The sequence below is a fragment of the Xiphias gladius genome, chromosome 14, assembly GCF_016859285.1.
Source record: "Xiphias gladius isolate SHS-SW01 ecotype Sanya breed wild chromosome 14, ASM1685928v1, whole genome shotgun sequence".
Taxonomy (NCBI): Eukaryota; Metazoa; Chordata; class Actinopteri; order Istiophoriformes; family Xiphiidae; genus Xiphias; species Xiphias gladius.
The window spans coordinates 24,313,112-24,379,348 of NC_053413.1; the positions used below are offsets into that span (position 1 = coordinate 24,313,112).

The 66,237-nt window shown below is 41.0% G+C and overlaps 2 protein-coding genes across 2 annotated transcripts; one reads left to right on the forward strand and one right to left on the reverse strand.

The window, feature by feature from the left end:
* Positions 1 to 16,882: 16,882 nt before the first annotated feature.
* LOC120798741 (uncharacterized protein DDB_G0286299-like) lies at positions 16,883 to 42,167 on the reverse strand. Its single transcript, XM_040143318.1, has 16 exons — positions 42,115 to 42,167; positions 36,867 to 36,998; positions 35,102 to 35,157; positions 32,588 to 32,754; positions 31,976 to 32,172; positions 28,269 to 28,484; positions 26,371 to 26,511; positions 25,893 to 25,983; positions 23,999 to 24,078; positions 23,774 to 23,858; positions 22,293 to 23,015; positions 21,970 to 22,144; positions 19,918 to 20,294; positions 19,201 to 19,277; positions 18,881 to 18,925; positions 16,883 to 18,134 (listed from the first exon to the last, which is right to left on the reverse strand). The coding sequence occupies exons 2-15, from the start codon at positions 36,969 to 36,971 to the stop codon at positions 18,887 to 18,889; spliced, it is 2,529 nt and encodes an 842-aa protein (XP_039999252.1). The 5' UTR covers positions 36,972 to 36,998; positions 42,115 to 42,167; the 3' UTR covers positions 16,883 to 18,134; positions 18,881 to 18,886.
* On the forward strand, positions 42,115 to 57,030 carry LOC120798742 (arylsulfatase I-like). The gene is made up of 12 exons (XM_040143319.1): positions 42,115 to 42,319; positions 42,573 to 42,811; positions 45,370 to 45,562; positions 47,050 to 47,189; positions 48,234 to 48,383; positions 50,127 to 50,201; positions 50,339 to 50,513; positions 51,437 to 51,673; positions 52,443 to 52,589; positions 53,537 to 53,684; positions 54,953 to 55,620; positions 55,727 to 57,030. The coding sequence occupies exons 3-12, from the start codon at positions 45,386 to 45,388 to the stop codon at positions 56,147 to 56,149; spliced, it is 2,340 nt and encodes a 779-aa protein (XP_039999253.1). The 5' UTR covers positions 42,115 to 42,319; positions 42,573 to 42,811; positions 45,370 to 45,385; the 3' UTR covers positions 56,150 to 57,030.
* Positions 57,031 to 66,237: the final 9,207 nt, after the last annotated feature.

The window sequence follows — 66,237 nt, forward strand, 5'->3', positions numbered from 1 at the left end:
CTTTACAGGAAATGCAGTCGCTGACAAGTTGTCAAAAGGCAGGGCAAGTTTATTAATAAGGAACCATTCAGACACAAGGCAATTCAAAGGGAATTGAGACAAACATTAAAAAAATAAAAGAGACAATAGGAAGACATTACAAATGCATTTAAAAGACAATAAAAAACCAGAAACAAAAGCAAATAAATAGGAGAAGATTAAAAAGAGGTATTTAATTTATCGGAAAGCCACGGCAAACAATAATGTTTTAAGCCCTGATTTAAATCAGCTGACAGTTTTAGCAGACCTCGGGTATTCAGGGAAGCTTGTTCCACAGGTTGGGGCATAGAAACTAAAAGCTGCTTCTCCTTGTTCGGTTTCGATTCTGGGAACACTGAGTGACCCTGTCCCAGATGGCCTGAGGGGTCATGGGAGTGTTTTTTTTAATATCCAGAATATAAATGGGTTGAATCATAATGTTTCTCACTCCGGTACAGCAGATGGCAGCGTGCACCTTTACGTTGGCCTGTAGCCTACAGTAAAGACTGAAAAAGGAAAAGTCGAAGAAAAGAAGCAGAAGAACACCTGCCTTACTCTTGTGATGAAACCAGTGAAGTGTTAATGTGTGTGACTGAGTATTGAATCGGGGATGGCTGCATTTTATTACTCACAAATTTCCACTGATGATTTGCAACTGAGGAGCCATGTGCACGGGCTTGTGAAGAGAAACAAAGCGAATCAAATCCAAAAGAAAGTTCTCTTTTCCTGCGAATTATGTCATTCCGCCAGTCAAACTTTTGAGCAGAAGACTTTTCGGGTCTTAACCCCGGTGGCATCCAATAAGTCTCTCTGACACACTGAAGCCAGGTCAGTGTCCCTCCTCTGAGGTGAATTCACGCTTTAGGAAATTTCTTGGTGGCAGCTCTCTGTCTTTATCCTCCATTTTGGGAGGGTTTAAAAAGGGGCTTTTTCTGTGCCATATTTTGGTGACTGTAGATGTTTTGTTGCCGGTCTTATGTCCCTTTCCTCAATGGCTGGCCTACAGAGAAAGTTCTCTCTCCACACCGCAGAGGCGCGTGAACTGGTTACACGTTGTCAGGTTTGCCTTTCTCTCCTCCCCAAGTTTGACTTTCTGTCCCCCAGTTGGAGATGACAGAGGATCCAAAACACAGAGAGGCCGTGAAGGGTGACGACCAGAGGTTAGCCATAATGAGAGGAACATTCGTGGGGCTTTACTTTGAAACGGACCTTTTACTAATCCTGCTGATAAATCACCTCCATGTCAGGCTGTGTCTGTGTTGTTTGCTCCACGTCTGAGATGAATGTTTGCTGCTGTAACCCCACAAATGCAGCAATCTGTCTTTCTTCCCCTGCTGTCTCCTCTGACCTCAGGCAGAACTAAAATCCAAACTTTGCCCGTGGTCACAAGACAGCAGAAGACAGCGGTTACTTCGGTGATTCAATACTCCAGTAGTGCCGCAAGTTGAAACACTGAATGCTGGAATATTTAATTCATAATCAGTGCTTCCATCAAGGTCCAAGACAGATGGGGAGCCCTGGGAAACATTAAAATTATAAATCCAACCTCAAAGTTCCCCTCAAGTTACAAAACTAATGGAGACAATGAAGACTGGAATATTTGGTTCCTCTTTCCAAAATAAAACCATGATAGTGGACAGCAAGGATTTACTCTGTAACACACCCAACTGGCTGACGACTGCAGGACATTTAACACAACAAAATGGAGCGCAGCCAACGCATCATGATTCTGGCGTAAACGGGAAGCTCCAATCACGGTGGCGAGGAGGGCAGCGGGGGAGTGGTCGTAGACGTGAGGGAATGAAGGAAGCAGCAAGGGATGAACGGAGGAAATGAGGGATAAAGAGGAAACGATTACAGAGCTCAACAAGCATTTGATGGGCTGCAACAAAAGATATTTAGATCTCAGTGTCACCAAATGATGCAGATATTAGATATAACATACTTAAACTATTTTAGAAGCGTGAGTGTGAGCAATAATGCACATTTATCAAGTGACTCCCTCCTACCTACGGCAAAGTGTAAAAGTAACTCTGAAGAGCAACCTCCAGGTGATCACATGATCGATCACGCGTTTACTCAGGGAAGGATCAATCAATCAGATTGTAGATTGACCCTACAATTTTTAAAAGAGAAAAAAAAAAAAACTGCTTTTTCCTCTTAGGTTTGTGAGTAGGAGTAAAAGTGAAGAATTTTTAATCTTTAACCTTCACTTAAGTCCAAAATTTTACTTTTAGCAGTTTGACAAATCCAGGTACACGGATGTACAGGTGGTTTGACGGCACGCAGCCGGTGAGAAGCCCCATCGGACGCCAAGTGGGAGTTGTTCTATCGGCGTTGTTTCCCTCTTTTGTGCTGATGGCTCAACCATGACAGTCTCCTGCCAGTCAAAGTTGTAGAGGTGCTGTCACCGCCAGTCACGCGGCCATTGGGAAAAAATGAACCGGAATTTTACTTCCGGGAAAGCAAAGCCGAATTCGTGGCTCAGACTGGGGGTAGCACTTTCATTGCTGTCTGTCTTTTGATACTATTACTGGAAATTGCCGTTATCAGAAAGGTTAAAATCCTACACAATTAATGATATTTTGGTCCAGCAGCAGCCAGGTGTGTGCGTCGGGTAGACTTCCTTTGTATTTGTAATCCAACCAAAACAGGAAAAAGAGTTAGCACAGTCAGGTTCTCATTACTTTCCCTCCCGGGTGAAAACAAAGCCGACGATTCAAAGCCTCCCTGCGGTGGCAGCAGTTCTCACCTGAGATATTAAAACACTCCCATCGTCGGTTTCACTGCGCCACTGGACCAGAGCTCAATCTGCAAAAATAAACCCTCTCTTTCATTAGCTTTTTTTTCCAATTTACCTTCCGGGGATTGGGGCAGTGTGAGACTCCCAACAGAGCTGTGAAGTGAGATGACCCACTGGTCGCAGCTGTTCTTTTATCACTGTAAATTCCCATTTGAAAGTTTTCCTTTAATGATAATCTTACAGCCACTGCTGTGGAGTAGAAGCCGGAGGTGTCAGAGGTGAGAATGTAAAATTTACCGTTGTATTTGACTTCTCAGCTCACGATTTCCTGTAGACGGACTTGTGCTTTTTGACACACAATCAGCAGATACTTTTGTAATGCGGCTTCTTTTACTGAAGATTCGACCCATCTGCCTTTCTAAGCTTTCAAAGTGCTTCAACTGTCAGTAAGAAAATTAACAGGGCTTTCAATCTGGGAACACTAGATGACTGAAATATCTACTCCTGCTTTACATATCTGTTTTGTTTTTTTTCTTCTACATCATATATAATTAATTCAATGCTTGTCGTTATTGCCTAATCCCCAGATGTACAGTGCATTTGGACCTATGATTCTCTCTTTTTCTATTGTTGTTCTTTACTCCTCGCAGTCTTGTCTTCACTGTCTCCTGTGAAGACAAGACCGTGAGGCCTTCGACTCTCCAGGATTCTTTAATTCAAGTATTACGCTGTACCGCCCTCTGATAAGACGTGCACGTAAACAAGCGGTTTGCCGCAATGAATACTCAGAGGATTCACGTGTGAGGAAGCTTCGGGTCATCTTAAAGCAGGAAATCCTTCACCACCCTCTCCTTTTCGGCTTCTATATTCACAGTCCTGGTTCAGGGGTATTTTTAGACAGCTAGTCAAGGACGAGCCTGCAACTGTGGCCACCTAGCTAAAGCTCGGCTACCGTTTTCTCTATTGTGTAAAGTGAAAGTCTTCGTCTTCTATGTGTAAATGCACAGCGCTGCATTTTTTTTATTCTACATTTACCACTGTTTCTCCCCACTTTCTCTTCCATCCAGTGTTCCTACACAGAAGACAGGTATCATCCTGACGGCTGTGATACTGGTGAAATACTTTTTCTTTTTTCTTTTTTTTTGTGGTGTCGGGTACAAGGCAATCTGCTGCTGTTTTCATTTTCCTGCAATTGTTGAAAAATTGATTTTAGTCTTGGCTGAACAACAATGTAAAGGCAGGCAGGCAGACAGGTTGATTAGCTTCCCACAAAGGCAGACAGGCTCCCAGATCTCATCTAACATGAAAGAAAAGGACCACTTCGTTGGAAATATATGACAGAGGCCTGAGAGTCTCATGTCGGCAGGCGGAGTGGAGCGCCGCGGCAGCGCAGGTATTATTCTGAGAGATGGTTGAGAATAAACAGGTTTATTATAAACTAGGCTGTCAGAAAATGATCCATATATACAGAATAGGAAATGTCTAGAGGGCTGGGCGGTTCTGATAAAGGGCAAAAACACACATATATGCTCATATTCATTCGCGGGGAGAGATAAATGCATAAAACACACAAACGCATTCCCAAAGCGGCATGACTAATCTATCAGAGGCTCAGGGGAACGCTGTGTGTCGATAGAGCTACTCTACAATCCGTGCATTTGAATAGAGACTGTGCTGAGAATCCCTGCAGGGTGTATTTCATACAGCAGAATATACAGCCCGGTCTCACCAAGAGGTGTGTGAATAAAGGCCAGTTTATACTTCAGCGTAGAGCCGATGCCGCAGGGACGGTCCGGCCGCGTAACCCTACGCCTGACATGCAGCTCCCCAGCAATGGAACCGCATGTCGTGGCGACACAGACCGCAACGACTGTGACCGGTCCACTCATCCGTGTCTCTCAGTGGTGGAGGGTATTCACCCCCCTCCTGCCTCGATCGGCTCAACGGCCGCACACGCCATCTCCTCGGACGTCTTGCAGTTACTTCGGTGACAGTAACCGTTGCTCAACAGTTATTGGCCTCCGACTCCAACACGATCCGCTCAGTGTCAGTCGCCATTGTGCGAAATACACGAAGAAAACCCAACACGGTGGCATAGAAACCCCACCGGCAACTTGTCATTTGGCGGTGGAAGCGCGTAGACGCCCGCAACAGCATAGGTCACTTGGGAAGGCTACGGCGTAGGCTCTGTGTCGAGGCCACAAAGACCGGCCTTAACACGTCGGTTTCCTCAAGTCATTTCGCGTCATTTTGTGTTTTTCTTGATTAATCAATCGATCGTCTGGTATTGTCTGACGGTGTCAGAAAATCATGAAAAATGCCCCAGAGTGAATAAATGGACAGTCAGTTCTGCTGCGTGCAGGCTAGCCTGAGGGCTTTTGTTAGCTAAGCTTTATTGATTCAGGAAATGTCATCGAGATCAGCATCGCTTTTGCAAGAGGGACCTGAGAACAAATCACACATGAACAGGATAACAACAAGAAAATTAATTCACTCAAAACAACCACCACACACACACACACACACACACACACACACACACACACACACACACACACACACACACACACACACAGCCATACTATATATAAAACGATCACAGATATTTTTAGAAACAATAGTTGGTTAAGCTGTAAAGTCTCTCAGGGGGAAGGAGCGTCTCTAGCTCCAAACTGTGCTGCAGCTTCTACCGGTAGTTCGGCGCATGGTGCTGGGAACCAGTCTTACCCCAGTTCAGAGGTGGTATGAGGAAGCCGGTCTCTGCCGTGATCTGGTGTCACGGTTCTTAGCCCTGGACAAGCGATTGTTTAATTGATCCATCTAAATTGCTGTAGGTTTTCTGCAAGTCAATGAGCAACATCAGTTGGCCTGTCAAACCTCAACAATATCAATATTTACGTTTTAAAAATTTGAAATTTGACAAAGTAAATTCTCAATTTGTCTCATTTAAAAAAAAAAGTCATTTAACACCAAGGTTAAAAAAAACCCAACACATTGTTTTACCGACTTCTGTTGGTTGAAAGTGTGTTACACAAAGTATTGCTCTGTGTATCACTAGTAAGGTGAGGACTTCATCCACTGGAGGCTGACAAAAAAAAAAAAAACAGATTCTCACCTGGTGTTAAGACATTTCTTTTTTTAAACAGATGCATAGGGAACGTAAAACTAGTTATAAAAACGAGAAAAGGATAAATGTACGTCAGCGATACAGATCAACAACAACGTCGAAGACACCAGTTTATTAGGTACACCCCGATGAAACGAATGCAGTCTAATACAACAGTCCTGCAATGAATCCTCCCCCTCGCGACGGTCGTGATGTTCAGCTTCTGTTGAAACCGTTCTAGGGATTTGAATGTGATCCAACTTTTCAGTAATTTCGGGAGGGACATAGTTTGTGGTGCCCCGGAACTGTACTGCATCGTACCCAGGAGTGCGGTGTACGCATGGTAGTAGTAAAGAGTTTGCGTGAGCTGGATGTGCTCTGAAACTGAGGGGTTGCAGAACGTGAGGCCGCACACTGTGCGACGGCACGTCAATTTCACGCGAATGCAAAACCATAGCTCGGCCTCCACCCTGACCTTCTGCTGTATTGGAAAGATTTCCGCATCCCCTGGCGGGGGGGGGGGCGTTGTAAACGAACTGCTGGGCAGAGAAAGCTACGGGATTTACACGCTGAGCACAACTGAGCCGTGCGGACCAAACGGGGGAAATCCTGTTTTCTGTTTTGGTTCCGAGACGTCAGTCCACCGTGTGTTTCCTGACCCTGTGTTTCCTAATTGAGTTTGGTAGCTTCCATCACATTTCTGTGTCAAATATTCGTGTGTGCTGCGACGACACGGCATTGGCCAAGCAGTAGGCATCCTATGGGAGAAGGCTCTGTGTGTGTGTGGAGGGGGGCACAGGCATTTTAAAACATCTACACAGCCGATGCGTGGTTGTGCTCTGAAAACGATTGGTCACCTCATCAAAAGCTCCTACGATTACCTTGTGCCCCAGATTTCTTCATCTTGCGTACGACTATTGTGTTAAATTGCATTACTTTTAGCCGGATGTACCTCATAAACTGGCAACTAAGTCTTAAGTGTAAATTATTAATCTTTATTTTCTGCAGGATGGTTAAAATCGTAGTTGTTCCTGTGCTAAAGCTTCCTTAAAGTCCAGTCTTTGTGTTCTCTCTTGCTTATAATGTCGGCTAAGTAGCACCTTTTGCACTTTTATTTTACTGAAATGTGTTTTAGCCGCTCTGGGTGAGAGATCCTGTCTGCGCCATGATGGATGAGGCAAGTAGAGAGAGACAGAAGAGGACAAACACAGGCATAGACAGAGGCAGACAGGCCGGGGGAAAGCTGGACTGAACGCGGCCACACGGGGGGGGCGGGGGGGCTTCATGACAGACGGACTGTTTCTCCCTGCTCGGCTGCTTTAATGTCAGGCAGCAAAACTCATTCAGCAGGACAAACAAATCACTGGGACAAACCTCAGCAGGCATCCGCCATCACATGCCCGCACGCGCACACACACACACACACACACACACACACACACACACTGTGACACCGCTCCGTGCTGGAAAATATATAGAAAACTCTGCTGGGGTCTTGGTCAAATCAAAATGCTGTGGTTTCACATCTGAGCGTTGGAGTGACTTTAAAAGATTGTTGGCTGCTGATAACTGAATGTCCTGGGAATCCTTTCAAAATGGCACATCTGACAGGGAGCCTCACTCACTTATTTTACAGCAGTATGATGTATGTAACTATGAGCTTTTACTGTGAGCTTTTAACTACTCGAAGTACAAAATCACATCAGTAAGTAACATCGAAAAGTGCGGACTTGTAGGTAAAAAAACCTTTTTTATAAATGCTTAACAATTTTGGCCAAATTAACTCACAGCTGCCGAGGTTATTAATTTAATCTTTGTTTCTCTTTGTTTGTTTGTTTTGTATTTTTTAACCAGTTAGTTTTAAAAGAGTGCTGAAGGTCAAAAATCAAAAGAAACTGATTATTTACAGTACAATATTTTCAGATTAGACCTCAACCTTTTTTTGTGGTGTTGGTTTCTGGTTACTCAGGAACATTTTTTTTTTTAATAACCATGGTAACTACTTTCCTTTTTCTCAACATAACAGTGAACACTGTCTCTAAGTAGCTGGTATCCCTTAAAATGTGTTTGTATAGCGTTGGTGTGGCTCAGAAAGTTGGTTTATAGCTTAAATCCACTAATGCTGTTGCCACAGAAGGAGGGTTTCTCCGTTTCTCCACTCGTCGCTGTTTAAATAAAACTGAGATTAGCATCTAGCTAAATTGTTGGTACTAGCTGTCGGCAGATTAGACCGAAATATTTACATAAAATTATGGAAACGTTCGCATATGGTGGATGTTTACCACCCGACGAATGTAAGTTATTTTTATTGTGAATGCGGAATATTTCGGGCTACTTCTTGTGCCATTAGGTACAACGGTTTCCACCTACGAATTGACTAGCTAAATAGACAAAGGTCAAGCTAAGGTATGCTACTAAAGCCTTTAGCGGAGTCGTAGCTCAGATGTGAACACGCAGACATGATACGCATCGTTTTGGTTTCAGTACGACTTAAACTTTAATCGTTATTTCCGGTGTCCATCGCCAAAAAAGAAAACCAAAAAACTAAAAAGTCCGTACCGCTTAGAAATTACAGGAAAAAAAAAATTCTCGTTGTAAATGCAGAACTCGCTACAGAATCATCACGTCTTTAAGTTTTCTTCAGTGTCAAATTAATTCATGCACAGTTGACAAATTATCCAATGGTACATAGCTATTAGGAACTGCTAATAGCTAATTCGGTGAATTTAACTTTACAAAATGTGAACAAAAATACAAACAGGCTAAAACTTGCACATTTGCTAATGTGTTTAAACGCTAACGTTATTTTATGGCCAGTTAATTACAACTGATGCTAGCACGCCAGGCTAACTGGAGAACTTCTGGCAAGCAGGAGTGAAGCAATGGTTAAGCGTGTGAGAGTTACAGAGTCATTTGATTTAACTTTAACCGCATGTGTTTACTTAATGGTGATAAAACTAGTGTTAACGGGAGTGACGGTGTTGATTTAAGTGCCAGTTGTCATCACATCTGCTCTTATCCCTGTTTATACTTTGCAGGTAAAATAAGGCAAGAGATAAGGAAAGTAAAGCCACGACAACTATAGATTTGAAGCCCGATGAGCCAGTTGTTGACAGGATGAGGAGGACGACACACGCTTCTTTTAATATGGTGAGAAATACGGTTTAAAATCTTGATGTTTGTCATCGAAGTATTTATTTTGTTGTTTCACTTTACATACTTGTGAGAACATTAACCAAAGGGTTCAATGATAATTATATGATTATTTCTTCATGAGATGGGGACACAGCGAGTGAAAACCTGAGTGAAACTGCCCTGCTCCCAAAACATTTATCAACTCAACAACAAGCACGATGTGTACGTAGTTAATCACAATACAGAAATATAACCCAAAAAGGCTTGGACGGGGGAACCTGTTTCAACCCCACAGCCTTCGTCATTACCAGTGTTGCCGAGCAGCAGCCAGAAAGGTTGTGCATCGATTGACAGATGTGATGTGTGTGTCCGAGAATCCCAACTAATTTTGACAAATAGCTGTCACTGTTTCAGTCTGTCTGTGTGTGTGTGTGTGTGTGTGTGTGTGTGTGTGTGTGTGTGTGTGTGTGTGTGTGTGTGTGTGTGTGTGTGTGTGTGTGTGCGCGCGGCATCGCTAATTGCAGCTGCGTGTGAAATGAGCTTTAATTACTGCCAGTTATTACAGACGTTGTTTGTGCCTGGCTTCGCTCCGGCACACACCGACTCGTTTGGTTTGTAGATGAGTTGAATATGGTTGTCGCTGAAGGTGAGCACCGCCAAACATCTGTGCAGGCATCGGTTGGATATTACCGGTAATTGTTTCAGCACATGCTTGACCTTCTGCGCTTACCGGGTCTCATCTATAAAAAAGTGCAGCTGTAATCAGTCGCTCCGATGCGGACATGAAGAACCCCTTTGCTGTCACCAGATTTAAAGAATGACACCAGAAAACCCGGGATTAACAGAGCCTGTTAACAACCAGCTTCATGAAACCGGTTATCCAGGATCCCCAATGTTAAGCTTAGTGAGGCGGCTATGTTATTATCAATTAATGTTTAATAATTTTCTGTTTTGTTTTTTAAGCATTTGAAGAAAGGCTCATATTTTTAATTTTCCCGATGGGGTTGTGTTCTCTTCGTTTCACTGCCGACTTTTGCATGCAGCTGTGATTGGATCTCAACCACCCTCTTTTGAAGATGCAAACAAAGTTCTTCGCTGATCAGATAAATGTATGTGACGTTGTCTTCCGCAAAGAGAAAAGAGAGGAACTTTGACATATACCAAGAGATAAAAGAACAATTAACACAGGGACACAGGATTAGAATCTGGAAAATGCATTCTTTTTATTTTGCATCACTCCTGTATTGGAGATCCAGATCAACTTTTACAAGCAGCAGACCGTTGTGCTGCCTTTTTTTTTTTTACTAGTCTCTCATCATATATTTCATTACGAAATGCATTCACGTTCCCACTTACATGCACGTAATGTAGTTTTCTGTAGACAGAGCCATCAGAGAAATGGTGCACTATGAATATTCATAACAACTGTAGAAAAGTCTTCAGTTTGTACTGACACCACCCACTCAACAAATTTATGCTAATTTTTTTTTGTGCTGTAGCTTGTGTTGGGTAAAAGCAGCAGTATAAAAGGTTCATTGTGAGAACAGATGGTGCTGTTATCTCTGCTGGCTGCCTGTCACTCTCCCAAGCCCCAGTCCCGTCACCGATTTTTATCCCTCCACGCTGGTTGCCGGCCGCGGCCGGACGCATTAGGTTCTCGGGTTGTCCGTCTGTGCCTCCACCGTTCTCGTGAACCAGGTATCTCAGGAGAGCCACGAGGGAATTTTTTTTTTTCAAATTTGGCACAAACGTTCACTTGGACTTCGAGGGTGGACTGATGAGAATCAGGGTGTCAGAGGTCAAAGGTCAAGGTCACTGTGACCTCCCAAAACACGCCTTTAGGCTGTTACTCAAGAATTCATAGGCTAATTTTTCATAATTTCACACAACTGTCCAATAGGATAAAAATGATGAAGCGATGACATTTAATATCCAAACGGTCAGAGGTCAACTTCACTGTGACATCATCATGCTCTTCGAATACACTTAAGACCTTGTTATCAAATTCCTTCAGTCTTCGCGACATATATTAAACGAGTCTGGACAGACATGGGGGTAAACTGCGCCTTGGCGGGTCGGCGGAGGCGTACAACCGCGAGGTGGCAAGTCTGGCTTTTTCCTGTAATTACACATAGTTGCTTTTCTGTACCAAAAATAATTCACTCAGATTATGTCTCATTTGTCTCAGTGAGGAAAAAACGAGTGTTACATCACATGAATTTGCACTTTAATGGAGCGTGGCGTACTTTACAGCACACACGTGCCAGAGTCGGGCTGCTGCGTGCACTTCTGCAAAATGGGTTTAGTGTTTTCAAACAATTCAAAACTAATTACATATCCAATGAATCACAATCTGGAGCATTTTTAGTGACGAAAGTTTCATTGTTGTCTAAGTGTGACAGAAAAGCAGGAGCCTACAGAAAAACGCCAAGAAAGCTTCCTGGGAATCCAGTTTTACTATAGAAAGACTTCATTCATTCGGTCTATCAAAAACACTATGATGGAGATTGAAACTAACCAGGGCAGCTCTGACATTTAAAGTTTTATCTCCGACCAAACACTGGCTTATTATCACATCTGTGTGGTGGAGGAACACAAATCAATTGTCTGTTTTCATTCACATCAGTGTACGTTAGTATTTGAACTCAGTGAGAGCTGAATGAATACCAGGATGGGAAAAGATGAGTCTATCCTTGACAGAAAACGGACGTCCGGAGGGATTCCCTGCGGAGGGAGGCACCTGGATACTGGAAATGTTTGTTTTTTTTCTGTCAAAGTGGTTCAGAAAGATTCATAGCCAGCATATTCAGCTCTGGAGCCTTTTCTAACCAGTAGACAAATCTTCATTGTCGCACGGTTTACACAGTTGTGTGCAAAACTTTGGGCAAATTACATGTTTTGTTGTTTATTTGGCTATTTTGAATAATCTTTTAAGTCACTGTTTTTATGCAAAGATGCAGAAAGACTTTATTAGTGCCAAGTTCACATATGTGAATATTTGCTTGTTTCTATAGTTTTCTGTGCTACTAAATTTTAAATATCTCTGGGTTATAAACTGCTCATTAGACAAAAGAAGGCACATGAATTTGTCCAGTTTGAGCTTCAGGAAATTATGGTGGGCATTTCTCACTTATTCTCAGACAGTTTATGGAGCAAGCGAGTAATAGATTAACTGAGAAAATAATCAGCAGTTGAATCAGTCAAGAAAACAATAAATTGTTGTCATCCTAGATGAGTTAGGTGATGACTGCCATGGCTGTATAAAACAAATTAAACAACATTAAAACCGGTATCTGGTTTTTAATGTTGTGGCTGATAGATATATACTGTGTATATACACGATCGTATTACATTGGTGTAATGCGTCACTGATGTCAGCGGCTGCTGCATCAGTTCTGTAATTATATATAATCACAGTCAAGAACATCCTGTCTGCTGTTACCAGTCCTTTATCAGGTCCAGACAAGGGTGTCACTCACTAACTGTGCTGGACTTTGTGTCTGTGTGGATGTTTTTATGCAGGGGAAAAAAAAAAAAAAAAAAATCACAGAAAATGAGTTTATTAAAACGTTTGTGAAGAGTTTTTTTTTGTCTTTGGAAAGTTTAAGTGAGCGTCATGTAAAATGGGATCAGACTTACAGTGTGTAAGATAAATACACTATACATTGAAGTTTAAATTTATGGATAAAAAGTATAATGCCATCCCTGAAATTTGTTGTTAGCGTTGGCGGTTATTTGCTTTCTAACGATCAAAAACCTGAGGTCAAAGGGGACCTTCTTTCTTTTTAGTAACGTCTCTATATGTTCGCTTACAGGGGAAACCGTACCACTGTACCCAGCAGGAAAACAGCTCCAGCAGGGAGAATTTTTCATGAGCTCCCCATGAAATCCAGTCATTACTGGACCAAACTCCAGGTACTTGTTATTACTGCTTAACTTTCTCTCTGCCAGTCAGTCATCCTTTGTGCCATTTTACTGGTGTTTATATAACACTCTTACTTTACTGTTACAAAAGCAACTATTGAATAAACAAGTATAGCTGTGTTTTTCTTCTGATTATCCTCTGAATTTCCTACCGATTCAATTAATTTCCTAGTTTCTTTAAATGAAAGCAGTATTAGTAGTTCTGAATCCTGCTACACCTTTTTATTAGTCTCATGCATGTAAAATTTGTCAACAGTGATGTCACATGGCTAATAGAAAAATAAAATTAAAAACAATTATTCTTATTCAATTATTTATTTATTTATATTCTTCAATTATTATTTTTTCGATTAATCATTTAGTCCGTGAAATTATTTATTATGATTTTATAAAAATTCCCACCTCAGCTTCAAACAGCTGAGCTTGACCTCCTCAGATGTCTTGTTTTCTTCAACCAAAAGTCCAAATACCAAAAAATACCTAGTTTACAATGATAAATTAAAAGAAAAGCAGCAAGTCTTTTGAGAGGCTATTTGAGAGGCTGGAATCATAAAAAAAATGTGGCTTTATTGTTTTTTTACTGTATTTGCTTTAAAAATGACAAACGATTAATCAATAATCAAAATAGTTGCAGATTTTTCTGTCGATTGATTAACTGACTAGTGTTACTCATCATTAATGCCAAAATCTCACATTTGACAATGATGATTACAAGAAGCACGAGGAAACGGCGCCTCCACACCAACTCTTAACTGCATACAAACTCTTAAGAGTGTTTCTTTCCTGCATTAATGTCCTGTTAAAAGGGCTTTTTATGTTTAAATGCATGGGTCGGCCACTAACAGTCTACATGGTAACGATCAGTGTCGCTGACAAAAACCATGACTCGGTTTTGGGAGAAAATCGTTTAATGGAAGAAACAAATTACAGGACAAAACTAGAAGGATAGTCAGTGGAGCGCATACCTCAGCCAAGGCCAAACAATCCCACACGTCTGTCTAGCTCTTATAGTAGAAAAACAAAAGGAAAAAGAAAGTGGTCTGAAAACGTAAGCGATTTGTCATAAAACATTGTAAGTCATAAATAGTAGACTGTGCGTAATGCGGATTCAGCATTTTCTTCCACCAGATCTGGTTTATTATCTGGATCCGCACCAGACTGTCGAACTCCTACACCATTAATATGCCTGATTTATTTAATTTTTTTTTTTTTTAAACATCAAGATCCATACATTATTTCCTGAGAAATTGAAAAAAGAAAATGTGGAAAAATGCCCTGTCTCCCAATGTTAAGGAAAGTGATTAAAAAAAAAAAAAAAAAATTCCTGGTCCCGCCCAGGAATGTAACGTGTGCTTCCCTGGCCCAGGCCCCACCCCGCCACCAAGATTGGTGCAGATCAGTTCAGTTACTCTTTGCGTAATCCTGCTGATAAATAAACAAACCAAAAAAAAACAGAAATTTGACCTACATTAAGCCGGAGACTTGAAACACCTGTAATTACTATAATGTTGCAGCCTTATACTGAAATCTTTTTAAATTCATTTCTTCCTTCATCAAGCTTCACTCAATATCCCATAACAACAAAGAAAAAACAGAATTTTAGAAAGTTTTGCAAATTTTTAAAAAAAGGAAAAACTGAAATATCACATTGACATAAGTATTCAGACCCTTATTACACTTGGAATTTAGCTCAGGCATCTCCTGTTTCTCTTGATCATATCTGAGATGTTTCCACACCTTGACTGGAGTCCACCTGTGGTAAATTCAATTGATTGAACGTGATTTGGAAAAACACACACCTGTCTACATAAAGACAGGACTGTGCCGAGGCACAGATCTGGAGAAGGTCACATGGAAGAAGTTTGGAACAACCAGGACTCTTCCTGGAGCTGGCTGCCTGGCCAAACTGAACAATCAGGGGCCTTGGTAAGAGAGGTGACCAAGAACCTGATGTTCAGTCTGGCCTTGCTCCAGAGATCCTATGTGGAGATGGAAGAAACTTCCTGAGGGACAACCATCCCCGCAGCACTCCACCGATCTACTACAGAGCTATCCTTAATGAAAACCTGGTCCAGAGTGCTCAGGACCTCAGACTGGGCCAAAGGTTTCTCTCTAACAGGACAACGACCATAGGCACACAGCCAAGAAAACGCAGGAGCGGCTAAGGGACAACTCTGTGAATGTCCTCGAGTGGCCCAGTCAGAGCCCTGACTTGAACCCAACTGTAGATCTCTGGGGGGACCTGAAAATTGCTGTCCACCGACGGTCCCCATCCAGCCTGACGGATCTTGAGATGATCTGCAGAGATTAATGGCAGAAAATCCCCAAATCCAGATCTGCAAAGAGAAGACTCGAGGATGTAATCGCTGCCAAAGACGCATCAACTAGGTACTGAGTAAAGGGTCTGAATACTTATGTCAATGTGATGTTTCAGTTTTTCTTGTTTATTAAGAGAAGATTGATGAGTGAAAAAATGAATTTGAACGATTTTAGCATTAGGGCTTCAACAAAATGTTAAAAAAGTGAAGTGGTCTGAATACTTTCTAAATGCACTGTAGGAGAAAATTGTTCCTGTATTCTGCCTACTGTCATATGACCTTTGTTTAATGTAATCACAAACCAAAATTTGAACAGTGGCTCTTGAGAGGCAACTTGTTGCGCTCACAAACCCTCCAACATTTTCCGTGCAGGTGAAAGCCACGTTCCGCCACAGCCGGCACCACTGGTGAGTAAACGCAAACGCTTCTCTTCAGTTTTATGAATCTATATCGGTATTAACTACTGTTACTTTTTTTTCTTCGAAAGTTCAGAGTGAAAAAACAAAACAAAAACAAGCTATCGTTAGTTCACCAGTGTTTGGTTGTCAGTATTAATTTACTGCGAGTTTCAAGTTTCAAAATACAGACAACAGTTACTAACAAAAAATAAGAGTTTAAAATGTGAAAAGAAGGGAACATGAAATTTTATATTTAGAATCGTACTGAATTACAACTGTTCCAAATCTAAATTACCTAAGAATAAGTGCATATTATACTGATGAGGTTGTTGCTACATGTTTAACAGTATGAAATTTGCAGCAGGCTGAATGTGGTTTAATGCTGCCGTTCAATAACGTTTTACTGAAACAGAATTTCTGCTGCGTTTTTCTAGGGTTGACTGACTACATGAATTAGCAGCTAATTACTGTGTTACAATTCAATTCATGTCACTCATTTTTATGGCACAAAACCTAATCCAAATCACACAGTTTGACCATCAGAGCTAACTTTTAGATAAATAGATAGATAAATATTCCCGGCCATCCATAAACATAAATTTAATATTGAACTGTAGCCAAAAAAAAAAAAAAAAAGTTTCACATAATGTTTGAACCTGTGAGCCTCGAATATTGATGCATAGTCTCTACTTCAATGTGAAGTCAGCTGCATAGTTCAAGAGTTTGTTTAGTGGGAAAAAAGGTGAACTGTGCTATGGGATGGATGGTAGAGATGAGAAAGATTCCAATGTTAACGACTAGTATGAGAGTTGTAACACTTTGCATTGACAATTTATTCATTAAATCTGGGTTGTAATTCCCTTAAACTACAGACATTGACATTTGTTTGCTTTATTCTCTGGTGCCCAGTCAATATCCAAGTTGAAATTAAACTGACTTTTACAACTAAAAAAAAAAAAAAAAAAGGTAATTATGGTAACACCTACGTGACAGCAAAAAACAGCAAAATCACTGCTACTGCAAAATTAAAGCTGTTAGGGAGATTGATTTATTTTTCTAGCTCTGTGTCCTACGGAGACTAAAACATGGTTCACAGGGAGAGCAAACAGCATTTAATCAGGTGCATAGTTAATAGTTCATAGGCTTGTTAAGAAAAATGGTATTAACAACACAACACTGTAAACAAACCCATTTCCAAATAAAAAATACAAAGAGAACTTCACAGCTTATGACTGACTGAGAAAAAAAAAAAAAAAAAAGTAAAAACACATCTTATGTAACATGAGTTAGTGTAACAAAACTAACCTACTGAGTTTCTACCACAAAGCTCAGAAACAGAAGGAAAAACCAAACTATCAAGGTCTACTGGTCACAATTCTCAGACGTTATTGCTCAAACACGACCTGTTCTGAAATGTTTGTTTCACGGCTTGTTCCCAAAAAACTGTGGCCTCCAGCCCAGAGGTCGTCCGTCGTACCCGTCAAAACGGTAAACCAGCAGAGGTTGAGTGATTGGTAACGTGGCAGAAGAGGAAGACCAACAGGACCGAGGTAAGAATTTCTATCACTTTTGATTAGATGCAGACGCAGCTTTAATTAAACAGATATTTCTCAAAGGCAGAGCTGCTTTGTAGTAGAAATAGGTAGGGCAGCATATATACCTCAAGTCATTGTCTTATTTGATAGACTTCTTAATTAGAGCTGAAATTGTTAATTACAATTAATTTTTACAATGAATTTTGATCAACCAATTTTATTTTGATCATCTGTTAATTCCTTAATCAACTTTTTTTTTTTAAAAGTCAAATCAACGGATAAATTGATAAAGACAATCATCAGTTGCAGCTCCAAAGTTATTCTTTAATCAAATAGTTCCTGATTCAGATCAAAAGTTGACCAGTTTTAAACCATTATTTTTAAAGGCAAAGTTCTGGTAGAGCTGCTTTTGTTAAATTAGAAGATGTTGACCAAAAGAACTACCTATGTTGTTAGGTATCTGCAATGCTCATCCTCAGCCTAAAAAAATAAATAAAATGAGTAACTTTAATAGGCTGTACTTGCAAGGAAGTTAATATAACGAACTTTAGCTACTAGAAGTTGTCATCGATTACGCTCTTCATAAATTGGTAATTTATTGTTCCAATAATGCCAAGTTCATCTCAAGAGCAGGTCTGCCATTGAAAAAAAAACAAACTGTAAAATTAAAGCTTCAAATGGTCGAATGGATTTTAAGTTGTAAACATGTACAAACTGAAGGTAAATGTGACTTAGAGTTTTCACAGTTTTAGAGCAAAAGAAAGTGAAATGTGACTGAAAACACTGACCTTCCCTCAGAAATGCCTCTCTGTTTCTGAGAGACAAAACCCTTTCATCTCCGACTGAAAAATCAGGAGTAAAAGGCACTAACATTATGCAGATTGTCCTGTTATTTTTGGGCTTTCAGGTCCGAGATACAATCATCCTCCCTCAACTGATGTTTGATCAGAGAATACACTGTGGAAAAATAAAAACCCTCATTAGTCCTCACTAAAGCAAAATAGATCTCCGTGCTCAAACTGAACAGCGAAGCGCATGTTTTATTATATACGGAAACTTTGTACTTTTCCTTAGAACTGTATTACCATTTTAATGACTGCTGAGGCTCTGTTTTGTGTCATGGGTTAGTGTTTAGGTAATTTATGATTTTGTTTTGTATTGTAAACCATTTTCTGAAAAGCAGTAGCCCCTGTGGGTACACTAACGTTTGAATGTTTTTGGTTTTTTTATTTAAAATCGTAGGTGAGATGATCCATGAATATCCGCTCTCACAAGTCTGTAGAGGCAGGAATAACACTTCATTATTACTCTACTGTGCACCAAAGAGCTTCAGAGCCAACTGAAATGGACCTATTTTATTTACTTTCTTGCTAAGAGTTAGATAAGCACCCTCTCATGTCTCTAAAATATGAAGCTACAGTCAGTGGCCAGCTAGCCCGCCCAAAGGTATCAAAATCCAGGCTGGCTGGAGTCTTCGCTGCTTGTCTGGATGACTCTGACCCTAGACTCTGTTGAGATGCTGGTAGGTGGATTTCGTTACCTTTGGAAAGGGGCGAACCGCTGGTCTAGCTCTATCCAGTCTTTATGTTAAGCTAACTGATATGAGTGGTATCGATCTTCTGATCTAACTCTTGGAATGAAAGCGATTAGAGGCAGCTGCCATTATGTCCATTGTTAAGTGAAAACCTTGAGTAGCCACTTACCCAGATTTAATCAGAGAGGGTCTTCTTTTTGGAGGATTTCTTTTTCTGGAAAAATCAGGAAAAAAATGTTAATAATAATAATTTAATAATTTGCAGAAAATGCCAAGCGCTTCTGCATGCAATTTATTTTGTGAGGAAACTTGTAGAGAATCGTAAAGTAAACCACAAGTTTTCACTGACAAAACATGTTGCGACCAAATGTTTTGTTTCTTGTTGGTCAAATTTTAACATAGAAATAATAATATGCAATCGAGCCAGGTGTGTGTGTGTGTGTGTGTGTGTGTGTGTGTGTGTGTGTGTGTGTGTGTGTGTCGTCGTACCGTAGAAGCAGCTGTAGCAGTGTATGCATCTGGAGCAGGTTCTCTCTTCTCCAGTTTCTCCTTTAGTCTGTTCTTCTCTACAAACAACAGTCAGCACAAAACACAAATATCAGCACATAGTGAAGTTTTTGCACCAGTGAAGACAACCTACAGTGTATTTGGTTATTTTTCAGTAATTTAGCACAAGATACATGAGACTTTTTCCACGTCTTCTCTCAGTGACACTAACAACACAAAGAGAGTCTGTTATGAAACAGCCTCGACTTGACATTTGCGGCCGATCTCAGATTTTTTCCACATGATCACCTTTTTTGAGGATTTCCAAATGTTGTTATTGAACAGTTGTGATCAAAATATGTAATGAACGAAACCTTTTACTATGATGGAGCTTATGCTGAAAAATAAATGAGGTCAAACGCCAATACCATCTGTGATTAGTTAATGTTGTTCAGTATGTTGATTGGGCTCCAAGTTGAATTGAAAATCAAATTACTGCTAAAACAATGAGTCAATCAACAGAAAATTATCCCCAGCAAATGACTGATAGTTAATAAATATCAAGCTGTATCTTTGGCTTTTGGGCTGTTGGTCACTCAAAAACGAGCGATCTGAAGACGTCACCTCGGGCTCTGGAAAACTGTGAGGGGCGATTTTCACCATTTTACCGACTAAACTATTAATCAGTGATGAAAATTACTATTAAAATGAGTTTCTTACTCTCTCTCTTTGCTGGTATTTCTTGGCTCAGAGTGACGGCAGTTGAATCTCCTGTCGTCTTCTCGCCTTTCCCAGCCTTCATCTTCTTCTTTTTCTTCTTCTGCTTCCCTTCGCTTGAGCAGGGAGACGAGACCACTTCGGGGTGCTCAGCGCTCAGGTCGCTCACCGCACCGCTTTCATCTTCCTCCTCCACCAGTCTCTTCTTTTTCTTCTTCTTTGTCTTTGGAGGTTGGTTTTCCTTTGAGGAATTCTCTTCTTGTTCAGTGTTCCTCCTCTTCTTTGGCGTGTCGTCGTCCTGGGTGGGGTCAGGTTTGGGTCTTTTGGTTGGTTTCGGCCGAGGCGTCTCCTGCTCCGCCGCCTCTTGGATCTGTTTTTGTCTGTAAAGTGTGAACATATTATATCTGTGAGCAGATAATATTTCTACCACTGAACAACAACTGAAAACGGAGCATTATAACCTTCATGAAGGTAGAATGTATTGTAGGACTTAGTTTCAGCTACATAATAAACTGGCAACTGTGTGTATTTTTATTTCACATTGGTTTGCACTATATACAGACCATGCCCCTCTTTAAAGATTGTACGTATTCTGCAATATTTATTAATACGTATGAATTTTTGTTTAGTGGCTTTTGATGATAAAGAGATTAGACATTGTAAAGGTGTGTTCAGACAGAGCATAAGGTGGATTTTACAGTTGGGGTGAATGCAAGTTGAAAATGTTCCAACTTGATGGAAATAAAACTGCACTTATTCAGAGGCTGCCTGGCCTCATGTTATCAATGTACAGACGAGACGAAAGGGAGAAGCGTTAAAATGTCGGTCTTAAAAGATCCCACCAGGTGTGTTTTAAGATATATAAAAATACCCTGCTTTAAATAATAATTGTGTCGGATATGGTGTATCGGTAACACTTTGTTTTACAGGTCCGCATATTCCAATTTGTTTCCAAACCATCTCCTAAGCAGAACCATACAATTTGGTACCAGTTACAGATAAAACCGAGCGGTCAGCCGGTAGACAGGAATTTCTAAATGCTGAGCTGGCACAACCTTGAGACTTTTATTCAGAGCATAGCAGGTGAGCTGTATGTGCAAAATGTGAAATGGTTCCAACAACAAAAATACAGTTTTGTAATGAATGAGTGATGAATATTCACTGGGGGTTTGAATGGAACATTTCTTTACTAGAAATTCGTCTGGGAGTCGATTAAAAAGAAAAAAAACTCAACACTACTAATAGTGTAACAGCCTCAGAGCTTTGCCGCGTGTTTTTGTAAACAGAACCAAACTACGTGGTTCTTTCCAAGAAAGTTTCAAGAAATGACTAGGAAATAACAGACCTGTAAAATAAAGCGTCGCCGGTTTTTTCCGTTAAGAAGTTCGATTACCTGGTTAGAAATTCTTAAAATGACATCTACAACTCCTCCCTCAGTGAATAACCGAGAATTATGAATGAACGCAAATGTTTCTCACTTGAGAAGTATTTAGCAACTACCGGATACAAGCCGTCTCCTCCACTCGCGGTGTATGAGCAACCGAGCTTCAAGTCTCCACATAACACTTGAGCGCAAAAAGAAACACATTCTCCCTTCAAGAGTCAAACTCTGCTCATACGTCATTGTGCTCAGTGAAGGTCAAACATCCAAGAAGTGACAAGAATAAAATACATTTCTGAGTGGAGGGGGACTTTAATATTCCCAGCACACACACTTGCGCAAGTCGCCTTTTACAGATAAACCCCGTTAGTACAGTGGCTCTATAACACCTGGGGAAAATTCATTTCACAATAACCCTGAACACCTGAGGAAAGGCATGTGAAGCCGAAGCTTCGGTGTCAATCTTTGCAGTGTGTTGGGAATCCTGACTAAGGTTTTGCAACTTACTGGAATACATTTGGTTAAAATTTCCTAAAACATGTCCCTCTCACTACATCTTGTTACTGTTGTTTCACTGAATTTAAATCTTGGACGCATTTCAGAAAATAACAGTAAAGATGTAATAGTGGTGTGCATTTTTTAACATAGTGGTACCAATGAAATAATCTACTGACTTTTTTCTGCCGGTGGTCTCAGTCTGTCCTGCACAGAAGTTGCTTTTCTTCCTCCTCCTCTTCATCATCATCATCATCTCCTCTGTCTTATGGAGCCTCAGTCTCTTCTTCAGGCTGAGTTTCTTCCTGAGACGGTGTTTCTTTTTGGCCGAGGACAGCTGAGAAGAGTTGCCATCTGCAGGAGCAGAGAAATAAAACGTACGAGTCACTGAACCGATCAACTTATCGTACAGCTAACGATAATGATAAAGTCTTAAAGCTGCTTTAGTTTAATTAAAGATTTCTGGTTAAGAAATAGAAAGTATTTCTGGCTTCCTTTCTACCTGTTGCATCCAGTTTCTTTTCTGTGTCTCCGTCGCCCCCTGCTGGTGTTTCATCAGACTGCAGCATCGCTTTCTCCTGTCCTCCCTCCTTTTTCCTCTTTTTCTTCTTCTTTCTCTCCGTCGTCTCGGCCAGACTCACAGGATTCTCCACCTCTTTCTCCTCCACTACTCCTACCGTCTCCCTCTCCTCTTCTTCCACATCTTTAACTTTCTTCTTTTTCTTTTTAATTTTGTTTTCCAAAGGAGTGACAGGAGTTTCCTCGTCTTTCTCTTCCACTTCATCTCTCTCCCTTTTCCTTTTCTTAGCCTTCTTCTCTGATGGGGCTGCCTGAAACACCACCACCTCCTCCTGCTGCTGCTCCTCCTGCTGCTCCTCTTCCTCTTTCCTCTCTTCCTCTTCTTCCTCCGCTACCTCCTCCTTTCTTCTTTTGTCTTGCTTTTTCTTTTTGGCAGACTTGGAGGTAAGAGGAGTGTCACTGAGTGCATCTATGGTGAATGTGTCTGCGGCCGGTGTTACTGCAGTTTCCGTTTCTGTGTCCTTTTTGCTCTTCTTTTTCTTTTTCTTGGGAGTTTTCGCGGCCTTGCAGGACTCAGCCTCCGCAGGGAGCAGTTGGCCGGTTTCTCGCTCGACTGCTTCACTGTCTTCGACTTGAATGTTGAGGATGATGGAGTCGTCTGGGTCTGTTTGCTTTTCTGCAGCCGACACCGTCTCCTTTTCTACAACTGAGCAGGGGAACAAATGAAACACTTTTCTTTTCTGAGCGTTTTTGAAAACGCAGAGTATGTATCAATGTAAAGGACACGTTTCCTGCGTTGTCATTGTTGTCCGAATAATGCAGAAAGAGGACACAAGAAATACAAAGTCACCATAAAATGACTCAGTCCGTGTCTTTCTGACTTTCAAAAACACACAGGGAAGTGCAGCCCAGTGCAGGTCTCCAACCAAAGCTAAATTTCATAATCCTTTTTTTAACTTATTAAAAACAAAAATGTAGAAGAGAAATATAAATGACCATAAATACAAAAAAAAAGCAATATTATTTTCTAAATCATTTTCAAGTAATAAATCTGCTGGTCTGCAAGCTCAACCACGGGTAAAAAAAGTAAAATTAATTCAGATTATTCATAAATATTAAAAGATTTGTGAATACTGGGTTTTGAAACTTCATGTCCTGCCATGAGCTCCATGAAAAAACATGTATACCCCCCAAAAAAAAGTTTGACCTCATTAATATGCAAAATTAAACAGCGAGGAACGCCAAAATCTAATCAGATAATTTACTCCGTATGGTGTTTGTCCCATGACAGACCAAAAAAAAAACAAACAAAAAACCTTTATTCAACCCATGAAAACAAAGATAAAGATTGTATTTGGTAAAGAATACGTTAAAAATGTGGTTGTAGGACTGTATGTTTAGGGTAAAGTATGATGTACCAGAGAAAAGTTGTGCAACGTGTTTTAATTTGATAGTAACTGTTACCAGTGTCAGTGTCACCTCCGTCCCCTGAGGCTGTCGACACCTCCGTCAGATTCTCAGGATTCAGAGGGGAAGGGAGGTCACTGCCCTGAGGAAACACATACACACACTAACCAGTTACTGTTATTGTTTATGTTCTTATGTTTAGATTATTATCTCCCTGCTGCTGGAGAAGGCCCAACAGTTCTGAGATTTTTAAAAAATAAATAAATAAAATTTTTTTGGTACCTTGGATTTGGCCTCCTCTTCCACTTTCTCGTCCTCTTCATCCACCTCCTCTTTTGGATTTTCAGAGCCAGTGTCAGGGTCTGGAAAAGATGAAAACACAGCTGCTATTATATGGTCTAAAGTCCATAGTCTTACACATCTTGTTAGGACGTCAGGACCTGGGTATTTACTAGACACGACCTTTTGAGAAAAACTGAAGATGCCCTGCATTAATCCTTAATCCAAGGAAGTAACAATACTGGGGAAACATGCGACAAAATAAGGCTCAGATGAGTTTTATTAAAATAAAATTATTGAGAACAGGCACTTCTCACAAATGTTTCTTACTGGAATCTGTGTAAATAAAGGAGACTAAGATTCTACAGCCATGCTAGCAGCTCTGTGAGGCTGCGCTTTGGCACAGCAGTGTAACCACACCATGCTATAGAATGTGAGTTACATATGGATTGTGGACATAAAAAAAAAAAAAAAAAAAATCCAAGGGCGAACATGTTACAGTGAAACTTATTTTCAACATGGACCCAAGAGCTAACAATTAAATCCTGAAATCCTTCACCACAAATTAAAAAAAAGGCACAATCAAATGACAGTGTATCAATGATGACACAATAAGTTTTCTTTACAGAAAAGTCAGAAAGCCTTGTTCTACACAGCAGAAACTTCAGCTACCTGCCAAGTTAAACTTCACCCAAACTGCGAGAGCTTTCACACGTGTAAGACAGATGGCTCCCCTGATATACCGATGATGAACTTGAGAGCAACATAAGCTTTGTTGTACTTTTGGATTCAGCCGACATCTTTGCTTGATTAGCATCTCCAGTTTTCAGTGAGTTGATTAAAGTCTGCCCATTTTATACTTTACATGTCGTTTTTCTTTCAGAGGCAATCTTGCCGACCGGAGCCTTTAATGATGGCTCTGCGCCAGCAATTACTGCAATTCAGTCCAGCAATTAGTGATGTTAACCTGAGTCTGACAAGTCAAAATGTCTGCTGTGGAAAATGTCCATTCCACTTACTTTTTTGCACCCAAGTCATGAGTTAATTTAAAAATACTTTGGTAAATGAGGTGACTGTGCTCCAGATCATTCTCAGACTAGTCGTCGCTCCAGTTTGTTTAACAAGATGTGACAAGCTCAGCAAACCCCTTTGAGAAGTTAAACAAGTGACTGACGTGAAAAAAAAAAAAAAAAACTCTGCTGCCAGAGCCGTTTCTCTGGGCTTTGGCAGCAATCCTTCAAAAGTCTTTACCAGTTTTGGCGCTGAGTCCTTGTGCCTCAAGGTTAAATCTTCAAATTTATGGCTTATCTTCTTTTCTCTTCCCTTTTTGTGAAAATAAAACGATGCAAAACTTCTGCGCTCAAGCAGCGGGATAAACACTGCTGCCAACAAAAAAGAAATGAACTACGCTTCTTTTTCCATGTGATGGTGAAATGAACGTCTTGAGGTTTGGGTGGAAAGAAGCAATCTGATGATGTCACCTTGGAAATTGTGATGGTATTTTTGACTTTCTTAGACCCAATGATCAATAATATGTATTAATAATAGCCAATATGAAAACAGTTGTTAGTTTAAGCCCTAAAACATTTTCTTCAACAGAAGAAAACACACAATGTCTAAATTTGTTTATTGACTTTTATGCCTGTGCAGCAACAGGTAACGGTTTTAAAACTCTGAAAACTGTCATGCGGTCTTTCACCGGCAGCTTTGAAATCCCCTGCAGGAGCTGTAATAAAGAAACCTGCCACCCCAAACCTCCTGACAGCAGATCCTCTGCGCAGTTTCTTCGCAACAGCTTGTGGCTCTTGTCAGCGCAGTGAGAAAGAGACAGAAAAGATGCCACGCATAACAGGTAAAGAACAACCTAGTTATCAAAAAATCTATTGGTCATTCGTACCTGCAGGGGGCGGGGCTTCGCTCTCCGCAGGCTGGTCGCTGGTCTCCTTAGCTGTCAGGTCTGAGCTGGTGGGCTCGGCCTGGCTGGACTCCTGCATGGGGAATCAACAGGTCAACAACAGTCTCAAACACCAGCTTTATTTGTATTTCCTTTAGTTTCTCTCTCTCTCTTTTTTTTGTTGCTTCACTTCATTTCTTTTCATTTATTCATTTATGACACAGACTGGATCCTGTGTGAACAACAAAAAACTGCAGTGACTTGTAGTTTTTGCCAATTCTGACTTAAACAATGTGAACATGAGAACATCAGAGAGTGAAAACCAGAAATTTGTGACCAACATGGCTCTAGGACACGAACACTGAAATCACAATTTGCTGGCAATGCAGCCATTCATTCCATTTTATTATCGTTCTCCGGAGGTGGATTTTAGGATACCGAGGACTCAAAATATCAACAAATATATAAATAGCAACCAGACCTGCATCTTTGCAGCGCTGCCTTCCTCATCTTCTGCCCCCTGAGTGCAGGGAGGAGCAGCCTCTGTTTGACTGACAGCTGTCGGCTGTGATGCAGAGGTTTCGTCTGCGGCATTAGAGGCGTCAATGGCTGCTTCTGGCTCCTGAGGAGGGAGAACATGGCAGAATAAAGACAATTTTAGCCTTGAAGATACTGAAACAAACTTAAATATCCCCAGGCATTGTAGATTTAGAGTAGGGTGCTAGTTTTTAGTTTCTTGTTTTTACTATCTCTAATCTACCTCTTTGTCATTATGTTATTTGTTTTGTTTTGTTCGTGTGTGTAATTTGGCAATTTCCTATCAGGATTAATTAAGCACTAATCCATCCATCCGCCTGACACAAAAATATACAGCTTCTCATATTGCCTTTGCTTTCAGAGTAATTCTATTACTCTTATTACAACATGGGTATCATTTTCATAGTTTTGGCCACAATCTCTATCAACAACTTTGTACTCACCAAGTCAGACGAATAGACAGGTCGTAGACAACAGTTGAGTCTAAAAATCTAAAAAGCATTTTCTTCTGAGGTAATGCTGAATGTGAGCACACCCTGAAATGTTGGTAGTTATCCCCTCTGGCACAGGAAAACCAAGCAGTTGACTTTTACTGAATTACTGTGCAAAAACCTTGAAAGTGTAAGAACCAGCTGAAGTTAATAACAACTGGTGCCAAACTTCAACCAGACTGAGTCTGCAGTCACAATCATCATCATAGTTATTATTATTCATCCTGGGGGGGGTGGTCCTGCATTAAATTTCATGGCAATCCATCCGATAGTTGTGGAGACATTTCACTCAAAAGCACAAAAGTCAACAGTTCATTTTGGAGGAAAAGTCATGGAATCACTAAAGCCATGTACAAAAGTTTGTGCCAGTCCATCTGTTAGATGATGAAATATTTCACTGGGTAAGTGAAAGTGTTGCCCTGCTCAGGACCACGAGAGCCTTTACAAACTTTCATAGCAATCATTGGATAGTTGTGAAATGCTGTGGACGGATCGACATTGCCATCCATTGAGCCATGCCTCCAGTGCAGCTAAAATCTTGTTCAAACACTGTAAACTTGCAGAGGTTTAAATCAAGTTGACATTTCTGTTCGTGTCGGAGTTTCAAATTTTTCTAACAGATAATTGTGTCATGTACAGTAATTCAACTCATATCCACGACAGCTGGCAGGGGTTCACTGTTTTGTAAAAGAGCCTTTAAAGAGCCAGGGGGAATTGTTGCGAACACTAACACCAATTTTCTTTCCTGCCAACGACAGGTATTGGGGACATTTAACCCAAACCTCCACAAGCCAGAACAGTCTTAGAAATCTCTAGTCAGCAAAGAAAAGCCGCGTGCAGTGTTTCCTACTGGAAACTGAACAGCGCAAGCAAGTCGCAATCGTCTACAAAATAAGTTTCAGATGTGCAGAGGGTGAGCCGATGAAATGTAGGCTCAGCTGAGCCAAGAGTCGACAGCTACTCCTGTTTTTATGACTTGTGGTTAAAACTGATTTAACCGCTCTGCTCATGTCTTCTCTCTTCAGTGCAAATTAAAGCAGTGCACACCAGCCGTTCAGAAATGTCATGAATATGTGCTTGCTGATAAGTGAGGCATCATTGAACACATGATTTCTGCAGTATCAAGGCTGAGAGCAGAGAAAAACAGGAAAAAAGATGTGATCAAAACGTTCTTTTCCTTGGACTGGTACTGTAGGAGGATTTACTGAAGTTGTAAACTGCCAAAACTGATTCAAAAAAAACACAACAAAACAAAACGCAGGCAGCACTTAAAAGTAAAAAAGCTTTTCTGTTAATGGGAGGAAGGAACTTGCACAACCACATACTTCACATTCAGCCTGGGGTCACTAACCTGCTTTGGCTCATCGTCGACCTCTTCGCGCTCCTTGCTGCTCTCGCCGCCTGAGCGGGAGGCCTGGGGTTGATCCTCAGTCTGATCAGGAGCAGCTTGTCTGGGGTCGACCAGGCTGGAGTTGCCCAGGGTGGGTTCAGCCGCTTCCTCAGAGTTAGAGGAGCTGGAACTTTCTGCCCTGTTGTTTGCCTCGGCAGGTGCTTCAATAGGAGCTGACTGAAAAATATGAACAAGCAGGCGCTTAGAACAGCTAACAAGGCTAACAGTTATGTCCCTGCTACATTTTCTCTTTACACAGTGGTCACAAAAATCTGACGGTTTCCAAAAGCTTGACTCAAGAGACGTGAAAGACTTTTTTTTTTTTTAACTGCCGTCAGAAATGGGATTTAACATGAACTTAAACAAATTGAGGTAATTACGAGACTAACAGTTCTGCTAAAAGCTCTGTGAGGCCATAAGTAGGCAAAGCAGGGCTTTGAGCTAAATTCTAATAGCTGGTATAATGTTTACCATTGCTGTGTCCCAAATATATACTATATAGTTAGTCTAAGCGGCTTCTCAGTCTGTAGTGTGTTCACACTGGAAAAAGGCATTAAATCTTCAAAAAACCACTCATGTCTGTTTATCTATATACTACATAGAGTTAGTAGGTAGTAAGGACTTGGGAAACAGCTATAATTCACCATCTCAGTTTGGCATGTTAACATGCAAGAATTTGCTCATTAGCGCTAAACACAAAGCTGAGGCTTACGGAAACGTCCTTATTTTTGCCGGTATTTGGCCGTAAACCAAAGTATTGACGAAACGGATCTTTAGCCCCGATGTTGGCACTAGATGGAAAGTCCGAAAAATGACTACAATTCATCCTGAGGGGAAGGTGAATGTGCCTGTACAAAATTTCATGGCAATTCATCGAATATTTGATGAAATATCTGAGTCTGGACCAAAGTGGTGGACCGACTGACTGAGCGACTTTGCCGTCTCTAGAGCCATGACGCTAGCAAGGCTAAAACAACGTTGTCCAAAACAGACAAGATCACCCATCTGAAAATCCTGAAACTGCTATTGGGAAACTACTACAAATAAATAAATAAATACATTTTATTTTATTTTATTTATGTATTTATTAGACACATGATGTCGACTATGTTTGGCAGATTATATTAATCTTGTTGTCAGCATGCGGGCCAGATTTAATTTGACGAGCTGGAGGTAGGACAACAAAAGACACTCAAACCAAAACTGTCTGCGTTTAATTCTGTTCAGTAGAAACATTTTTGTTCTGTTAGAAAATCAGCACAGTGTTGTTGCTTTGCTTGCCTTAGCAGAGAGAGAAAAATAATCTGTTAAAACCACAGCTCTTCTGCTCTCAGACACAAAGCAAAGTAATCAGGTTTTCCGGCAGCTGTAAACAAAACCACAGTGAGCCATTAACACAATGACACACACACACACACACACACACACACACACACACACACACACACACACACACACACACACACACACACACACACACACACACACACACACACACACACACACACACACACACAATTTATCTCAGAAGATTATCATTCTGTCACACACAGAGTTTCTGTCCAAACAGCATTATCTACTGCATCACTGAGCCAATATAAAAGAATAGTGATACACATACACATACACTCACACACACACACACACACACACACACATACACTCACTTGAGATAACAACAGAGCAAACTAACACAAACTAACAGATACAGGACAGACGAGTGGACATGCAATGTGTGTGTGTATTTCAGAATCATATAATAACAGTGCAGCTACTGTTCATCTATCAGCACATTATTACAGTGACTGGACAACAGTTATGTGTGTGTGAGAGAGACAGAGAGGGAAATGATGGTGGCAGTGGTTTCCTCCTACTGCAGCCATGTCCAGGACTAGTTCCTTGTATTTTCCATTCATAGTTTAAGAGCTTACGTGTTTCTTTAATTTTTTAACATCTTACTGTGACATTTCATTACCGCAGCTTTCTCGTGCAAGCGGCTTAGAAAAATACGAACCTAAAGACAAAGATATTGCTGTGTAAATCTTTCATCCTGTTTGTTTTTCAGGTAGCCTCTGAGTCCCATCACTTACAGGATTCCCCTTCACTTTCCCCTGCCCTGTGGTCTTTCCAAGGCTTGCTCTAAAGTTAAGAATTGATCTAGTACATCACTTAATTCTGATGTTTCTGTGTTGCAAACCTTATGTCCTATGATAACCTTATCCTTCCTAAACATTTTGAAGTGTATTATAAATTAGATATAGCACATTTTTCATAAGCTAGCTGGTAGCTGTTCAATCTGTTCATCTTTTTCCATGAGGTATCTTAAATTTGTCTCATTTTTCTTTGAGGTCTACTTTGGATTACGTGTGTACGTTGTGGACGTCATGATGTCATGTTATTTACTGTAAAAACGGTGATCTGGTCTCCTAACTGACAAGCGAGCCTGATGAAGCAGACATGAAACATATTGCTCGCTCTCCCACTTGCTGGAAATGCTTAAATAAATACCAAATAATTCTAGTCGTAGTTAGTCGGAAGCTGAATTTTAGTGCGTGTGTGTAAAGCAAGCTCCTTTTTCTATTTTTGAGTTCCCTCACATGCCCTGACCAGGAGTCAACTATATTATACTCCTGTGCAGAAGATTTTTAATTTCTGATTCTTTCTCTCATTATGTATTCAGATTGCATGTTTTATTTCACCAGCAGTCAACACCCCCCCCAAAATATTCAGTTTACAATCAGATATAACTAAGAAAAGCATCAAATCCTCACATTTAACCAGCAAATGTTCTGAATTTTTGCTTGAAAAATCACTAAAACAGATAATCATCAAAATAACTGCAGATTAATTTACCGTCAATTGATTACTCAACTAATAGTTGCAGCTCTAATGTGAGTACTTCTTCTGAACCCGAGTGCGGACTGAGGAACTGGATTTAGCTTCATAAGGGCGTTGAGACAAGCTCGTGCAGTTCACGTGCAATGACAATGCAACCTGTACTCCCACGGGAAGCAAACCCACATCCAGTAGATATGCATGTCATAATAACATAATTAGGGGTTTTCTCGAATTGTCAGCAGGAAAACGGACATTTTTTCCCTGTGAGGGTAGTCGATGATGGACGCTCCTTTTCACTGCTGCAGACATGGCCACAACCGGCCTGTCGTTGCTCTCTAATTTTCCTGCATACATCGGTGCAGGTGCCAATATCATCTCCTGGCAACAGTGGTGAACAGCTGCACTCTGTTGACAAAAGGACTACACATGAAGCACACGAATGAAAAGAGCAATAAAACAGTGGGAAAGTAAACTAGATTACGGGTGGGGTGGGGTGTAAAACTCTTGTTCGTGGCCTGAAGTAAACCTTTGACTTCCAGCTGAGCAGCTCCATAGCAGCTGACGAGGGTTTAGCGCAATGCTCAGTGGCTGATGCAGGGGACAACGTTTTCCTTTCCCCACCCTCATTTCAGATGTTTCAGGGATTCAAACCAGTGACCTTCTGATCATAAACCTGCCCCTCTAACTTCTACACTACTTCCGCCATGTGAATACTGTGTATCAGCGTACCTGTCCAGCACACTGTCATGTGTCAAATATTGTGTTTGGCAAACAGAAAGAGCAGCCCAAACCCATTTTTAAAGATATGACAGGCGCTAATCTCTGCTCACCTCTTGTTCTGTATTTGTTTCCTCCTCCATCTTTGCGTCTTCCTCTTCACCTTCAGGCGAGTCAGAGCAGCCGTTGTCCAAGTCTGTTTTTTTGGTTTCACCTGCTGCCTCCAGCGGCTGCTCAGAGACGGTCTCAGCGTCTTTCCCCGCAGAGTTGAGCTCTGCACCGGATGACTCCACACCATCTGCCTTGGACTCTGAAACGGGAGAGCAAAAATACATACAATTGAAACTAAATGAAACCAAACTAGAATATACTGGGGAATATGGTGCCCAAGACGGAAAGGTTTTGCTGCTATCAAGTATTTGGCAAATTGTTAAAGAAAAGCAGTACAAAGAATAATAAATCAGTAGTAAGACTGACAGGTGAACATAAAGATTAGGTCTGCAACTTTGATTAATCGACCAACTGTTTCATCTAAAAAATGTCAGAAAAGTCTTAAAAATGACCATCACAATTTCCCAGATCCAAAAGTGACATATTGAAATGGTCATTCAATAATTTCAACTGTAATAAAAGGTATTGATGTTCATATTCTAAATGGGGGGGAAAAAGACAACACACACTCACAAAATAAACAAAAATAAAGAGTTAAGTAAATAAAGTTTTACCAAGTGGAGGCTTGGCATCCACTTTATCTTCTTCTGCACTGTTGGAGAGTTTGGTGTCTGCGCCGTTTTCTTCTTCGCTGGTGGCAGGTTCTGGTTTGATGCTCCTCTTCTTTAAAGTGCCAGAGTCTTCTGGCTCCTGCTTGGCATGTTGGGCTAGAGAGCACAGCCTAGAGCGCGCACACACACACACACACACACACACACACACACACACACACACACACACACACACACACACTTTAATTTAATCCCTCAACCATTTTGGAACCAGCTAAGATGATTAAAACAGACAATAAAAGGTGATCACACGGATAGAATTCATACATACAAACTCTTTCCTATAATCATGTACTTGAAAAAGCTATTTAAGTTTATAAAATATTAGCATATATTCTCAAATATAAGACAATAATTTTTTCCTGTATATTATGTTAAAAAAAAAAGTATGTATTCACATCAGCAGATGTTCTCCTTAAAAGGAGCGAGTACCAGCTCCAGTAACAAATTTCATTAAGAGTGTTGTATTATGGACTGTTTGTGGCCTTAATGTCGCAGGGCTACCGACTCAAGTCCACGTACAGAACCAGTGTGTCCCAAATCCGTACTGCAGCCTAATTCTAAACAGGATTTTAGAGAGTGTAGTGTACATGCATACTGAAGACAGTTGATTTTTTTAGTATACTGTTGATCGGATGCTACTCTCCCACAATGCAATGCACAAAAGGAGATGGAGGAGCTGCTCACAGTCGGAAAAAATAAAAACAAATTGTGGATGGTGGTCAGACATAAGTCGTCAGTCTTACATAAGAATTTTGCCGGAAGTTTAACTTCCAACGCTGCTGCGTTATTTCCTGTTAGTAAAGCATATATGGTAAATACCATGTTAATATGGGACATTGCTTCGGGACACAGCTCAAGTTTCGTGTGTTTGAGAAGCCCAGTTTATCCCGCAGGAGTTTCTCACGGCTCATGCTCACGTAACGTGTTTCGGAAGAAATTAATTCCCGCGGAGAGAAAACGAGAGGATTTGGTGCCTGGTCAACAGAAACAGACCAGGGACCAAATCATCAGTCAAACAGCCAAGAGTCACTGGATGTCATGATGAGGAGCTCTAAAAAGAAAGTGTTAGCAGCCAGAGGAAATCATTCTGAGAGGGGAATGTGCGACTAAGTGACCAATCAGCAGGGGGAGAATTAGTTCAACTTGAAAACATACTTGGACAAGTTATACAAATTTGAGATTTCCATTCAGCTTCAGTGGAAGCTTTTTATAGTTCTATTTTCCCAGAGAAAATGCTACACGGATGAGGATCTTATCTTTGAACTAATAGTCTCTCGTGGAAACTTTCCTAATTTCAAAAAATGTCTTTTTCAAAGAACAGCTGGAGGAAAAAGGGGATCGTCTTATATGCAGGACAATCTATTTACATTAATTGGTTTAGATTTGATTTACTTTAGTGCAAGAACAACATTGGAAAATCATGGACATAGGCTGTCGTCATTCATTCAGTCATTTATCTGCCGCCCATTTAATCCTTTTCAGGGTTGCAGGGGTTATGAAGCCAATCCCAGAATACACTGGGTAGAAGGGCCAGACGGTCATTCAGAGGGAGAGCGCGCACACACACACACACACCACTAGTCTCACACACACACACACACACACACACAACTAGTCACATCCTGTTCATATGGACACTTTGGAGTCTACATTCCACCTAATCTGTGGGTCTTCACCATCGTTACATGCTGAGCTGACGTTATTCCAAAAAGCAAAGTCAAAAAATCCACTGATCAAAGAAAACACAGTAAATGAACCAGTGTGAGTTAACTTAAAAAAAACAAATACAAAAAAAACCCCCGAAGTGCTCAGTAATCAAATTTCAGAGTAAATACACAATACTTTATGCTCTGCATTTGGCTAACGTTTGGTTTAAACCATCAAACTCTCAATGCCCATCATCTCAACCACAAAATCCCCAAGTTGACTGAAGAGTATCCAACATTTTTCCTTCAAGTACTGATGCTATTTAAGAGATATTGATCTTTTCTTTTCAGAGTTTGACTCGTGGGTCGTTTTTGTACAATTTCTCATGCTCCAAAAATAATTAGCTCATTCTGTTTTTTGTTAATTCAACTTCACATCTATGCCTGTTCACTCTAGCACCTCACTGTAGAGGGCGTTAGAGAGCTGGGTCCTAGCTTTAGTTCAGTTTCTAGTCTCAAATTTTATTGCAGGTTAATGTTGATTAATTAACACTGTCTTAATTGTATTATGTTTCTCAGCTACTTCGAGCGTCATTTGTTTTCATGATTTGTGATTCGGCTTCACTGCAATTTTTGCACTGAGTATTTCATCTTTATGACTCAATCTATCTGAAATGGCTTATGACATTTGAGAAGGCTAATGTTTACGCCTGTTCTTTATTTTTACAAACTGGGGTTACAGCTAAAAAAAAAAAAAAAAAAAAAGCACAGCAGAGACATGCTGCACTCTGTGACATTTCTGACTTACTTCATCCAGCCTGTGTAGATATCATGTAGGTTGGAGCTCTCCTCTGGCGTTTCCACCTAAACACACACACAAACGTAAACACATCAAAACCATTAAATAGGATAGGCGTCACCTGAACCGCAGTGCTTTCGAAACTTTCTCAGAATTCACCCAAGTCCTCCTGAAGACACATTTTCCGTGTTTTTGACCAACTGCGATGACACAGAGAGAGGAAAAAAAGAGCTGAAAGGGAAATAGCAAATTTCCCGTGGTTTAGGAATGCTACCACTTTGATGGCACACGCTCTCGGAAATGAATCCGAGCAGCAACATCCAACACTGGCAATATGAGTGTGTGTGAGGAATGCAAACTTCGGATGGGGGAAATGATGCTCACAACATGTGGGAGAAATATCCTCCGCGAGTGAAGGCAGGTTTAAATTTTGAGAACATTTGGCAGCTCTTCCTAAAAATCCGTCTGCAATTTTTGACCATTATATTTTTAGCCCACAAGCCTGAAACCTGAAACTACTGACTGACCACAGCACAGGTTTCAACTTTACAACACATCTGTAATCTTGGTGCATGTAAGTGCAAGAAAAAAAATACAGTATTTATGTTGGGACCATTATTGGAAAAATGTAACTATGGGTGAGCAGCACAACACAGTGACTTCATTTATAGGTTTGATCATCTAACCAGCACAGTTCAGATCTTATACTTAGTTTTTTGTTCAACTTGGTTATTTGGTAAGTTTATAGAATATACTGAAAAATGTACAGAGAAAAGAAAAAACATACAAACAACTGAGCAGTGTGTGGCCCATTTTACAGTGTGTGAGTCTGACCGGTTGCATTGTGACTATACACATTATTTGGACATTTTAGGGTTGTAACTACACATTTTCATCATCAATTACTCCGTCGATTATATTTCTTGATTAATCAATTAATCATTTGGTCTCTGAAACAACAGAAAACTGAAACATTTCTATCACAACTTCTTAAGAGATCAAAGTAGCATCATCAAATGTCGTTTTTCAAACCAACAGTAAAAATTAAAAAAATAAAAAAATAAATAAAAAAAAAAATCGAAAAATATTCAGATTTACTATAATGTACAAGGAAAACCTGCAAATTCTCACATTTAAGACGCTGGAGCCATCAAATGTTTGGCATTTCTGCTTGTAATAAATTAGTTGAACTGATGAATCAGTTATTAAAAATACCTAGCGATTACTTTTCTGTTCATCGACTAATTGATTAACCGACTAATCGTTGCAGTTCTAGTACATTTAAATAATAATGAACGACTGTAGCCACTAACTGCTATAAAAATGTATGGAGGTTTTGAATGGAGTGCCAGTGTGCAGCAGCAGGCCTGGAGCAGGGCTGTTTTTACAGCCATGCTGCTCCTGTAACATTATGTTCTTTTCCTCCTGGAGGCCTGAACAAGAAGCCATGTGCATTAACACACACACACACACACACACACACACACACACACACACACACACACACACACACACACACACACACACACACAGGGCTGAGTGACTTGCAGCTTACTAACAGCAGCACTGTGGCAAAAAAAAAACACACTGAAGGCACATTTATATTTAATTCAGGTTCTTATATAACATGAATATCACGCATGCCCAGCCTAGAAATAATAAAATCCATCAATATAATCAGATTTAACGGAAAAGCTACGAGGTGGGACCCGGTCAGCTCGGTTCTACACTGACTCGGACCGCAAATGCTGACGAATTGGACCAAACTTCTTACCTGAGTAACGTGCTTTTCCAGCACCTTAGCAGCTTTTTGGTAGCCGTTCACCTTCAGGTGCTGGTAGATTAAAAACAGCAGAGCGTCGTCCTCCTCCGCGGCCATGCTGTCCCGCTGGACCGACTGACACGACTGGGAAACGGGAGAAAAAGTAGAATATTATTGACGACTTATTAACAGCTCAGTTCATGCTTGCTATTCTGCGTGTGCCCATGAGCGCTGGCGACGCCCCCCTCGAAATGCAGCATGGGAAGTGGAGTTTTTTTTTATTTTTTATTTAAAGGAACGTCTATCTCATTAGCATGAACTACAAATGGACCAATAACACACTTTAGAATAATGTGTCATCTATGAAAATGCCGAATGGAAAGAATCAAAAAAATTATTTTATTATTGCCAGCCAGACATATGTAAAACAAACAAACAGACAAACACACACACACACTTTGGAATTAATTTGCTTATTTTTACTTTCTCAATGAAGCAAAAAGCATTTGAGCACATTTAACTAGATGTTAATTGAAAGAGCAAAGGGGGTAATCCTAATAATAATAATAATAATTGTACAATTAAAATAAATTTAAGGATCAGTAAGGAGTCAGTTCATGGACTGGGAACATCTAAGAGTTTTTTTGTCATTAATAACCCACTATGCACAAAACAAAACAAAACAACATCTATATTACTAATTCCATTTACAAGCCCATTTCTTCCTGAAAAAGTAGATGAAATGTTAGGATTGGAAATCAAAAATATTCACGGTTTGTTAAAATCACGAGAAACTAATATGAGAAATTATGTGTTAATAAGACAATTCTGACTTTTTACATCACTTTTCACTGAATCAAAAGTATGAAATATTTCATCGTTTTAATTCAACATTGTGACTTGATATCTCATGTTGACCTAGAAAGTAGAATTTTTGACACGCTCTATCATACTTTGACTTAGTTCATAATTCAGAGTTAGAAAGTCAACATTTTGACTTAGTGTTTCATAGTTTTGACTCATGAGTATCTCTTTTTATCATCATTATCGTCAACCTTTCGTTATTGTTTATTTGTTCAGTTACTGGCAGACATGGGCTCTGCTTTGCTAGGTTACAATTATGATATTAAGTCTTTTTAAGTCAAAATCTTGACTTACTGTCTTACAATTGTAACTTATTATTTCATAATTTTAACCTAGAAAGTAAAATTTTGACTTAGTGTGTCATAATTTGTGACTTGTGTGTATTTCTATTTAACATTCAACTTTTCCTTTTTTCATATATATATTTTTTCCCTTTGTTTCTCTGGCAGACATGGGCTTCCACAGACTCTATGAATCAATCCACGGATAAATTCCTTAAGGAGCTATAATAATAACCATTAAAAGCCTGAACAATGTTGGTTAGTATTGGTCTAATAGAGAAATTCAGAACATTTAAGGGTTGAAACTGTTTGTTTTAACATATGTGTGTATAACTGTTTCTCCTCTTAAGGAGCTACAACTATGTCTGGCAACATTCCTCCATGTATTACTCACTGCCAGTGAATAAGGCCCCAATAAATCACACACAGCTCTTTAACCGCTTTGTTTGTTGGAAACTTGAAGTGGGAGACAATGCCGGTCTGGGATGCTCTCCTAAACATCACAGAGTCCCACCGCAGTCTGGACTGCTTGGATTTTACAGACAAAGTAATTGAAATGAAAGAAGTCCGAAGAAATAAATTGGATTTTAATGTGTGCTGGGAGGAGACAGCTGGGACAAGAGCAAGATTTCCTTCCTTCTCTCTGCCTAATATACATTTAGGTGTTTTAAATAACCGCTGTCTATCATACATTCCTTCAATTCATCCCTCCATCATCCTTAAAAGAGTCACAGTTAGGGACAACGAGAATTCTGCTCATGGCTTTCAAAATAAAAGCACAGACTGAGGACACAGCTTCAACATGTCTGGAGTTCTTACAAAGCCTCTGTGCAGTTCCAACCAAGAGGTTAAAAAGCAAATATGAAACTATAACTGTGGACCTTGATGCTGTTTTCCCACCCCTCCAAAGTCTCCTTTTCTTATCGTATACCACCTGTGGCCTTTGCAGAATGCCATAACTGCAAGAAATGCACATACTATCAAAATATCTCACCCGGTTTCATGTTTACCACGTTCTCTACCTAATATAATAATCAGGAAATATAATACAAGCGTAATCATTTGATCTTTGCAGCATATTTTACTAACATCTTTAGTCTAACATCTTTATTTCGAACCCTATTTGGTTTTATGTTGCACATAGTAACAAGCACTTAAAAACAATACACCTGCACCTTGTCACTAATTATATATCATGACATTGTTATTAAGAATATGGGAGTAGTGAAATAAAACATATCTTAAACAATTTTTTACATTGTATTATTATTATTATCAACATCATTATTATTATTAGTGGTAGTAGTAGTAAAATATGCTACATCATAATATTCTCTTCAATTTCTATGGAATATATTATTCATAGTATTGTATTATTACTATATAGTGTGTGTACATATACTGCACATTCTGTATATCATAAATACCAATATATACTTAGATATATGACGTATATTATATTTATTATTCACACCTATACCTATATAAGGTATTTAAGTATATACCCATACTGATATATAATTTGTGCGTCATGGCTTCTGGAGTTGCACTACAGGATTTCTTTCACACGAATAATTGTACAACTCACTTATATGGTCTAAGGTGTTGTAATATATAAACTAAAATAAATAAATTTCACAGTCATACTGCTTGAGGTATAAAAAATATCAATGAAAACCAACAGGCCTTTTCAGTACCAGTATATAGCTTTTTAATGTAATCTCTGTAATTTCTTTATTTCATTTTTTAAGAATTCATTCAAATATTTCTTTTTTTTTTTCCTATGCCTTTCTCTCTGTTGCTATAACGTGAAATTCCCTCAGGGGATCAATGAAGTCTTTAGGGCGGCAACGATCAGTTTTTTTGGTTATTGATTAATTCGCGAATTGTTTCCTCGATTAACCGTTTTGTATCTAAAATGCCACAGACAGTGGAAAAAGTCTTTATCAGTTTAAAAAAACCTCAATTTACAAAAACCTCAAAAATGACAAGCTGGAAGTGGGGAATGTTTACTTGAAACATTTCTGGTTTAAAAATGACTTCATCAGTTCATCGATTATCAAAATATTTACATCGATCATCTAATTATTGCAGCTCTAGAGGTCTTACTTCCTCTTATAATATCTTATCCTACAAGTCATTATAATGTTACAGATTTTTTTTTTTTCACAACATTTTTAACTAACTCTAAATGTATAGCGTTTGTCGTTTGTGTTATTCTTAACCTGGCCCTTACAGCTGCATCGAGCCCCATTTCCCAGGAGGGATAGTTGGAGCTTTAATTTCTCAATTGATCCGAGGCATTTCCGGTCTCGCCCCGATTGTTTTTGGACGACTTGATGCAGTTGTGCATCCGTACAGCGCGTTGCGTAAAGCGAGGCAGAAAATTCCTGGTTTTCCTCGGAGGGCCGGCTGGCCCCTCCGGCCGCACCAGCCTGCGGACACACCGCTCGGCTCGGCTGGTGTGCCCTTCGGCGGCCACACGACCACAAGCCGGGAACTCTGTCATGATGACACGGAGCAAAAGTTACAGGAAATATACCAAACTAATGCACACAGACGCTAAACGAATGGTGTTAACATCCAGGAGCCTTAACCGCTTAACCGCTCTTGAGCGATGTAGCCTTCAAAATAAAACTCTAGCTTGGGGGGGGTGGGTTTGCAATACTTTTTTGAACAAAGAAAATGTGCCATTTTGTACCAATGGAATTGACTAATTTACATTCAACATATCCGAGGGACTTCGAAAAGACTTTAAAAGCATTGAATTCAGTTGTCTAAAAAAGAAAGGCCTTGGAGGGTATTAAAAAGTCCTAAATTTCATTTACGGAGGTTATAAACTAAAAGTGAGAATGTTGTTACGGTGAATTGTGCATGCAAGAGGCCTTTTTTAATCATTTAGTTATGTATTATCATTACAATTATTATTATTATGTATTATATTTACTCTTAGTCCGAGTAGCTAGGGAGCTCATCGACTCATAATGAATCAATTTTTGCAAAAACCTAATTATTTTGTTCATTGGATAATCTACCCATCAATTTTCTGCTCCTTATCTGGGTCCAGGCCATGGATAATTGATAAAATTACATAACTAAGAATAATTGTTATAAATAGCTGGGAAGTACCAACAAAAACGGAATGTAAACGTCAATAGATTAATGTACTTCATAGATAATTGGAGGCCTTATTGTTCATACCAATTTTCCTCCATTGTTTGACCGGCATGACCATGAAAAGGGTATTAAATTTTATTATATGTGGTACTAAAAAGACCCTAAAAAGACTTCAAAATTAATCTGGTGAGCACTACAGAAACCCTGTGCATTACTACCAGGTATGGACGGGGACTGTTAAAAATAAAAAGATTTGTAAACTTATTTTTAAATGACAAAAATTAAAAAAAAAGAAAAAAAAATTAAATTCAGGGCTTTTAAGGCCTTTTTAAAACCACACAGAATGCAATTTATAGTTGTAAAAGTCAAAGAGTAAGGTAAAAAGCGGTTGCAACAATTAGGTCTACATTTGATTTATTAAGTACATGAATGTAGTGACATCTATACCTCGTTTTTGTCAGTAACTTCCAGCTGTATACAAAACCTCCTGGTAATATAATTAATCGATTGATGTGAGCTGGAGCTAGACATGAGGTAGAAAAGGGATGGATGGATTAACCCATTAAAACAATATTGATTAACTAATTAAAATGAACTCATTTCTTTAGCTAAAATGGCCTCACAGCAACAAGAAATAATATTAATGTTAACTGAAATTTTTAGAGCTTTTAACACCCCCTAAGGCCTTTTTCAGGGAGCTGAATTGAATGCTCCTTTAAGACTTTTCAAGTCCTACAGATGCCCCGATAAGGTAAATATATACGTATTAAAAAATGCTGATTGTATGAGGCAGAATAATTGAAAGCCTGGAGCTACATAACTAGCTAAACCAGTTAGCTAGCTAGCTACCTAGCCTGGTGGCGTGAAAAATATATGGAAAATACTGGAGCATTTAATTTCTTCAAACATTCGCTGAAAGAGAATTGTAATTCTTGAAATGTCTCTCTTTTCGGGAAAAACTTGATAATGTCTGATAATTGTCTTGGAAGTCTGCCCACCTCCAGATAGCGTTTCCCAGCCTTTCTGGACGACGTCTCCCGTGGGAGCACCCACCGCGCCGCCCTGTCCGCGGGTTCGGCCTCGGTTGCTGGGGTTAGGTTTATGGTTGGGCGTAGCAAAATGTAACTACTGGGGTTGGGGTGAGGTTAGCCATCACAGACGACGACTGCTTGGCGTTACGGATAGGATTTGTTTGAGATTTAGGTAAGAGGAAACGCATATTGACGGGGAAACGGACACAACTGGAACCAAGGCTAACGGTTGTTAACGGCTAATTTGGGACCCGCCTTAGGTGACTTAAAGGAATCTGTTTTATTATTATTATAATCTCAAGGGGGAAGCCATCTTTTCATTTACCACCAAAATTACTTCTATAATAACTGCCCGCCTCCTATTTGGTTTTCGCGTTTTTTTTATTTTTTATTTCGTTTGTTTCTGTTTTATTTTGACGGGTCAGACCGGTAGTCTGAGCGCCTCGCTGTAGGCGCGCCTGACGCTGCTCGCCTCTCATTGGGAGTGAGGACGCTCAGACCGAAGGGAGGAAGGTCCGGTGGAAACTTGAGGACATGCGGCGTCCTCCGCAGACTTCGCTCAGACCAAACTTTGTCCGAGCCGAAGGAAGACCCGAGGCGTGACGAATGAACTGAACCGCAGCAGCGAGGAAGAGCCGTTCGCTCCCATTGATCCCGGACCGAGGTATTGATTTAGGCCTGGCGTTGAAAAACAATACAGCTGTTTTAGGGGAGAGATGCAATGACAGACATAACGCGGAGCCGTCTGTGTTGTTTGCGCTGGGATAAGAACTGTGATGTCAGACTGAAAATGAAAACTGTTCGTGTCAAATATTGTATATATGACAGGGCTCAGCCTTTTTTTTTATTTTTTATTTTTTTTTTTTTTTAAACTTGATACAGGCTGCAGACTTCATCAGAACACATTTTATGCAGGACCAATCTGTGCTTGCATAGTCTCAGCTAATGGACTCAAGCCTGCCATAGGAAAAGCGTTCATGTCTAGCGCACACACACACACACACGCACGCACACACACAAACACTAATTTCGCTCCATTAGTATGTGTGCGTGTGCGTGCGTGTGTCCTCTGCTGCTCTCCATGACGACCAGTGGCCTCACCTAATGGGAAACCAGCTCAGGGATCCGCGGCGCTGGTTTGTGACCATTCAAGCTGAGGCAGCTGCTTCGAGTCAGTTCTCACGTATAAAAATCAAAGCTGCCAGCTGCAGTGTGTCGATTATAGAGACATGCACAAATCTGCCTGTTCCCTTCCTTTCACAGAACCCTCAGCTGCACATCACACTGCAGCCAAAGGGTTGGAGACCATAACAAAATGCCAGTGAGAAAAATCTAGTGAGGCTCTGTGGCACAGAGAGGTACTGATTCAACTAAATGCCAACTTTTGGGTCAGAGTACGTGGTGTTGTAGTTTGCGTTTACTGGAATGAGTTCCACTGCCGTCCTCTTCACTGTGAACTGCCCAGTGCTCTGTTTTGTTAAGACAAAAAGTAAATATCGCTTTTTGTAAATATGGATGATGCACAAACGCTGAGTTGGCTGTTCGCATATGAAACACACAGATGAAGCCAGTTGTTCGGTGAGAGCCTAGGGGAAGAGAAAAGGAGCTCTCTGTCAAGTCAATACATAGATATGCAACAGTTGTTTATGCAAAAAGTCCATCTGGGATTCTGCCATTTGTATTGTGTTGTTTTGTGTGTGTTTCTTTTCCTTTTCTTTCTCCACATGCTCTGTATATGCAATACCGGAGGTAGATGCATGTTTTTGTCTGCTGGGAGTGCCTTGTAACCCCGGGTGGGAGGGGCCTAATGCATTTGCATGACACAGAAATTAAAAAAAAATAAATAAATAAATATGTGGATGGACGCATAACGTAAGGTTTATGACAAAATATGAGTGATGCCTTCAAAGAATATGCAATCCACATTCCTCCAGCGCTGAAATGATGGGGATCGCTCGCCAGAAACATACGAAAACCTTCTCCGGTTTCCATCCTCTCAAAACTGATTTTTTTTTTTTTTTTTTTTTTTTTTGTCTGTTTGATATCATTGAAAATTGAACATCTTTGGGATTTGGACTGTTGTTCAAGCACAACAAGCTATTCGAGCGCCCCAGCTCGGGCCCTCAGGACTTGTGAACAACATTTTTTCATTCAATTTTTCACATTTATTGACAAATTAATAAATTGATTTATTGAATTATTAATGGACAGATCAATCAAGGGTGACAGTATCTGTCAGTTTAAGATCGGAAATCCATCCCCAACAAAAACTGAGGATAGTCAGATTTATTTTGGAGACGAAGGAGGCCAAATGCATAACAGAAACAGAATTTAATAAATAGTAAATTACTAATAATCTTCCACAAAAAATGGATTAGTATGATATGTATACCGTGGAAGTGGTGAAACAAGTATTCAGATCTTTTACTTAACTAAAAGTACCAATACAGTAAAGTAAAAATACTCCATTACAAGTAAAAGTCTTTCAAAATCCTACCTGAATAAAAATACAGAAGTATGAGCAAAAAGTACTTCAAGTATTCAGATGAAATGACGGTAGAGCAGAAAACAGTGCCTGCCTCGACAGATGTATTAATATGTAGGACGTTATTAGATTGTTCATGTTAACGGATGCGTTAATGCGTAAACAGCATTTTACTGTTGTAGCTGTTGGAGGTGGAGCTAGCATCTCAAACACAGTTCGGCATTTGAGTCCTGTTTCATGAACCTGGGAGTCGGCAACCCCAGCCCCCCCCCCCCCGCGACGTGAAATTATATACAGTGAAAAAGCCAACATGTTTTGTCACACCGTTTATACTGTTGTAGCTCTCCCTTTGGTATTGCTAAACGATGAGCTGGACTTCTCTCTCATGCACATTCAGCCTGATCTCAGTCACGACTCATTGGTATTATTCAGCTCCCAAGACTGTAAATGGTTACAAGAAAAAGGCCCTCCCCAGAGTTCTAGCTCTCCCCCTCTACCACATGGTTGTGTTTCTGATCACAGTTACAGCCAAGTTGGAAAGTCTTTCCCAAATGTGGTTTTATGATCTACAGTTAGACCTCCAGTGATCGCGTGCTTGTGTGACTTTGTGCCGGCTCAAACATTTTTGGGCTCTCCTTCCCTGGTTTCGAAGAAGTTCTCGCTGTATTGGTATTTATTTATACATATATAGACATATAATTATTTTATTTATTTTTTTTTTTTTTGGTGTCCTGCAGGGCTCCTGTAGTAAAGATGCAGGCTGCTGCTGCTCTGGCCCTGACGGTCCTCTTCAGCCTGGACTGCCTGTGCGCCCACCGGTCAGAACCGAACCAGACACAGCACCGGAACGACGGAAACGCCCGCAACAATGAGACAGAAGCGAAGCAGAGGAGCCAGCCGCACATCATATTCATCCTCACGGACGACCAGGTGTGTGTATGTGTGAAAGAGCCGGCGTGAGCGCGGGTTTTCTCGGTTCAGACATTTAAACGATCACGTCTCTAGCAGCAGATACATTTTACACATTTGAATGTGCTAATCCGACGACGACGCCAACCCAAAGACTTCAAATATATGGCAGTGTTTACATAAGAACAGGTGATTTCCTACACGTTGTACGCTATAAATTATGGGGTCTAAAAAGGTTACATTTGTAACTCAACAGATTCAGTATGGCAAAGTAAGCCAAGTCAAAAGTGTGTTCACTTTATGAGGGAAGAGAAAAATTCAAGCCCCCAATGATCAGTCAGCTTCAACGATTAGTTGATAGTTTAATCGATTGGTCGAGTGGAAGAAAATTAATTCTCTATTTTGACAATCAGTTAATCGATTCTGTCATTTGTAAAGCAAAAAGATGCCAAATATTTGCCGGTTCCAGCTTCTCAAATATGAGGATTTGCTGCTTGTTGTTAGCATAGGATAGTAAACGAAATATTGTTGTGTTTTGGACCGATGGTCGGCTGGATCAAGACATTTAAGGGCATCGCTCTGGGCTCTTGGAACTTGAGACGGGCGTTTTTCATAGACTAAACGATTGACTGGTTAAAGAAGAAAGTAATGGGCAGATTCATTGATAATGAAAATAATTGTTAGTTGCAGCCCTAGATGATTGATCGATCACAGTTCTGTACAAACTGATTGAAAGATCGGTGTATACAAAAGAGGTATGGCGAGCCCTGATTTATGCTACTATGTGATCTTCATGTCCAATTTAAAAATGAATGTAAATTTGAAAGGTACACTATCTATGGCTTAAAAACAAATATTACAGAAATAACACATTCATTATTTCAGGCTAGCAAAACCCGATTCCTAAAAGTTGCAGTGTAGTGACTATTTGCTAATCTTAAGAAGCCACTGAGGGGCTGCTGTGAGGTTGAGTAATGACACGTGCTTCCAGTAAAATTCACCGATTGCAGTTGCAACATTTGGTCGTTTAAACATAAACAAAAACGTTCCAAGAAAGGTAGGCGCCATAAACAATGGCTGGAGTCCCCGCGTGGCATGAGCACGGTCGGAAACCGAAACCTCTCACACAGAGCAGCTACGCACCTGAACCTGATTACCCTGACCTCCTAAAACTCCATCAGTTATCTCAAAAGAAGGGTTCTCCGCCTGGCTGTCGGTGGTGTAAATAAATAATTACAGTATATAGAGCTGAAAATAGCTCCTACATACTAGTGGATATAAAAAACTGGACGGAAAGTAGAGGGTCTGTAAATTTTGTAATGACAACCATCGTGGAAACGAGTATCACATAGGAAAAAGTTCTTGCCAAAGGACCTTTTTAAATCTTGCATCCCTGTTTTGACTTCATTTTGCTTGCTATGGCTAGACAGGCCAAAAGTCACATGTAAATAACCTGACTCAAAAGATTTAACAAAAATCTCTTTAATGCCTCCACGACTCTGTAACAGGGCTTCAATGACATCGGCTACCATAACCCGACCATCAAGACTCCCACTCTGGACAAACTGGCGGCGGAGGGTGTTAGGCTGGAGAATTACTATGTTCAGCCCATCTGCACCCCGTCACGCAGCCAGCTCATCACTGGCAGGTACAGATGTCTCTTTACTGGCTTCCTTTAAGAAATGTGGGCAATTTTTCCGCCTGCCTGTTACAGAAAATAGTATAGAGGCAGCTTACTGGATTTAGGATGTCTGTTATTAATGCATTTTGGCGGTGTATGTTTGCAGCTTAAACTGTTCCATTGCTGTGGTTACTGGTTATCAAGCAAAGATTTTATCTCCTTGAGTTAAAGCAGCGTTGATTTTTCTTTCTCTCTTTGTTTTTTTGTTGAGCATGTTTTAACATAAAGCTGGATTGGAAGAAGGATTTGTTGTGGGGCTGAAGCTAATGATCATTTGCACTGATTGATCATTTACTTTTTAAATGTCAGAAAATAGTAGAAAGAATAAAGTGATGCCGTAAAAGTACTTTTTTTTTAAATAACTAACAGTCCTGAATCCAAAAATATCCAGTTTACAGTAACATAAAACAGAGAAAAACAGCAAATCCGCAAATTCTAGAAGCTTAAACCAGGAAATGTTTGGTAATTTTGCCTAAAAAAATTACTTAAAGATTTAGCCGATTATCAAAAATGTCTGTGGAACAGCTAATCGAGGGACAAATACTTTCAGCGCTAATTCGCAGCCACTGGTCTTATTTTACTCTGCTCTCATTGTCAGATTGTTTCAGGTATTCAGGTATTTCAGTACCTTTCCACAGCCTGTTGTGATTGTTAGTTCGAGACTTTATAGATCCTCAGTGGGTAAATTCACATGATAAAGAAACAGGCTTAAGAAGTAGGAAACGGGTAAAGGTTGTTCAAATGGAGATATATCGAATAAAATTGTAAAGTCATTAAACTCTGATCGTTCAGATCTGTTTTACGCAAAAGATGCTGACCAGAGAGCAGAACAGCTATTGAGTCTGAGGCTCTGGTTCAAATGAGGTGGCTGCTCAGAATAATCTGATTATTGATTAGGCAACCCGAGAATAAATGAGTCCCTGGTTCTGTTGTGAGGCCTAACGGTGGAGCCCGTGTGAGCACTTAATCTGGTACGAAGCCAATAACAAGTCCTCCCCCCCAACCTCCCAGATATCAGATCCACACAGGACTACAGCACTCCATTATCAGACCCAGCCAGCCGAGCTGTCTGCCCTCACACATGGACACGCTGCCTGAGAGGCTCAGAGAGGCCGGCTACACCACACACATGGTCGGCAAGTGGCACCTAGGCTTCTACAGGTACGATGGGGACTGTGCAGGTATTAGTATGGATGAAAGTAACCAGGGGTTTTCACTGTATGACCACTATTAATGACTACAGAGTTATTTACCCAAACACTCTGCTAATTAGGTGAGATTATTTTAACTCCGAGCCAGACAAGCTTTTTTTTTTTTTTTTTTTAAATCCGCTTCCTGTTATTCTGCACATGGTTGCTCTAACTGCCCATTCCCAACCTTACCCAGTTTTTCATCTATTTATTCGAAAGAAATCAGAAGCTCAAAGGTCTAAATTAGTTTTTATGACGAGTCGTCTGCCTCATCTGAAGGCAAAAGTATTTGTAGTTGTCCTGAACTCCCACAATGGAAGGCAGGGTGAAAAGGTTTCTGTCATAGAGAAGGAAGGGAAGTGATAATTGTCCAAACATGTGGATAACGGCGCACGCTTTCCCAAAGTCTTTTCCTCCAAGGCAGTGAAGAAAATGAAAAATGAATGAATGAAAAACAATGAAAAAAGAAGTTCAAACTCCCCCTGATTTGATGTCGGAAAAGTGTGTCTGTGTGTGTGTGTCTGTGTGTCTGTGTGTGTGTGTGTGTGTGTGTGTGTGTGTGTGTGTGTGTGTGTGTGTGGTGGGGGGGTTAGATGCCGCTCAACCATCCAACGAGCTCGGCAGTCGAAACATACCGACACCTTAAGTTCACTCTGGGTCCTTAGCCTTTTATCACACACTGTTTCACAAGTGGCTTGCCGCCACTTTGTAGAATTTCACCGACCGCTAGTGCTACGAAAAGTTACACAAATGTGAATATGAACATGTTAATCAACAGATGATCCTTTCTCTGCACAGCTAAAAGCTCATTCATCTGCCAGTTATTGTGTTCATTTTTTTTTTTTTTTTTTTTTAAAGAACGCCATGTCATAAAAATAATCCAGGTAAAATGCACGGCTCAGTACACAACCAAAACCGCCAAAATATGATATCTCCATTCTTTCTAAGCAGTCTGGAAGTTCAGCAAAGTAATAAAGTGAACTTCGTGTCCCAATCCAGATCCAAACGATCAAAAATATACTAATTTGTCTTAATTTAGTCAGACCACAACGAAAAGGGGGCTGGGTGTTAAGGTTAAATCAAGATAGGCAGAACAGAATAAAGCAGTTTGCAAGTTATCTTCCAAGCTTTGCGAAAAAAGCAGGTAATAAGATAAATAAATAGAAATAAATCATACAAACTACTTTGTGTAGGGTATTTTTTTCTTCTTTGTTTTGAAAGTTAAAGGTACCCTGTGGACATTTCGTCCACTCGTAGCACTATAGAGCAGGGTTTTGATGAGCGGGTTCACGTTTTGTTTGTATTGCATTCACGAGCGCGAGGAAGCGGGCGACACGACTTAGGTTCCTCACTTATGATTTGACACTGACTCTCTTCTTCCATCGATCGCTGATTGTTATACGCAAAGAAATGCAGGGAAGACTAAGATTGGCAAGCTAGCAAACGCGGATGTCAACGATTCAGGTTTCACATTTTTGAAAAAAAAAAAAAAAAAAAAGCAGCTTTGCAGATGTTTTATGAGGAAGGAAAAGCATCCAACAGTTTTCTTAGGCCTCTAGGATAAACACAGTATATTTTGATGAGAATCGGAGACTTAATCAAACTAGAAGAAATCACCACGGGGTACCTTTAATACCTCTGTAAGCTGCTTGAGTGTAACAACATGATGGAAATCTGAAGTACAGTTAACTTTATCTTTCATTTTTTCCTTTAGGAGAGCATGTCTCCCCACCAGAAAGGGTTTTGACAGTTTCTTTGGTTCCTTAACAGGAAGTGTGGATTACTACAGGTAAATTATGAGTTTTATTACTATTAGCGTTACTAGGTTGGCAGCGCGTAGACCATGTCGATGCAACAGTTAACATGTTCCCTTTCTGTCTTTTTGCTCTGTATTTAAATAACTCACATCTCTCCATCTGTGTCCAGTTATGGGTCCTGCGATGGCCCGGGGTTGTGCGGGTACGATCTTCACGATGACGAGGGCGTGGCGTGGGGCCAGGAAGGAAAATACTCCACCATGCTCTTCACACAGAGAGCTCGCAAGATCCTCGAGAGTCACGATCCTGCAGGCAGGCCGCTTTTCCTGCTGCTGTCCCTCCAGGTATCACGTTGAGGTTTGATATATCAGAAATGTCAGGGAAGGCATCTATGTAAAACACCCCTGGAACACAATGTGAGTTGGAGCCCCTCAAAAACCAAAAGGGACTGAACTGCCATTTCGCTCCAATGTTGATGTTAAAAAATCACACAGGGAGAAAACTCTTTTTTTTTTCATGAAGTTACTGAAAATTGGTCAGATGCAATGCGGCCTGACATGTGTTTTGATGCTGCATTAGTTTATGCCTGGATCTGGATGGTCAGAAAAGTTGGGAAAACACAGAAGCCACATAAAAGTGTTTGTTTGTTTGGCTGTCAATGAACATCAGAAACTTATTTAAAAACTGTTTGGCTTATATAGAATCTAACTATTTAACTAAAAGCATGTCACACAGAAAAATGTAACTTGATGTTAAAAGCGATGTCTGTTTATTTTTATGAGAAGCTGTGTTCATTGGATTTGAAGTTCTGGGTTTTCGGGGGGGTCAAGAAAATGTAGCCGATGTCCTGACAAGGAGCAGCAAAATAAAGGGCTGTTTTATTTGATTTTCCCTATTATGGAGTAAGGAGCACTGTGTTCCAACATTTGCACGGGTCATTCTGGGAAATGGAAGGAAATCACTAACTGAAGTAGAGATTGATGAGAGAGTTGAGGAAACTGGGTTGACATAAGAAAAATCTTACAAAATAGCTATAACAACGCTGTTACGGATTATACAGTTAATCTAAGAATAAAAAAACTAATATAGTTGACCATGTAATACTAGTGCTGATCAAACCTTCAACTAGTTTGGAATTAAATATATAACTGGAGCCTTCTGGATTTTTGAAAACTTTTCAAAGGCACCCTGTATTTTTTTTTCTTTTTTTTTTTTTTAACTTTACTAAGTGAAAACATGCAAATAAACTACAAATGTTTTCCACCAGGCCGTCCACACTCCTCTACAGCCTCCTAAGCCCTACATCTACCCCTACCGTGACATGGCTAATGTTGCCAGGAGAAAGTTTGCCGCCATGGTGTCCACGGTGGACGAGGCGGTCCGAAATGTCACCTATGCCCTCAGAAAGTACGGATACTACAAGAACAGTGTTATCATCTACTCCACCGACAACGGCGCCCAGCCGTTTACAGGAGGCAGCAACTGGCCGCTGCGAGGCCGCAAGGTATCATTTAATAACTGTATTTGTGCCAGTGTTTTATGTACTGTAAGGTACGGTAAACGTATTTTACCTCATATTCAGATAAACTATTTTGGGTAGTTATGGCAACTGGTTATAATATTTATGTTTGGCCAGAGAGTTTGACTCAAGCTCTGTCGCTCTAGGGACAGCGTTAGTGGTCCATAACCTAGCATGATGTAGTGAAGACATGTCAGCACACGAACAGTAATATTTTTACATCCTACTTTTAGCATTTTTGCACCTCGGTGGGGCTGTAATGAGACTTGAAAATTACCGTGCTACCATGCTAACATTAGTGTCCAGCTCCAAACGCTGTCAAAGGCTGTGCTGACTTTGACAACGTAGAGCAGAGCCTGAGATGTAAAATGGCCTCGATGCACAGGATAGAAATGTCTTGATTTTCGGTGCAAAATGGGCTTTGACACTTAAGTGTTTAAGGAAGTAAGAACAGTTATCTCATCTTTTTCAACCATCCAACAATGTGTTTTCTCGTGTTTAATGGACATTAGAGTTTAACCGCAGCCACCAGCAACTTTAGTCTCAAGAATTTGAACGTTTACATACTGTATGTCCGTATCGCTATGTTTCAAGCATCATTCATAAACCCTGTTTAACAATGATGCTTACACTCAACTTAAACTCAGCAGTTGCCGAAGTAATACCTGCTGGCTTTAAGGAGAAATAAAGAATCTGTCATAACTAACGGGGTTCCAAAAAAGACTCCAACGTCAGTTCATTATTATGTTTTCAGGGTACGTATTGGGAGGGTGGAGTCCGTGGCGTGGCGTTCGTACACAGCCCTCTGCTGAGACGCAGGAGACGGGTCTCCAGAGCTCTTCTCCACATCACTGACTGGTTCCCCACACTGGTGAGCCTGGCCGGGGGGAACGTCAGCCAGGTCAGTGGAGCCCAGTGCTTTCTTATAACAACATGAGTTGAATTTTTGCTATTTCGTACTCTTTTAGCACTTTTGTAAGTGTTCTTGGTTTTGTATTTCGTCGCGTGTTGTTTGCATGGAACTTGCATGTGGCATGTCATTCGTGTTAGTACCTTGGCCAGGCCTATCGTAACAATAACTGTTGGAGAGTGAAGGTCAGATAATGTAGAAAAGGCCCACCGACCATTTAATCGGGCTGTAAAGCAGACGAGACACAGGGATACGTTTTCTCACAATGGCCGTCAAAGCTTCCGATAGAAGCCCTCGTGTTACTTTAAGGCTGCTCGGAGTCCAATGGAATCAGGTCCTGTATGTTTTTCTAGTTGTCTCGCCAAACACTGTACTTTGCTATAATTCAGTCTGTGGTAACTTGACTGGCTCTGTGTCTCCCACTGAATTTATATTAGCGCATGAGTTTATTTGTTGTCACAGTTAAAGTTGAATGTGGAGCTTCCTGATTTTTCTTCAATTTGGCTAAAGTTAAAGTTAAAGATTACTATGCTACTGTAAAACTGTCACCATTTCACTATCTTGCAGATAAATGTGCTCTTGACCTCTTGTGATCACCGACGCTTTTTGTTTTAGCTCAGGCATAAATTTCCTTCTTTGGCAAGTCAGTGCAGTCTGCTTACAGCTCCCAAAAAGCTTTGTCGGTTTGATTTGCAAGTAGGTGTCCATTGCCAAAGTAGATGAGCAAAGATATCTTGGCTACAATCAACACACATATCTGACTAATCCAGACACTCAATAGGAAATTAGTATTTATTCCTTTGTGGTAAATGTACAAATACTTGGTATATAAACAGTTTTCAGGGTTTCGTATTATCCCCTGTCACTCTCTGAAAGGGACCTCTCATTACCATGCTATGTATTCTTTGTGATATACTACGTGCTTGTCTCCTTCTCAGAGTCAGGGCCTGGATGGTTTTGATGTTTGGCCCACCATCAGCGAAGGGCAAGAGTCACCTCGTCAGGAGATCCTCCACAACATCGACCCCCTTCACAAACCCCCGGCTCAAACCATGACCTGGGACGCGGGCAGGGAGGGAGCCTCAGGTAACAAACAAAATAAAAAGAAAACGTTAAAACGTTGTTGTGCGCAAAGAAGCTACTCGACTGTAAAGGTTTTACAGGTCTTTACTCAGGTTTACGGGCTTCAATTAAAAAAAAAAAAAAAAAAAAAAGAAACAGAATCAGTTAACTACATGTAAAGTGCATTAAACAGAAAACAACCTAGATCAAATCACCCTTTTGTCTTTAAAATCACACCAATTATGCAGGTAAACTTGTGCACAGTTTTTCAAGGTACTTGGCAGGTAGGTAGTTGGACAACTTGCCACAGTTCTTCTGTGGACTTAGTCTGTCTGTCAGACCATCGGTTGCAGGACTCCTTGTCCTTCTTGTTGCTGAAGATAGTTCCTTAGGACTGGGGCTGTGTGGGTGGTGTCATCGTCACGCCGCAGAATGAATGTGGGACCAATCAGACGCCTCCCCGGTGGTATTATGAGCACTATAGCGCCCGTCATGGAAAACTAAGGGAAATAAAAATAGAATAAAAGTAATCTTATCTTCCAGGGGATCTGGAAACAGCATCAGAAAAGCTAAAAGCAAAGGTTAAAAGAGTGTTTACTTCATATGTCTCATTTGTCAGACTTGTGTGTTTTCTTTGATTCTTTCAGCACGCACATCAAAAGGCCCAGCATTTAAAAAGCCAAAGAAGAAGAAGAAGAAGAAGAAGAAGAAGAAAGAAGAAGAAGCTACTCGACTGTAAAGGTTTTACAGGTCTTTACTCAGGTTTACGGGCTTCAATTAAAAAAAAAAAAAAAAAAGAAACAGAATCAGTTAACTACATGTAAAGTGCATTAAACAGAAAACAACATAGATCAAATCACCCTTTTGTCTGTAAAATCACACCATGTATGCAGGTAAACTGGTGCACAGTTTTTCAAGGTACTTGGCAGGTCGGTAGTTGGACAACTTGCCACAGTTCTTCTGTGGACTTAGTCTGTCTGTCAGACCATCGGTTGCAGGACTCCTTGTCCTTCTTGTTGCTGAAGATAGTTCCTTAGGACTGGGGCTGTGTGGGTGGTGTCATCGTCACGCCGCAGAATGAATGTGGGACCAATCAGACGCCTCCCCGGTGGTATTATGAGCACTATAGCGCCCGTCATGGAAAACTAAGGGAAATAAAAATAGAATAAAAGTAATCTTATCTTCCAGGGGATCTGGAAACAGCATCAGAAAAGCTAAAAGCAAAGGTTAAAAGAGTGTTTACTTCATATGTCTCATTTGTCAGACTTGTGTGTTTTCTTTGATTCTTTCAGCACGCACATCAAAAGGCCCAGCATTTAAAAAGCCAAAGAAGAAGAAGAAGAAGAAGAAGAAGAAGAAGGTCTTAAAGCAGCAACCAAAGCAGAAGTCAGCCTTCAAGTTAAAGACCACCAAGAAACCTCGGACATTTTCTCATCATGCTGTTAAACCTAAACTCAAACCTAAATCCGAGCCCCTTCCCAAACTGAAGTATAAGCCCCTCCCGAAATCAAAGCCCATACCTAAACCCAAGACCAAAGCCTACTTTCAGCATCGGTCCCTGTCCCATTACAGACCAGATCTGAAGTCCTACTCCAGCGGTACTCCGTCAGAGTCAGGAGCATCCCACCTCAAATCCCAGCGTCAGGTCCAGTCACATTTATGGTCAAAGTCCAGGCGGACGATGTCCAAGAAGCAGCACTTGTCACGGTCGGGATCACCTCAGCCAAAATCCCAGACACAGTTCAAATTACATGTAAAGTCAAAGTCCAGGAGGATGTTATCCGAGTACCAGAACATGTCCCAGCCAGGAGCATCTCTGCCCAAATCCCATCCAACGCCCCAGTTTAGGCCTCAGTCGTCCCAGTCAGTATGGGACTCATCAGTCCAGGCCGCCATCAGGGTTGGAGACTGGAAGCTGCTAACAGGAGACCCAGGCCACGGAGACTGGGTCCCCCCACAGGTATTGTAACACACTTATACCTATTTAAGTAGGATTATTTTTACGCCTCTGATTCAAATTGATCATGAAATAATCATTATGATGAAGTGTAAACTCTGATCCTCAGGTACTCCCTACTCTGCCTGGTCGCTGGTGGAATCTTGAACGCACCTTCTCGTCTTCCTACAAATCCTCCATCCACAAAAACATCTGGCTTTTCAACATCACAGGTGACCCCTACGAACGGCAGGACCTGGCAGACCAGAGGCCGGATGTGGTCCAACGGCTGCTGGCGCGGCTCGCTTACTACAACCAAACGGCCGTGCCAGTTTACTTCCCCCCCGATGACCCTCGAGCCAATCCCAGCCAGCACGGTGGCGCCTGGGTGCCCTGGGTGGACGAAGAGGAGGGCGAGGAGGGAAAATATCAAGGGGTGTACAAGAAAGGTAAGAACAACAAGAAGAAGAGGAAGAAGAAGAAGTGCCGGCTGTGCAAGCTGAAGTCCTTCTTTCTGAAACTGAACACCAGGATGATGTCCAATCGGATCTGAGGTGTCGACTCGGCCAGGGACAGATTTTTAACCAATGAGATGAATCCGTCAAAGACTTAAACATTTCAAAATGGTGCTTTTACATCGTTACATCTGCACTTCCTAAAACCGGTGAAAAACAGTGGTGACCAGGTGAGTTAACTCCTCCGCGCTCAGTTGAAGTAAACCTCCTTCAGGAACTTTCTCAAACATGTCCATTCACTGGCTCCACTCCTCTACTTGTTCCTCCAAGTTTCTCAGTCACCAGTCTTCAGTATAAAAGCCTTGACGATCATGCGGTCTGTGAATTATTCTGAGTAACTCAAGTATTCGGGACGTTGTCTCCAAGTGGGGCTTTCAGTTGATGTGGATGCAGACATGGACGCCAAGGAATGAAATTGAAAACGTCTGCATGGTTGATCCAAATAGGATTAGGTAGGAAAGTCTTTTTCTGCGATGTGGGCGAGGTGACGCTTTTTTAAATTATACAGGGATGCCAGGGGTGGTTTTCTCACTGCCGTTCTAAAAGGTCGTGACTGCTTTTAGTTTCACCGTGTCAGCCGTCTGCTCGTTGTATTGTTATCCCCTTTTCACTTTTAATCGCTCTCATACTGATAGAGTTGCTGGCACAAGGGCTGACTTTGCATTTGACATTAAAATGTATATTGATACTGTAAATGATTTATTTGGGTCAAACTTCAAACAGGAAGCTATTACTTTCAACAGTCTCGGTGAAGTGATGTTGACTTAGTTTACTGTATGTTTACGCCGACTATTCGTATACTCAGAAATCCAAATTAAGGGTTTAGAAGCAGGTGTTTACGGTGACAGTGCATGATCATGATCATTATATATCACTTTGTTTTTTTACTTTGTTTTTCTTTGTTCTTTCATAAACAAGAAAACTTTACAAAGGAGTTTTTAATATATATATATATATATATATATTTTTTTTTATATATATTTTTACTTTTTTAATTCCACATCCCAGTGATTTCGGATGTTTTTCTATTATTTGTTTTCAGCAAATATAATGTGTCGGTAGTCTTTTCGTATTACTGCGGCTGAAACAGGCCTTTGGATACTGTGGTTGCTTGAATGTATTGCCAGTGGCAAGCATCTGTTGACTTTTTAATTCACTACATCCTGCTGTGAACAGCAGGAACTGTCGTTTGGACATATTATTATTTCACTTGAACTTTTGACTTATTTCGCAACTTATTCAGTCCAAATAGAACTAACACAACATCAATATTTTAATATTTTTAAGCATTTTCAAGACATTAAGTGACAAAATCCAGTTATTTAGAGTAATCGGCTGAGGTTTTCATTTGTTTTAAGGAATCAAAACAAACCTGACCCTAGTACAATAAGCTGACTGGTCAATGTTACAGGAAAACCCCTAAAACCGAGACTGCTCTGGTTTCACTGTTCTTCGACACATGGAACGACCACCTCCGTCCAGTGAGGACAAAATGAGCCAGTTAAACGTACAGTGGCAGATCGTAAGGATTTTGTGTTGTCAAATAAAGCTCATGTATTCACAGAACAGGTAGGAAGAGGTTAGAACGCGTCACGGCAAAAGTTAAACCATCATAAGCAGCATCTTTGAAGTAAGATGCTGGTTTCCTCCACTTGAGCAAGACACCTAACCTCTAAATATTTCAGCGTATTTGCTCAATAGCTAACAAACCCCGTCTGTGGCTCTCCTGCAACAGTGCACGGCAGTGTGAGTGCGGAGCAGAGTGTTCCCGGGGAACACCTTAAATGGACACTTGATTTCTCCACCCTGAGCAAATAAAGGTAAAACAAGATCAACAGCGACTCTGTCCTCGTATTTTATGTACACTGGCAACACCATGCCGTCGCTCTCACTGATGAGACTCTAAAAAGAAAATTGAGGGCACGTATATTGTAATGACACGTTTCATGTTTTCGAATGTTTTTAGGTCTTTTGCATATGTGAGACCAGGTCCTTTCAGTGCACAGGCCTGATAATCGAATACATTTGAATACATATGGCTATGAATCTCTACCCTGTCACTCTCTGACTTCTCGCGTATTGCTACAGGGGTTCATCAAGGTCAAAACTGAGAACCGAATGTCTCATGTCCTTAATTCATGACCCAAATCCTCTGAAGCAAACTGATTGTTACTCATGCATAAATATTTCATACTAATTGTCCATAATGGATACTTAATGAGAATATCACGCTGGTAAGCCTTCTGCGTATCCCACATGTTTAAACTGCCAGCACTCCGAGCCTGCCTCATTTCTACGCACTGCACGGAGAAAAGGTGAGGGATTAGATTTTGGTTTGAATTTTACACTTCTGAGGATCTTTATACGCCTTATGTTTCCCAATCCATCCCGGCGCTCGCACGCTAGTGCAACTTCAGCGCCAACAAATGTCTGCACAATAGATGCACACACACACCCAATAACTCTATTATATATTTTAGACTTCGTCACATAGTGGAGTGTACAATAGAATCACAATGAACACAATTTGACCACTAGGTGGCGCCAGATATCAACGATCCCCAGAGTTGTGGCAGTTCAGTCTCCTGAGCTTCTCTACAATTTCAGTATACACGCATGCACACACACACACACACACACACAAACAAGCTTGAGCTACAATTGGATTTTCTACGCTCGGTGTCGCCTTCCTACTTCACAGTGTTCCCACTAAGGATTGATTGAATTCAGGTTTTATTTTGTCCCCGAACATGTGGGATTATGTAATCCTCTGGGATTAAAATATCATATTCAGCTATTGAGGTTCTGAACACTTCGCAAACATAATGAAACGTGTGGAGCAAGGGGTCGGTAATCAGGTTTAACCATGGGGCAGTTTTTCTTTTAGTTTTTTTTTTTTTTTTAGTGTTGCTCAATGGGGGGGTGTCACATAGATTTACAGGTATGGTGGTGATGCAGCCCTATATTCTGTCTCTCTCTCTGTTTTTTTTTTAAAATAGTATTTCATTTAAAGTGTTTTATTTCTTTTAAGAATAAAACAGATTTATAAAACTTGTTGTTTTAGGGTTGGATCTGAGCGCAGGTGTCATTTTTCCCATTAGCTGCTGAGTGCTAACGGCGGCTAATGTTCCTGTGAAACGTGCTCCTGGCACAACGAAAAAGAAAAAGAAAATTACTTATTTACACAAATGTTTGGTGTTGCACTACGAGAGTTAAAATGTAACTGATGGGCCATCCAGTCTCCATACACAGTGACCTGTTTCATTAATGGTTAAAGGAAAATACTGTTGTTAGTGCTGCCACAGAAAACTTTATACTTTTTTTTTTCTTTCTTTAAATCAGCATACCAGGTCTATTAGACTGCTACCTGTTTGTTGTGGGGACACAGATCGCTGATGATATTTATTGGTACGATGTCATATTTACTGGGATTCACACGAGTCTGTTATTTACATTGTTACCTGCGGTAGATTTGTGAGAAATTAAAACTTTGATGCAAAACTATGAAGGGGAAAACTTAAGATTTCATCGTGGGGCCAGATATTTTCTTTTTTATTGGAGGGCTGGACTCTCCTACCGCTGGTACAGAGTTAGAAACCTGGCTCCACACACTGATTAATTGGCCGGGGCTGTAGTACACAGGACGAATTCTCAACACAACTTGATGAAGGCGCTTACAATTTCTTTGTGCCGCGCTCCGCCAGGAAAAGGACGGTGTTTTAGTTGCGACTGTTCCGCCGGGAACCCGGCACCTCTCGGCTTTGACGAGAGAGAGAGCCGGGTGAAGACTTCAACGGTGTGCTGCGGCAATAATACACACCGGACTTTGACGGCGTGACGGCGGCGCTCGTGTGGCGCCGCGGGATCAAAATGCGGGTCTGACACGGACAGCGTCTCTGAGACACACAGTACCGGATGAACATGAGAATGTATTGTCACCAAGTTGTATCCGGCTATGCAGGAGGTATTTTTGGTTTTTTATTGTTGTTTTTTTTTAGTTTTGTCTCCCAGATTACACTCCCAGAACAGGGGTTAATGGAGTTTCGTATTTGGTGCTCAAAGCATGGAAAAAAATTACATTTAAACAAACACCTCTTTTCAATAGCACTGTTCCCAGTGCTGTGAATAATCTGCAGAGCCACATGGTGAACACATTAAATAGGGGGGGTAATTACTTGGTAGGAAGCAGCTCCATTGAAAACTGCTCAGAGTGAGTCCATCCGTGGTACATTCAGGGGAAACAAGCTCCAGTTGTCCGTACCACACCAAGAGTGAAAGTTAAAAGTTGTCCCGTGAAAAGAGCCAAACCAAGACTGTGGTGGTCTGTCGCTCAATACTTTCTGACCTCCCGGGCCTGTGTGTAGCGCTTAGCTCCAAGCCTGTTGGTTAAATCTCTAAAAAAAAACTTGACACAAATACGGTTTCATTTAAAAAACAAAAAACAAAAAGACAACAATGGAGCTCTGTGGTACAGAGGAAGAAGATCCCATCGTCTTTTTTTTTTTTTTGAGCAACCATGCCAAACATTTGCCGCTTCTCACACGTGAGAATTTAGTGGTTTCTGTTGGTCACGTGTGATAATAAACTGAATATCCTGGGACTTTAATCTGCTGGCTGAATAAAATGAGCCGTTTGAGGACGTCAGCTGGTGGAGACTCTGGTCATGGGTGAGTCGGTTGCAAGGAAACCTCTATAGTGCTGCCCAATCAAGAGCAACCAGCAGGAAGTCGCTGTAGCATCGCAAGCTAGCATAGCTTCCGAAAAGGACGGTTTCAGAAGCCCAGAGGATAAATAGTTTGTATATGCAGGTATAACTCTGTTTTGTTTGTGTCCGCATACATGGAGAGATGTGTGTGTGTGTGTGTGTGTGTGTCAGAGTTGGAAGTTTCCGTGTCGCTTAAAACGCGAGATGCCCGATGATGCTAACCCAGCTGACGTTAATTACGCTAAAATGTCCTCGGCACAGTGTTTCCCGATTTAAGGTACGTGGTGTGTTACTTTTTGTGAAGTATCACTTAAAATATTCAAGATTTACGTCTCAGTTAAACAACAGTTACCGAGTTTCAGGTCAGATGTGTCGACAAAATTCCATATGAACTCTTTCGCTCCTCAGTTAAAACAGGTCATTTACTAGGAAGCTAACGGTAGTTTTTTTTTTCTCTCAGTTGGTTCAGTTAGCTGCGCAACGGTTACACCTGGCAGATACCGGGTTTAAATGTTTAGTAACAACTAGTCTCCACGTAGCAACTGGTTTGCGAGATGCGACCTGTTTTCATTTAGTGGTGCTTGTGCTGTATCTCCACTTCGTGAGCGGTTGCGGTAGAGCTCTGGCTAAGTTTGAAACCCACGGCTCCTGAACTCCAACCACACTGTGGGGAGAAGCTAAAATTTTCCTGCACGGAGCAGTGAAGGATTATTTTTATTATTATTATCATTATTATTATTACGTGGTTTGGAGTGGGTCCGACCTCATTTGGAGACGATGAGGAGGTTTGTACCTTTGAGGAAAGAACAGATGAAGTGAAAACAAGACCTACCATAATCCCTTTGCAACAAAAAAGTGCCAAACAAAAACCAAAACCCCTACCAGCTCCACCACACACACCTCGGAGCTTGAACAAGCAAGCTCATACATAAATGATGCACTAATTTCTCACACACAGTCACGCTTTCTTTCATCTGTCACGTCTTGAATTAACACGTTTACATAAAAACATCTCTCATTTCTCTCTCTCGCTTTCCCACACACACACACACACACACAGATATAAATGTTCCCCTGGGGAACATCGGGAGTACGAGATCTAGACAACGGGATCATGTGGGCGGCTGTGAAATTGGGATTCCCTCAGCACCTTTTTGGACGGTTTTCAGCTGACACCAACACACAAACATGGTTGAGTTGTACTCTTTTACTAGATTAAAAAAAAAAAAAAAAAACAGAACACAAACAACATACACAGTCTCATTTGGGAGAAAGGAGACACTTTGATTTAACTTTACAACACGACACGTGTGGCTGGTGCTCAGTTCCATCGTAGTCCGACCAGTCTGACACTAAGATTACCCCCCCCCCAGAGCCATACTTGAATTATTTCCAACCTGTCACATCTCTTCACAGAGGCCCCTCGCTCATCTTTGCCTGCCTCCGTTTTCAGTTTCATCGCCTCCTCGGCTCACTGTCTTAAGAGTTACGGCTGTTTTCTTGACTCGCTGAGAAACAAAACAATAAATGTCTCACTTTTTATTGTTTGCGGGGGGGGGGGTGGCTTTTAGCTGCTGCACCTGATGCTCCATGCATCCCATGTTTTGAAATTATAATACAAATGGAGTGATGTTTCCGTCTATTATCATTTAAATTACTCTGAACTTTGGTTGGTATCGTTTCAACTGCTGGCCCAGATTGCCCATGAGATTCCTTGGAGATTTCTCGTACTATCTTCGAGGTTTCTATGTTCTTTGAGGACGATGCACCGTCGCTGGGGCTCAACCGTTCCGCCACCCTAAAGACAGCGAGTGTGCGTCATCAAACGCGCTCGCTGGATTGGTCGAAACCTCCTGCCGCCAGACTCTGGTAAACGTTGGGACTTGGGAGGGCAACGTTCGACACATCTCGAGTTTTCCTTTTTTTCTTCCTTGACACAACCACTTCTGGCAACTTTCATGTCAACAGTCGGGCGCATCACCTCGAATGTCGTCAATGGGAGACCGTCTGGAGGCGTGCGCCGAGGCAGAGGCAGATTTTGACTGAACTTCCAGAAAAGCTGCAAAAGAAAATACCAACGAAGGCGCATTTCCAGCCACTACGGGTATTTGAATGTGAGATGTGTGGCATGGTTTCATCCACTAGGTCTGTTCCCGTCGTACTCTGTCGCATTTCGCTTTTATCGACGCACCAACGTTTCCTTCTCAGCCGAGTGTTTTCAGAAAAGCAGCGCTCGGTCTTCGAATGTGGTCTCGTGGAACAGCTACGGACCATTTGGTCTTCCGACGTGTTCAGATGACAAAACCGTACAAACTGGCTTTGTTCAAGCGCGCTCGCGCCTTCACGTGGCTGCGGACTCGAATGACTCCCATCTTCACGGACCCGCTCCAGGCACACGCACACACACACACACCAATCTCTTTGCATCTGTTGGCAACTGGACTTTTAATACTTTAACTGCAAAAAAAAAAAAAGAAAAACAACAACAGCTGCTTTTGACTCATGCTTTCGATGTCATAAAATGACTCTGGGGTCATGTTTGGGAACAAGCCCGGCCTCAGTGATTCAACAACGCTTGACAAATCATTTACTAATGCTTTATAGACCAATCAGAAGCCATTTATAAGAACAATTCCGAGCTTGCCAAATCGTGCCAAACAGTGTTTATCCCCTCCCACGCTTACTTTGTCTTTTTAACTCTTCCAATGGCTCTTTGCCTTCTGGGAAAGATTAACAGAATATCTGGACGAAAATGATCAAGCGTTTGTTTCCCTTGCAACTGCAAAGTGGATTACTGTGAAAACTCCCGATGAATAATTCACTGACATTTTTAACTGCACACTTGATGGCCTATTAGACAGTGAGCGCCGATTAATGATTACCGACATCTGTGAAGGCATTGTATCTACGAGGAGAGGGAAAAACACCAACCAAAGGAACTTCTCAAAAGTTGGCAGCTTCACACGTATGAGTGGCTTCCTCCTGTTCCACTATCAGGGATGCACTTCTTTCTGCAACCTTTTGGTCCTGCGTTCAAGAATCCTACGGCGCAAACGTATTGGGGTTGACCACGTGTAGATGCTAACTTTGGTACTGCAGCATATGATAGATGTTCCTTTGATTTACTCACTAAATTATAAAACCACAGAGAATTTGGGAGCCAGAGGGTCACGAACAACCGAGTTGATTCACAAATGCACAATCCGAAGGATGCAAGCCTTCATCTCGATGTACTGCAGCATTATTGGAGAGACGTATGGATATCGATGGATACTCCACTTTCAAGTCAAAGAACCCGGAGCGAGGAGGCGCCGCGCTTTTGAACGGGCCCAGAAACCAGACTGTCAGAGGGATCAGGCGCTCGCAGACAACCTTGATCATCGCGATTTACCCCAGTGACTCATCGGCCTTTCGTGAGTCTGCCAGTCCAGGGCGTCTCCGCCCGAGTGTGTCTGCTGTTCATCAGGGCCCTCCCTGGGAAATTCAGAGCAGTGACTGTAGATGAAGACTTTAAAGGTGGCTTGGGGTGGATCACGTCAGGCTACACGCAGGCCCAGAGCACGGGATAATGAGGCATCTTTGTGCCCTGCTCTCCTCCACTTTGATTGTACTCCGTGGAAAATGACTTGGCTCCAAGCACCAGCCAGCAACACCGAACCATCATCAATTACAGCAGCAGAGCTTACACAGCAAGAAACCTCACTGATGTCAGTGAAAGCAAGTTTATCTAAGATAAAAACGAGGTGATTATTGACTAATTGCTGCCTAGGCCTTTTCAATACTATTCACAGGAATTTTTTAACAGGTTCACCACGGTTTCCCCTCGGTTTCCTAAAAATTAGCTCGTCTTTAGCTATTAATTACTAGGATAATTCCCAAAAAGATGGTAGTAATTATTAGGGAAATGGAGAAAAAGGTCAGTTGCAACAGTTGTTAGGTACCCGGTTGTGATATTTGAGTTTTCGAGGAAAAACTGCTGTATATTTCCGACAGGTTCATCCACAACAAACGCTAGAAAAAAACCCACAAATTATGATCTAGGTTTCCCTCTTTGTCGTTTTGATATGTTCACGTAAGACCCCACTTCTCTTACTAAGAAGCTGGCTGGAAAAAAAACAACAACCCTTTTTCTAGGACCTGTAAGTCCTTTTACCTTTATCAGGGCTATTGTATCAAGTTCAGGTAATTCAGCAAATTTTACACTGGAAAGACTAATGAGCAGACTTACCTTGCTATTCAGTACCAGTTCGGCTGATTTATAATCCTCAGCCTTAATTCATATCTCTAATCTGAAATAACTTTTTTTTTTTAGAACACTTCTGATGGACGGTCTGACACAGACACCACCTCCAGTATGTATTTCATCGCTTCCTGTCTTTGCCAAGCCACGTCTTCGCGTTTACCTCCCGCTTCATCCTTGAACCCGAGACAAGACAGCAGGCAGAATTAATACTTTCACACTATTTGACAAGAGCCTAGCACAACTTTATCGCCTGGAGACGAAAAATTTCCCAAACTCCGAAAACTTTTTGCATTTACGTTTTCCCTCTCTTTCTACCTTTTTGGGGCAAGCAATTACAGGCGAAGATCCAAATGTGATCAAGTCAGACCCGTGGTAGAGGCTCTCTCTCTCTCTCTGGGAGTTAAGGCTCCGCGCTCTGCTCATTTATTTCCCGGCCCTTATCGACTTTTTCTCTTTTCCTCCTCTAAGACGTAGAATTTACATTTAAATGTCATCCTTTATCCTGCCCAATTTGTGTTTACTTCTGTGAGTAAGAACCACAGGTAAACAGCTACAGTGTTCTCGGCTGGACTTTTTCAGGTGCTGGAGGAGGAGTCGTCAGAGCAAACTCATGTTTCAAGGTTACACTGTGGTGCGGCAGCGTGCTGCAAAGTGTCGAGGTTCTCTGGTTTAGGGTCCCTTTCTCCGGCAGTGCCCTGTGCTAACCTGAACCACCTTGGTGTCGGCGAAAACGTGCGTGACGGAGAAACCTTTTCAAAGTGCACCTAATCGTTCCACTGATCTCGCGACCTACACCAACTACAGCTACGCAAACCGCTTAACTTACAGCGGAACATTAAAACACACGTCACGTAGAAACACAAGTTTCCTTCTCAGCTTCTTCTGCCAGTAGGTTGGAGTCAGGGAATAGAAAAAAAGGGACCGATGCGGGCATCCTACTAACGGAGAAACCTCGACAACCGCCCATCAGATCGACTTCTAACTTCATGTATGCATTGCCGGGGACCCAGGGGGGGCGCAGTATCAACCCCGGAGGTATTTGGATGAGCGGTTTTTCGAGGGTCATGGAAAAGAGAGACATTAAAAGGACGGATTCACCCACGCCGCCGAAGACGTCACAGAAACAGTGAAAGAACGCCGCCGTGCAAATGAACAGCGGACACTTGAGATGTGGCCTC

What these genes read in the sequence shown, in the direction of transcription:
- LOC120798741 (XM_040143318.1), bottom strand. Translation starts at nt 36,971, where the DNA reads ATGGCCGCGGAGGAGGACGACGCTCTGCTGTTTTTAATCTACCAGCAC. An exon ending in ATCTACACAGGCTGGATGAA is followed by an intron (nt 32,755 to 35,101) that starts GTAAGTCAGAAA and finishes TGCGCGCTCTAG; the next exon opens with GCTGTGCTCTCTAGCCCAAC. An exon ending in AATACCAGCAAAGAGAGAGA is followed by an intron (nt 19,278 to 19,917) that starts GTAAGAAACTCA and finishes TGTTGTTTGTAG; the next exon opens with AGAAGAACAGACTAAAGGAG.
- LOC120798742 (XM_040143319.1), top strand. Translation starts at nt 45,386, where the DNA reads ATGCAGGCTGCTGCTGCTCTGGCCCTGACGGTCCTCTTCAGCCTGGAC. An exon ending in GGCCGCTGCGAGGCCGCAAG is followed by an intron (nt 51,674 to 52,442) that starts GTATCATTTAAT and finishes TTATGTTTTCAG; the next exon opens with GGTACGTATTGGGAGGGTGG. An exon ending in GAGACTGGGTCCCCCCACAG is followed by an intron (nt 55,621 to 55,726) that starts GTATTGTAACAC and finishes TCTGATCCTCAG; the next exon opens with GTACTCCCTACTCTGCCTGG.